Source organism: Falco biarmicus, chromosome Z (genome assembly GCF_023638135.1).
Source record: "Falco biarmicus isolate bFalBia1 chromosome Z, bFalBia1.pri, whole genome shotgun sequence".
NCBI lineage: Eukaryota > Metazoa > Chordata > Aves > Falconiformes > Falconidae > Falco > Falco biarmicus.
Genome location: NC_079311.1, coordinates 188,786 through 252,098, shown reverse-complemented (window position 1 = coordinate 252,098; position 63,313 = coordinate 188,786). Strand labels below are relative to the sequence as shown.

The 63,313-nt window shown below is 48.8% G+C and overlaps 2 protein-coding genes and 1 long non-coding RNA gene across 3 annotated transcripts; all 3 read right to left on the bottom strand.

Annotated features, from left to right (window-relative positions):
- Positions 1-25,814: 25,814 nt before the first annotated feature.
- LOC130142835 (uncharacterized) lies at positions 25,815-43,773 on the bottom strand. The gene is made up of 6 exons (XR_008819537.1): positions 43,610-43,773; positions 42,144-42,341; positions 39,372-39,546; positions 27,521-27,661; positions 26,608-26,723; positions 25,815-26,449 (listed from the first exon to the last, which is right to left on the bottom strand). It is a non-coding gene; the product is annotated as an uncharacterized LOC130142835 (long non-coding RNA).
- Positions 43,774-48,369: 4,596 nt separating this feature from the next.
- On the bottom strand, positions 48,370-53,622 carry LOC130142679 (acrosin-like). The gene is made up of 5 exons (XM_056324988.1): positions 53,517-53,622; positions 50,223-50,421; positions 49,600-49,883; positions 49,182-49,321; positions 48,370-48,723 (listed from the first exon to the last, which is right to left on the bottom strand). The coding sequence occupies exons 1-5, from the start codon at positions 53,620-53,622 to the stop codon at positions 48,370-48,372; spliced, it is 1,083 nt and encodes a 360-aa protein (XP_056180963.1).
- A 2,218-nt stretch (positions 53,623-55,840) lies between these two features.
- On the bottom strand, positions 55,841-62,921 carry LOC130142678 (acrosin-like). The gene is made up of 5 exons (XM_056324987.1): positions 62,897-62,921; positions 57,694-57,892; positions 57,071-57,354; positions 56,653-56,792; positions 55,841-56,194 (listed from the first exon to the last, which is right to left on the bottom strand). Exons 1-5 carry the CDS (start codon positions 62,919-62,921, stop codon positions 55,841-55,843), a joined length of 1,002 nt encoding a protein of 333 aa, XP_056180962.1.
- Positions 62,922-63,313: the final 392 nt, after the last annotated feature.

Here is a 63,313-nt window from a genome sequence, read left to right as displayed (position 1 = left end):
TTCCATATCTATACACAAGAAGTTGTCACAACTACAGGGAAACATGAAGCATATTCTTGCTGATGATAATCCCTTTGATGAATGGTTGAGAGGACTGGGGATAACAGGCTGGTTAAAGACGTTATTGACGGAAGGAATACGCTTTGATATAATCATTATTGTAATGCCTTTAGTTTTTAGCTGTGCTTTTTCTTGTTTAAAGAGAGTAGTTTTTAACATAACCAATCAGGCCTGGCTTGTGCAAAAGAAAAAAGGGGGAATTGTAGAAGAATGGCTGCAGAAGCGTGGCCTTAGAATCTCTGAAGATCTGCACAGTGCAGGCCTGGTATTAGAAGAGGCCTGTAATCAGAATTGTACTGAAGTTGCTGTGCTGAAGTTAACAAGAAAGGTAGCCTTGGGCTATTCTCAAATCCTGAGACCAAATAATTATGTTGTGCCAACAGGCCGTGGCTGTAACAAGCTACAGCTGCTGGGAAAGCAGGTGCAGGGCCAAGAAAGATAGGGAGCAGCATGGGAAAATAGGGAGTAACAAACTACAAGGCTGAAGCACAGCAGCACAATTAGCTACATGGATAGAATGCTTATTTTAGTCATGATAATTAGGGGTGTGAGAACCGCGCGCGTTTAGAGACTACTAACCAGTTATATTTCTGCTTTACGAATGTGCATGTGTATCGGTTCTATATAAGTAGTGTTAGAAACTAAAAAAGTTGAGCAAGATGCATAACTCATATTGAGCGTCTTCTTGACTCCGGCGAACCCTTCTTCCAACAAGAAACTATTTTTTCCCCTCTGTAGAAGCTTCATGTAAATCCAACCCCAACCACTTCACTTGTCTGCATCTTCATTTCTCAGCCCTCGTGTATTGGACGGTTCCTGCTTTTATACCACTCTCATTCATGTCATCAGTGCAATACTTATATAAAAAACATCAAATACAAAAACTATTCTATAGGGCATATGTCTTAGGGTTAAGACTTAAGGTTAAATCTTAAGGTTTAAGTCTTAGGGTTAAGTTTTAGGGTGAAGTCCTAGGGTTAAGTTTTAAGGTTAAGACAGGGTTAAGTCTTAGGGTTATGTCTTAAGGTTAAAGTCTTAAGATTAAATCTCAGGGTTAAGTCTTAGAGTGAAGTCTCAAGTATAAGGCTCAATGTTAAGCCTCAGGGATATGTCTTAAGGTTTAGTCTTAAGGTTCAGTCTTAGGGTTAAGACTCAGGGTTATGTCTTAGGGTTAAGTCTTAAGGTTAAGTTTTAAGCTTAAGTCTTGAGGTTAAGTCTTAGGGTTAAGTCTTAGGGTTCAGGCTTAGGTTTAAATTTTAAGGTGAAGTGCGGCAAATGAAGAGACAGGACGCAGCTTGATGCAAGCAAGTTGTCGGTTTATTAGCGATTTTCTTACACTTGCATACATGTCTACCTTCTACATATTACACACTGATTGGTTAAATCTTAAGCGTAAAAAACACGGATTGGTTGATATTTAAGGCACACCGTTAAAACAATAGGAACTTATTAGTTTACCTTGACATAGCAACAATTTCTATTCCAAAATTAGGGGGTTTCTGGCTTTCTTGATTAACAAAGTTACATATCGGCGCCATCCGTTCCCTTATCTGGCTACTTGTTTCTCTGCCCGTCTGGTTGCGTCCTCAGCTGTGACGGCTCAGGGGTCTGCAGTTAGCTTGTTCCTTTGCTCCCAGGGCTTGTGCCCTACAAGTTCTAACAAGTCTCTATTCATCAGGCTATCAGTACTTGGACTCCTGTCCTTGGGGCCTTGTCCTACATCTCCCCCTTCCTGTTGCACAAAAAGAACCCCTGAAATCGAACGAGTTATTAATTTTTGTAAGCATTGTAAAAGACAAGGTATAAGTAATAAAACAAACAAAAAAGCAACTAAAGCATATATAATCATCTTCACTAAACTTCTTAACCATCCTGAAATGCCCCAACCACTAAACAGCTTATCTAACCAATCCCAAGTATCACTTTGTTGAAGATGAGAAACTCCATCCTTCAATCTTTGGATGCTAGCATGAATTGATTCCGAATGATCTGAAAGGTTCATGCAACACATCCCTTCAAACTCTTCACAACCATGACCTTGTGCCAGAAGCAAAAAATCTATTGCAGCTCTATTTTGTAATGTCGCGTGGCGAACACTATCAACATCTAATAAAAGACCAGACAGGGCACTGCTTGTGGCATTAGTTTGTTTGGCAAGCCAACAGCCAAGCTTATCTAATGTCGCTAGAGCCTTTCCTGTAGCAGCTCCAGGCAACAGAAGAGATGCAATAAAGCGTTGGCCAAAGGACCAAAATTGCATGTTATCATCACAATCGGAGGCAAATGCATGAACGCCGCGCTTTGTCCTTCGAGAGTAGCCATGTTGTAAAATCATAGATGTGTTAGGAGTCAGGACGGAAAGTCGCCCTAAGCTACACGGACCTCCTTTTATATGAGAAGGAATGACAGGCCATGCTCGATCACCACAAATAAAAAATACTCCAGCAGGTAGTGAGAGCGGAGCATTGCTAGATTTAGACAAGTTGTTAGCAGTGTAATTACACCAGATACTTGCATTTCTAAAAACAGGATGAATAGGGGAAACGTCCCATGCCCTAGAATGATTCTTTCCCATGTAGTTAGATTTTATGCAAAAATCCATTTTTACTGAACCAAGGAGTTCAATTTCCTGTGGTTCCAGAGTAGCCAGTGGGAGATGGGGTATCCATACATCCCAATTGTCTGTCACATTTTTTGATACATTTTTGGGTGGAAAAAGACTTTGAAGGTCCCTAGGTATAGGCCATTCATCTAATGGTAAGCCCACAAGACAGGTGGAAAAAGGCTGATGCGGAGTGGCCATAGCAAGACACAGAGTATCCTGTCCAGTCAAGTTCGCCAACATGACCCAAACATTTACCTTTGGTAGAAAAGGGGGATAAGAGCTACCTTCAATAGGCCAAGGTCCAGGTATGAACATCATTATCCATATTACTGACAATGCTTGTTTCTCTTTTTCTTTTTCCATTGTTGTTTTACAACCAGCCATTCTTCTGGTCGTACTGTCCACGACCAAGGCACTGCAATTGATTGTCCACACTCTCATCCTACAGTAATGTTCTTGTTAATAATATAAATTCTGCTTGCTAATACAATATATTGAAAGAACAACTGTGCAATAGCCCATACTTCTAGGCTTTCAATCAATGATAAAAAATTTGCAAAAACTAAGTTTGGCAAAATCTCAGAACCTAACCCTATAACTCCCTCTAATTCCAAAAGAGGTTTTCCCATAAAACATTCAGCCCACTGTATATGACTAAACCTTAATATTTGATTATTACACTCAGAACACATCCAATGACCCCATCTGTCCCTTAGTCTTACAACTCGCCAGCGATCGTGATCACAGAGTTCACAATGAATCTTGATCCACGATCGACAGAATGGTCCGTGTTCATAGCAACATAACTGTAGAAATGGAGACGCTGTCCAATCTGGTTCATGACAGTGTCGTTGAAAGTCGATGTAATGGAAGATAATGTCTGCTAGCTGTTCCGTCAGTGCGTTGGGGATCTGGTCTGGTCCAAACGTATTACCTTTGTTAAGTGGTTTAATCCAGGGCGATATTGTCTGTTCCAAGCGCTGTAAAAAGCAAAATCTAGATGCTATATCCTGAATTTGGTTACCTGACATTAATGCAAAACAGAAATCATCACACAGTTTTTATTTCATTCTGTAGGGTCGGTGTCGGTATCAGTTGTCTGCGGTAAAGGTTCACGGAAAGGTCGTACATTCTTTGCTGGGATCCATCTGGGTCCTTTTTCTGTGGAGACACAAGCATAACATTTTCCCCATGTAACAAGAGGATATGGTCCCATAATTTTACCTGTTTCTGGATCTCAAACCAATACTGGGGCTTTAACCTGTGCCTCGAAGGAGGTATTTGCAGTAAAATGTTGAACTATTGGTGGGTTATTATCTATTAAAGAACAATTAAAAAAATTAAAAACATACAATGCTTTCTGTAACCGTTCCTACGGAATAGCCATTCCCATTCCCCCTTTTTGTTGTTGTAATAGATGTTTTAGAGACTGATGAGACCGTTCAATGAGAGATTGACCGGTGGGGGAATGAGGAATGCCAGTAATATGAGTTATACCCCATAGGGCAAAAAAGGTTTTTATAGTTGTTGAAACATAAGCTGGACCATTATCTGTTTTTACCTTTGAGGGAATACCCAAAGTAGCAAAAGCACGCATTAGATGTCTACGAACATCTCGTGCCTTTTCTCCTGTGTGACAAGAGGCAAACAAGGCACCTGAAAATGTATCAATGGAGGAGTGGATATATTTAAGGTTACCAAATTCAGAATAATGTGTGACATCTGTTTGCCATAACTGTAGGCTTTGTAATCCTCTAGGGTTAACTCCTGCAGCAATTGATGGGAAAGAATGTTTTTGACAATCAGGACAGACAGCAATAATATTTGACGCTTGTTGAGAAGTAAGGTCAAACTGTCGCTTAAGAGCTCCAGCATTTTGATGGAAAAAAGAGTGACTTCGTTTAGCTTGTGCAATATGGTCTGGCAGTACTTGAACTGGTAACGTCAATAGATCAGCTCGTCGATTGCCTTCTGCAAGAAAACCAGGTAGTGAGGTGTGAGACCTAATATGCATAACAAAATAAGGCGCAGATCGAGCGTCCAAAAGGAAAACAAGTTCCTGTAACAGGGTAAAAAGTTGTGAATGCGAAACATTCCGCAGCACAGAAGCTTCGGCTCGTGTAACAAGGTTGAGTGGTACGTTCCATTTTCGGAAAACGCCAACAACTGCATTCAGTTCTACTGTTTGAGGTGAACCGGAGACTGTCTCTATGTCCGAGTCCCATTGTCTCCGTTGATCATCCCACCATAGGAGAGCAGATTTATGTGATTTGCCTGATCCATCTGTAAACACAGTAAATGCCTGTAGGGGTTGCTCGCTTCTTTTGGGTTTTAACATCAGACGAAAGTCACTGTTAAACAGTTTGTGTGAAGGTGGATGAGAAGTTATTTGGCCTGTATAGTCGGCAAGTGCCATAACAAAGGTGTCTGATTGCTGATAAAGCCATTGTAAGTATACTGTTGTTATTGGTAGACAAATACAGACAAAATCCTTCCCTGATAAGGTTAACAGGCGTGATCTAGCTTTAACAATCAGAGAGGCAAACATTTCATGTTGTGTCAAAATACTTTTTGTAGACTGGTTAGGTAAAAAGATCCATTCAATAATTAACAGGGGGTCTGAGTTCTGAAGGTCCCATTGAAATATCAGGGCATGAGACTGTCGTGCAGGGTTTAAAATAATCAAGTAAAAAGGTAGTTCAGGGGCCCATCGGTGGGCCTGTCGAGAAGCGATAGCCGAGGCAACCTTTTGTAAAGATGTATCTGCTTCAGAGTTAAGATTACGTGGAGAGCAAAGATTAGTGTCCCCTTTTAGTAGGTCAAACAAAGGACCCAAGTCTGTATTAGAAATTCCCAGTAATGGTCGAACCCAATTTATTGTTCCCAGTAATTTTTGTGCATCATGCAGGTTTCTTACATTGGTATTGATCTGCAATGGTTGAGGAACAATAGTTTGTGCTCTTATTCGCCAGCCCAGATATTTCCAAGGGGGAAACTTCTGGACCTTTTCTGTTGCTATACAGAGACCTGCCGAATTCACGGCATCTGTGACAAGGGCTACAGCTTTCTCCATGACTTCGTGATGTTGTGCTGCCACTAAAAGGTCATCCATATAATGATACAATAACACAGTAGGCATAGCATTTCGGACAGGACTGAGTATTTTCGCAACATACCATTGACACATTGTAGGGCTATTTTTCATACCTTGTGGCAGTACAACCCACTGATATCTCTGCAACGGAGCTTGCATGTTGATGCTTGGAATGGAAAAGGCAAATTTCGGGGCATCATCTGGATGTAACGGGATGAAAAATGAAAAAACGGGATGACTGAAAAAACAGTCTTTAAGATCTATGACGGTTAGATGCCAATGTCGAGGGATCATAGTTGGGGACGGGAGCCCGGGTTGGAGGGCTCCCATATCTTCCATAGCATCATTAATTTTTCTGAGATCATGGAGCAAGCGCCACTTGCCAGTTTGTTTTTTAATAACAAAAACCGGTGAATTCCATGGGCTAGTAGAAGGTACAATGTGTCCCTTGGACAGTGTTTCTGAGACTAAGTTTTGAAGTGCGCAAAGTTTTTCCAAAGGAAGGGGCCATTGATCCACCCAAATAGGAACATCAGACTTCCAGGTTATTTTTAGGGTGTCGCGCACTTCAATGGCCCTATCTAAAAATGTGTACGGATAGACATTCCCCATTGTGACAATACATCACGTCCCCACAAAACCATAGGGACAGGCAGCACAAAAGGTTTAACAGAAGCCACATGTCCCTCTGGTCCTTGAATTCGAATTAGTTCCAAACTCTGACGACTGTTACTGGTCCCCCCTATCCCAGCCAGTGCCTGAGAGACATTAGTCAGTGGCCATAGCGGAGGCCATTTGGCTTGAGAAATTACTGTGACATCAGCTCCAGTGTCAATGATCCCATTTAGTGCTATTGGTTGGTCATTGTAAATAAGGGTACACTGATACATAGGCCGCTGTGGAGAAATGGATTGTACCCACAAAATGTGAGGTAACCCTGTGGATCCAAAACCTCCTCTCCTCTGCGGAGGATGATCAGTGATAAGAGAGCTTACCCTTGCCGGAATCAGAATCAATTGCGCTATTCTACTACCCTGAGCTATCGTACAGGGTGGAAATGGAGTCCATGCCATGATTTTGATTTCGTCCACACTGTCAGAGTCAATAACACCTGGTAAACCAAAGAGACCAGACAATGTTGTGGAAGATCTACCAATTAACGGAGCTTGTGTATTGGGGGGGTAATGGTCCTTTGACATTTGTTGATAATAAACGAACCGAGGAGTCGAGCAGTGTTACTGTGTGTGAGGTTGCCAGGTCCAATCCGGCGCTGCCTGAGGTTGCTGGACAGGGACTTGAGGTGTCGGTGCTTCTCTCCGAGGCTGTTGAAATGTCAGCTGTGGCACTTGTGTCTGCGCGCGTCGCTGCCCCGCGCTCCGCCGTCAGTTTCCCTGTATCAGTTGTCCCTGGAAGTCATACTTAGATCAACATTGATTAGCATAATGACGCCCTTTCCGACATTTCGGACAAACTCCAGGACCAGGAGGTTGTTGTCTATTCCCCGCAGCCCGCGCAAGACAATTTCTCTTTAAATGACCAGGCTTACCACAACCATAGCAATTCCCCACACCACGCATCGCTGCAAAAGCAGCAGCCATAGCTTCAAACTTGTGGTCAACCGTACCGATTCGGTTACATGCTTCCACCATTTCCACCAGAGCGGGGTTCGGGTTGGGAAGAGACTTCAGTAGCCTTTTACAATCACCATTAGCATTTTCAACAGCTAGTTTTGTTAGCAATATATCCCGAGCTTCCGCAGTATCTACTTGACGTTCCAAAGCCTGTTTTAGTCTATCAATAAACTGCATATAAGGTTCTCGAGACTCCTGAGTGATGTTAGTAAAAGCTTTTCGTGGCTTTTGTACGTCAGGAACCTGGAAAAAAGCCTTTTTCGCCTCTTCTCTAATTGCCTCGAGAGCCGCACGGGGGCAGTGTTGAGCCCGCGCTACAGGATCAGCACGTGCCCCGGTGCCCGTAAGATGCTCTATTGTCAGTGCAGCTAATGCAGCACCATTATGGTTAACTTACGTGAGCAGGAGTGCTGGCAGTCCCCCTCTCCAATGCGACTCCCATAACGTGTACTGAGTCGGGGTTAGTAGCAATCGTGCTAAAGATTTCAAATCACGAGGAGTCATGATGTAAGTATCAAACACAGAAGATAACAGGCTTATAGAATAGGGAGAAGAAATACCATGTTCCGTAACCGTGCGGCGCAGTTCTTTAACAACCGAGAAAGAAAGAGCCTCCCATCGTGCTCCCCTTGCTCGACCCTGAGAATACAAGACCAGAGCAACTATAGTTTTAGCCATTCTTAAATCCCCCTCCTTTAAGGCTTGTTTCTTTATTTTTGTCCACACATCACGTAGATCAGGAGGGTGTAAATCAGGTTCTTGTTCAGGGTCTACCGATCCCAGGTCAAAGGGGTCTTCTTCTGACGGATACCCCACTGCATTGACACCCAGGGGTTTAGAGCACTGTGATTTAGAGGCTGATAAGGAAAGGGCTAGAGGAGCTTGCGATTCCTCCTCCTCTCCTTCCTCTGCCTTTTCTTTTTGTGCTTTCAGAGTCTCAAAAATAGCTCTCCACGAAGAGAGCAGACGGTGGGACTCAGTATTGCCTTTTGTCGCAGAATCCCACAATTTCACCCCTGTGTCATCCCAAAGTTCCTGCGTGAAAATTGTAGTTGCAGTCACTGCAGGCATATTTACTTGCACCCACTTAAGCATTGCTTTAAGGTCGTGCCCAGAAATACTTTTCTCATGTTTGTTAGGGAGACGTTTCATAAGCTCATAAACGTCTCCTTCTGGGGACGAAGCCTGATTCCCCATTACGGATTTCCCACAGCTCACCTCTCACCTCCGGAGGGATTTCAGGCCGGCTCCTGCTTCCTTTCAGCGGATCATTCAAAGTTCTGTGGGATTTGCTGCATGTCGCTCAGTTAGGCGATTCGAGGGTCCCTCCACGTCAGATCCTTCACCGGATCACGTCGGGGTCACCAATTTGCGGCAAATGAAGAGACAGGACGCAGCTTGATGCAAGCAAGTTGTCGGTTTATTAGTGATTTTCTTACACTTGCATACATGTCTACCTTCTACATATTACACACTGATTGGTTAAATCTTAAGCGTAAAAAACATGGATTGGTTGATATTTAAGGCACACCGTTAAAACAATAGGAACTTATTAGTTTACCTTGACATAGCAACAATTTCTATTCCAGAATTATGGGTTTCTTTCTACGTGGCTTTCTTGATTAACAAAGTTACATATCGGCGCCATCCGTTCCCTTATCTGGCTACTTGTTTCTCTGTCCGTCTGGTTGCCTCCTCAGCTGTGACGGCTCAGGGGTCTGCAGTTAGCTTGTTCCTTTGCTCCCAGGGCTTGTGCCCTACAAGTTCTAACAAGTCTCTGCTCATCAGGCTATCAGTACTTGGACTCCTGTCCTTGAGGCCTTGTCCTACAGAGAAGTCTTAGGGTTAAGTCCTAGGGTTAAGTCTTAGGGTTAAAGTTTTAAGATTAAATCTCAGGGTTAAGTCTTAAGTTAAAGTCTTAAGTTTAAGACTTAGGGTTAAAGTCTTACGGTTTAATCTCAGGTTTAAGTCTCAAGGTTAATCTCAGGGTTAAGACAAGGTTGAATCTTAAGGTTGAGTCAGGGTTAGGTCTTAAAGGTTAAGTCTGTAGTTTAAGTCTGAAGGGTTAAGTCTTGGGGATAATTCTTAGGGTTAAGTCTCAGGGTTAAGTTTCAAGGCTAAGTTTCAATGTTAAGTCTCAGGGTTATGTCTTAGGGTTAAGTCTTAAGGTGAAGTCTTACGGTTAAATCTGAGGGTTAAGTCTTAGGGTTAAGTTTTAGGGTTAAGACTTAAGATTAAGTCTTAGAGTTATGTCTTAGGGTTAAGTCTTAAGGATAAGACTTATAGTTATGTCTTTAAGTTTACGTCTTAGGTTTATGTCTTTGGGTTAAGTCTTAGGGTTTTGTCTTAAGGTTAAGTATTAATATTAAGTCTTAGGGTTAAAGTCTTAAGATTTAATCTCAGGGTTAAGTCTTATGGTTAAGTCATAAGTTTAAGTCTTAATTTTAAGTCTTGGGGATAAGTCTTAGGGTTAAGTCTCAAGGTTAATCCCAGGGTTAAGACTTAGGGTTAAGTCTTAAGGTTAAGTCTTAGGGTTCAGTCTTAGGGTTAAGTCTCAGGGTTATGTCTTAGGGTTAAGTCTTATGTTTAAGTCTTAGGGTTAAGTCATAGGTTTAAATCACAGGGTTAAGTCTTAGGGTTAAGTTTTAAGTTTAAGTCTTAGGGTTAAGTCTTAAATTTAAGACTTAGGGTTAAAATCTTTAAGTCTCAGGGTTAAGTCTTAGGGTTAAGTTTTAAAGGTGAAGTCTTAACATTAAGTATCAGGGTTGTGTCTTTGGGTTAAGTCTTAAGGTTAACTTTTAGGGTTAAGTCTTAGGGTGAAGTCTTAAATTTAAGTCCTAGGGTTGAGTCTTACAAGGTTAAGTCTCAGGGTTAAGTCTTAAGGTTAAGTCTTAAATTTTAGTGTTAAAGTTTTAAGGTTAATTTTCAGGGTTAAGTCCTAGGGTTACTTCTTAAGGCTAAGTCTCAGGGTTAAGTCTTAGGGTTAAGTCTTAATGTTGAGTCTTAAGGTTGAGTCTTAGGGTTGATTTTTAAGGTTAAATCTTTCAGTTAAGTCTTAAGGTTAAGTCTTAATGTCAAGTCTTAGAGTTAGGTCTCAGGGTTAAGTTTTAAGTTTAAGTCTTAGGGTTAAGTCTTAATGTTATGTCTTAAATTTAAGACCTAGGGTCAATTCTTAGTGTTAAAATCTTTAAGTCTCAGGGTTAAGTCTTAAGTTTAAGTCTCAGGGGTAAGCCTTAAGGTTAAGTCTTAAGTTAAGATAGGATTAAGTCTTAGGGTTAAGCCTTAGGGTAAAGACTTAAGATAAAGTCTTAAGTTTAAGGCTTAAGTCTTAGAGTTCAGTCTTAGGGTTAAGTTTTAAGGTTAATAATTAAGGTTGATCTTAAGAGTTAAGTCTTACGGTTAAGTCTTAAGGTTATGTCTTAATGTTAAGTCCTAGGGTTAAGTCTCAGGTTCAGTTTTTAAGGTTGAGTCACAAGGTTAAGTCTTAAGCTCAAGTCTTAATTATAAGTGTTAGCGTTAAGTCTTAAGGTTAAGTCTAAGGGTAAAGTCTCTAAGATTAAGTATTAGGTTTAAGTCTCAGGGTTAAGTCTTGGGGATAAGTCTTAAGATTAAGCCTTAAATTTAAGTCCTAGGGTTTAGTTTTAAAGTTAAGTCTTAAGGTTAAGTGTCAGGGTTATGTCTTAGGGTTAAGTCGTAGGTTTAAGTCTCAGGGTTAATTCTTAGGGTTAACTGTTAAGGTTAAGACCTAAATTTAAGTCTTAGGGTTAAGTCGTACGGTTAAGTGTTAAGGTTAACTCCTAAATTTAAGTGTTATGGTTATGTCTTAAGGTTAAGTCTTAGTGTTAAGTCTTAAGGTTAACTCATAAATTTAAGTCTTAGGGTTAAGTCTTTGTGTTCAGTCTTAAGGTTAAATCTTAAGTCCTAGGCTTTGAGTCTTAGGTTTAAGTCTTAAGTTTAAGTCTTTGGGATACGTCTTAGGGTTAAGTGTCAGGGTTAAGATTTATGTTTAATTCTTAAGTTTAAGTCTTAGGGTTAAGTCTTAAAGTTCAGTCTTAAATTTAAGTCTTAGTGTTGTCTTCGGTTAAGTTATAGTGTTAAGTCTTAGGGTTACGTCCTAAGGTTCAGTCTTATATTAAATTCTCAGGGTTAAGTCTTAGGGATAAGTCTTAAGATTCAGTCTTAAATTTAAGTCTTAATAATAAGTCTTAAGGTTAAGTCTTGGGGATAAGTCTTAGGGTTAAGTCTTAAAGTTAAATCTTAGGGTTAAGTCTTAAGGTTAAGTCTCAGGGTTAAGTCTTAGGTTAAGTATTAGTATTAAGTCTTAGGGTTAAGTCTTATGGTTAAGTCCTAAATTTAAGTCTTAGGGTTATGTCTTAGGGATAAGTCTTAAGGTGAAGTCTTAGGATCAAGTCTTAAGGTGATGTCATTATGATGTCAATCCTTAGGGTTAAGTTTTAGGATTATTTCTTAGGGTTAAGTCTTAATGTTAAGTGTCAGGTTAAGTCTTAGAGTTAAGTCTTATGGTTACCTCTTAATGTTATGTCTTAGGGTTAAGTTATAAGGTTAAGTCTAAGGGTTAAGTCCTAAGGTTGAGTGTTAAGTTTGAATATTAAAGTTAAGTCTTAAGGTTAAGACTTAGGGTTAAGTCTTATAGTTAAGTCTTTAGGGTTAAGTCTTAGGGTTAAGCTTTCGGGTTAAGTCTTAGGGTAAAATATTAGGGTTAAGTCTTATATTTAAGTCTTAACGTCAAGTCTTAAGGTTTAGCCTTAAGGTTAAGTTTTAGGGTTAAGTCTTAGGCTTAATTTTTATGGATAAGTCTTAGGTTTAAGTCTCAGGGTTGAGTCTTAAGGTTAGAGTCATAGGGTTAAGTCTTAAAGTTAAGTCTTAAGGTTAATTCTTACGGATATATCTTAGGTTTAAGTCTTAAGGTAAATCTTAATCTTAAATATTAAGGTTACATCTTAGGGTTAGGTATTAAGGTTAAGTCTTAGGTTTAAGTCTCAGGGTTAAGTCTTAGGGATAAGTCTTAAGTTTAAGTCTTAGGGTTAAGTCTTAAGGTTGATCCTTAAGGTTAAGCCTTAGCGTTAAGTCTTAGGGTTAAGTCTTACGATTAAGTCTTAAGGATAAGTCTTATGATTAAGTCTTGGGGTTAAGTCAAAATGGTAAATCTGAAGGTTAAGTCTTATGCTTAAGTCTCAGGTTTATGTCTTAGGGTTATGTCTTAAGGTTAAGTCTGGGGTTTAAGTCTCAGGGTTAAGTCTTGGGGATAAATCTTAGTGTTAATTCTTAGTGTCAAATCTTAAGTTTAAATCTTATGGTTATGCTTAGGTTTAAATCTTAAGGTTGAGTCTTATGGTTATGTCTTAAGGTTAAGTTTTAGTGTTAAGTCTTAGGGTTAAGTCTTAAGGTTAAGTCTTAGATTTAAGTCTCATGGTTAAGTCTCAGGGTTAAGTCCCAGTGTTAAGTCGTAAGGTTCTGTCTTAAGGTTAAGTCTTAGGGTTAAGTCTTAAGTTTTAAGGTGTAGTCTTAGGGTTAAGACTTAGGGATCAGTCCTAAGGGTAGGTCTCAGGGTTATGTCTTAAGGTTAAGTCTTAGATTTAAGTCTCAGGGTTAAGTCTTAGAGACAAGTCTTAAATTTGAGTCTTAAGGATAAGTCTCAGCGTTAAGTTTAAGGTTAAGCCTCAGGGTTAAGTCTTAAGGTTCATTTTTAAGTTTAATCTTATGGATTGAGTCTTAGGTTTAAGTCTTAGAGTTAAATCTTGGGGATATGATTTAGGGTTAAGTCTCAGAGTTAAGTGTTATGGTTAAGTCTTGGGGGTATGTCTTAACGGTAAATCTTAAGGTTAAGTCTCAAGGTTATGTCTCACAGTAAAGTTTCAAGGTTATGTCCCAGGGTTAAGTCGTAAGGTTCTGTTTTAAGGTTGAGTCTTAGGGTTAAGTCTTAAAGTTAAGTCTTAGCGTTAAGTCTTACGGTTAACTCTTAAGGTGAAGTCTTAGGGTTAGAGTCTTAGGGATCAGTCTTAAGGTTACATCTCAGAGTTATGTCTTAATGTTAAGTCTTAGAATTAAGTCTCAGGGTTAAGTTTAAGTTTAAGCCTCAGGGTTAGGTCTTAAGGTTAAGTCTTACGGATTGAGTCTTAGGTTTAAGTCAAGTATAAGTCTTAAGTTTAAGTCTTAGGATTAAGTCTTAGGCTTAAGTCGTAGGGTTAAGATTCAAGGCTAAGTCTTACGTTTAGGTCTTAGGGTTAAGTCTTAGCGTTAAAACTTATGGTTAAGTCTCAATGTTAAGTCTTAGGGTTCAGTCTTCTGGTTAGGTCATTATTTTAGGTCTTAGGGTTAGGTCTTAGTGTTAAGTCTTAATGTTGAGTCTTAGGATCAAGTTTTAGGGTTAAGTCTTAAGGTTATATGTAGGGTTAAGTTTTAGGGCTAAGTCTTACAATTTAGTCTTAGGGTTAAGTCTTAAGGTTAAGTTTTATGGTTAAGTCTTTAGGTTAAGTCTTAGGGTTCAGTCTTACGGTTAGGTCATTAGGCTAGGTATTAGGGTTAGGTCTTAGGGATAGATTCAAAGGGTTAAGTCTTAAGGTTGAGTCTTAGGGTTAAGACTTAAGAGTTCACTCTCTAGGGTTAGGTCTTTAGGTTAGCTCTTAGGGTTAGGTATTAGGATTAAGTCTTAGGGTTAAGTCTTACCTTAAGTCTTAAGTTTAGGTGTTAGGGTTAAGTCTTATGATTTAGTCTTAGGGTTATATCTTTGGGATAAATTTATAGAGTTCAGTCTTAGAGTTAAGTCTTAGGCTTAAGTCTTAGAGTTAGGCCTTATGGTTAGGTTTTAGGATTATGTCTTCTGGCTGTTTTAAGATTAAATCTTAAGGTTAAGTCCTAGCATTAAGTCTTAAGGGTAAATCTTAGAGTTAATTCTTATGGTTAGGTCTTAGGGTTAGTTCTTAGGTTTAAGTCTTAGGGATAGGTCTAATGGTTAAGTTTTAGGTTAATTCTTAAGGTTAAGTCTTATGGTTAAGTCTTAGGACTGAGTCAGGATAAAGTCTTAGGGTTAAGTCTTAGATTTAAGGCTTAAGGTTAAGTCTGAGGGCTAAGTCTTAGGGTTAGTTCTTAGGATTAAGTCTTGGTGTTAAGTCTATAGGGTTAAGTCTTAGGGTTACATCTTAAGGTTGAGTCTTTAGGGTTCAGTCTTATGGTTAATTCTTAAGGTTATGTATTAAGGTTATGTCTTCGGGTTAAGTCTTTAGGTTCGGTCTTAGGGTTGAGTCTTAGGGTTAAGTCTTAGAGTTCAGTCTCTAGGGTTAGGTCTTTAGGTTAGGTGTTAGGGTTAGGTATTAGGATTATGTCTTAGGGTTAAGTCTTAGCTTAAGTCTTAAATTTAGGTCTCAGGTTAGGTCTCAGGGTTAGGTCTTAAGGTTGAGTTTTAATATTGAGTCTTAAGGTTGAGTCTTAGGGCTAAGTATTATTACCAGGAACAGAGGTATATTACTGTAGGGTCTTGCAACTTGGTCTTCTGCAAGATCGATTGATCGATATATAGTCAGACAGACATAAAAATTATGCAATAGCTGCCCTAAATGTTTCAGAGATTTATTTCCATCAGTTTAGGTCATAGAACTTCCTACAGTAGTTATCTATTTCCACATGCTGCCAAGAACTCCATCGTGTTTGCCATCACTAGTACCAGTTGCTCTTTTCCTTGTTTCTTTGGGTAACTTTGGAGTCTTTGCTGTGGAAACAGGCTAGTGTGATGAAATTTAGCACATAGGAATACTTCATGGTTTGCTGGCTCTTCAGCAGGGGTTTCCTTCCTCCACTCCCTGCCCAGCTCCACCCCTGTTCTCTTCATTCCTCTGTCCCTCTCCTGTCCCTCTCCTGTCACCACACCGCCCCATCTCACCCCCCTCTGCTGCTCGAAATATTAAGGGAACTAGATCTGTATTGAAAAAATTGGGGTTTCTCTTTCCTCTCCTGAGGATTTACCAGCCAGAGCAGGCTCAGGTTCTGATCCTGCAAACTGCTCCTCAGCGCTTGGATGCTTGCTCTGGGAAACAAGGACAGCTGCTCTAATTCTTTTGCAGGCAGAATCTTTGTTTAAATTCTAGTTGAAATGAGATGAAAAGCTGTCATCAGTCCCACCTGTGGCACAGAGAGACCTCTGTTTCACGCACATGTCTGCACAGAAACACACGCAGAGGGAAAAAAGCCCGGTACTGCTTTGTGCAAGGAAGTACGTAAACTCTCCCTATCAGCATTGCTGCTTTGAGCAATTGAATTGTTCTACAGTTATCTGACAAGCCGACATGCTGCCCATCAAATGAGAACCAGAATGTATGCCATTTGCAAGATGGGGCAGCAATAAGCTTTCAACCACTTTCCAGCAAGATCAATTCAAGCAAGGCTGTGTATTCATGGATCTTCTCCTCCGCAGAGCCATGAAGAAAACATGAACCGCAGTCCCCAAAGGCAAAGGAGCAAACTGAGGGAGAGCAGCTCATCGGTGCCTTTCAGAGCTTCAACAGTCGGGAGAAAAGGGAAAAAACCCATGCAAAGATAAAGAGCAGCCAAGATGCACTTTTATAAAATTTATATTGGGGCCTGTTCCAGATCTCAGAATGACTTTCAATATTGCTTTGCATGGCTTTTAGACCAAGGCCTAATGTGGAGTGATAGCTTCTGCTTGCCAGGGCATGAGAAGATCACTCAAATGAGCAACAAAGTAACAAGTAAACACCAAAGGCGATAGCGGAGCTTACCGTTTCCCTCCACTGGCCACCAGCTGTGCAGTAAACCAGCTTAACCAGCCTCCCTAAGGATGGCTCTAAAGTCGCTGAAAAGGAAAAAAAGAAGGTAAGTGCTTAGCCTGGAATGTAAAGGCACCCTCTTGGCTTCCAGGCAGGTGGCACAGATCGCCCAGCAGGGTCATGTCCCCACATTCCAGGAAAGATAAAAGAAACACAGGACGTGTTTGTGGGGTGGGTTTGATGCATCCTTTCCGTTTGGTGAAAGCCTGAGGAAGGATGTACCCCACAGTAGGACCGGTGGCACTTTAGACTTGAGATTAAAAAAGTGCTGCACTTCAGTGACGCTCCCCAAGCTGCTTTCACCACCAAACAATAAAAGATTTGCTTTCTCCAGTATGGTGGGAATGATACCATAAAGTCGGTCAGGGAGAAAAGCCCTCTAAGACTTGCTTGCAAGTTTCAGAAGGCCGGCATTCTTTAAGGCAGTGCTGGGAGCACGGGGGAATGTTTCCTCTGAGCGTGCTCACCCAGTTCCTCGAGGGCACGCACTATGGACAGCAGAGCACTTGCACACTCATAGCGCATTACACATGCATTTTCAGTCAGGCACGGGGTGGGTTACAAGTTGCTTGCTTTAATGCAAACGAGCACACACCCTCAGACAGCACTGCTGAGGTTTTTTACTAGCTCCCCGTGCTCCCCAAGCGGGGCCTTGCCCTCTCTCGGGGGGCTATCTGAGTCAGGGGTCGTGATCTCCCCCCACAACAATTACCTCTGCCCGACTTCCAACCAACATTCTGCGGATCGCAGCACTCTATCGGCTTGTCTCCTCCTGCGACCACAACGTCCTCACCCAGAGGCTCTTTCTGCATCACTGAAGAGAACGGAGTTCTTTTCCCCATCCATTCTTTGTTCCCCATCCTTCCCAAGGCTGACTCCCTGGATGGGAGGTCCCTTAATTCGTCACTTCTAACAGCTTTAGAGAGTCAGCTTGGCCTAACCTTTGTGCGCAGGTGTGTTTAACGTAGAGCTAAACACCAAATCAGTGTGGTAACTGGGGAGCTCAGACATCTTGTCCCTTTGCCGAGCCAGCAGCCTTCCCTTAACAGAATCCCTGGACATATCCACTGTATACACAGTGGAATCTATACAGTGGCATCAAACGTCCGCCCAGACACCACATCTGTCCCTAAAATCCGTCCCCCCAAACAACCCTGAAAGACTTCCCTTGACACCCTCCTCCACCCCAGGCTGTTCCTGAAATCATCCCCCACCTCCACCTCCCCGCCCTGGCCCTAAAACTTTTCCCCCAGACCCTGGTCCGGCCCTAAAGTCCCTCCTCCACCCTCAGTCCATCCCTAAAGTCCTTCCCCCAACCCCAACACCTCCCCTCCCCCCCCTCCCGTCCTTCCCTAAAGGCCTTCATCAACCCCCCCCCGTCCGTCCCTAAAACCCTTCCCCCAGACTCCCCACTCTGTTCTCTAAATAACACACACAGCCTCAACGCCTCCCCCCCACATGTGTATCAATACACACACCCCCACATACCCCTCCTCCCCCACTCCCCCACCCCACCTCCCCGCCCCCACCGCCCATACACCCACTCTCACAAACACACATCCTTGCCCCACCCCCCACCCCCCACCCCCACACACCCCGCTCCATCCCTAAACACCTTCATCCATTCCCACCCGTCCGTCCCTAAACCCCTTCCCCCCGCCCCCTCCCCTGCCCCCGTCCCTCTGTCCCTGGCACGGCCCAACTGCCCAGCACCACCAGACCACTCTGGCCCAAACACCGTAAGGCAATGGTTCCCACCTGACAATAGCAAGTCGAGGAACTTTTTTTTTTTCCTAAATAGAGAGCATTTTACTTTGTACGCTGCCGACTACGGCAAATTATGTTTTGCTGACTGACTGGATACCCAGCAAAGATGAACTCCACATCAAATATAATAAAATCTACCAATTATATAAAATAATGGAAGATATCAAATGCAGTTTCTTATATTACAATAAAAGAAAACAGCATGCAATATGATATAAGGCACCAGTAGCAGTTACTGTGAGCGATATGATAAAAGAGCAACAGGAGCGAAGCATCCAATTGTTATTCCGAAGTGTTAACGTGACTAAGGAAAGCAGACATCACCAATTCCCACCCCAACAACACCCAGGCCCACCCTTCGGCTGGGAGCCCCCTTGCAGCCCGTGCCAGGAGTCTCTCGGGAGCTGGGAAATTCCCCTGGAGAAGGTGCCAGGAAGGAATTCTCTTGCTGCTTCCCACCGTGCATGGCAGCCATGTGAGGCACAGTGCAAGGGTTCTGCTCCCTGCTTTCTGTGGTGAGAAAATTGACACAGCACTTTTGAACTCATATAGAACCAAAAAACATGGTTTGGGAAAGTGCAGGGCTGCTCCCCTGGAGAGGGTTCCAGGAAGGAATTCTCTTGCTGCTTCTCACCCTGCCCTGGCAGCCATGTGAGGCACAGCAGAAAAGTTCTGCTCCCTGCTTTCTGTGGTCAGAAAACTGACCTCTTTTCATTGGCAATAACGCACAGCCCAAAAAACTCACCTTGACAAACTGCAGCGCTGCTTCCCTGGAGAAGGTGCCAGGAGGGAATTCTCTTGTTGCTTTTCACCCTGCCCGGGCAGCCATGTGAGGCACAGCACAAATGTTCTGCTCCCTGCTTTCTGTGGTGAGCAAAATTAACCCTTAAGTGTTGCAGTCGTTAAGAGCCCAAAAAAGTCACTTTGGGAAAGTGCAGCACTCCTCCCATAAAGAAGGTTCCAGGAAGGAATTCTCTTGCTGTTCTCACCCTGCCCTGGCAGCCATGTGAGGCACAGCACTAAAGTTCTGCTCCCTGCTTTCTGTGGTGAGAAAATTGACCCATCATGGTTGCACTCATAGAACGACAAAAAAACACACCTTGGGAAAGTGCAGCACTGCTCCCCTGAAAAAAGTGCCAGGAAGGAATTCTCTTGCTGTTTCTCACTCTGTCCTTGCAGCCATGTGAGGCACAGCACAAATGTTCTGCTCCCTAATATCTGTGTTCTGAAAATGAACCCCTCACATTTGCAATCGTATAGAGCCAAAAACACCCTCACCTTGACAAGTGCAGCACTGCTCCCCTGGAGAAGGTGACAGGAAGGAATTCTCTTGCTGTTCCTCACCATGCCCTGGCAGCCATGTGAGGCACAGCAGAAAAATACTGCTCCCTGCTTTCTAAAGTTAGCAAAATTGACCGTTCACAGTTGTACTCATGTAGAGACAGGACTTTCTTACTCAAAAGCAAACCCCAAAAAGCCACGTAGCCTTGGGAAACCCCTTGTCCTTCCGTGTGGCTGGTGACTTCCCATGGCTCTTCCACAAGGCAGGACAAATAACCATGAATTTGGAAGCCCACGTTAGTTCAAGTACACTTAGTCCTCTGACAGTCACGATTTACGGGCCAGCAGTCCTCTCACCCCTGCACAGATCTGCCTCTTAGTCCTCTAGCAGTCATTCTCCATGGAGGGACCACAAGTCCTCCATACCTACCTACCAACTCACCAGAAATGAGTCAGACCACACCAGAAGTGACACTGCCTGACCTGCAGGAGATATATTAGACCAGTAACGATGGTTTCAAGACAGAAAAAACACCACCATCCACCAGCACAGCAGAAAAACCACCAGAAGAAACATCGTACACAAACCAAAGGCACCCATCCAAACCCCACAAAGGCAATAGAGCTGAGAAAAGGCACTCTCCACAAAAAAACCCACCACACAGACCACAAGATAAGATAAAAATGCCATAACCCCAGGAATGCAGGGCCAACAAACCCAGATTCTGTCCATAACAATAACACACTTTGACACTAACTTGCCTGACCTCTGGCATACCATAACCTTGTTGCCCCCAAACCCCAGCACATTGTAGCCCTAAGGCAACACAAGATGGAACACAAAGTCCCTTGAGATCTCTGCCAAGGCCTTCAGGTGGTCCCTGACCTCAGGCATCACAACCTTGAAGTGGGAGCCAGGTGGAGGCACCAGAACATCACCGGCACCCATCTTCACACCCTGAAACAGTGCCTGGGATAAATGCTCCTGGGACAGAGGCTGAGGCACCTGGAGGCTTTGAACTGGCCAGCCACCATCACAGGGCTTCAGCTCACCATTTCTGTGTCAGAGCCACCAGGCAGGTGGCCCCATCCTCCCTGAGAGACCGCTCAGGGCACCTGTACCCAGCTCCAGGGGGCTGGACACACAGCCTCGGATCCATGGGTGGGAGGGGTGCTTTAATCCTGGGAGCAGGATTTCTGACAGTGCCCCTGAGGAGGAAAGCCTCCTCAGGCCTGGAAGCCTGAGAGACATCCCTGCGCTGCTCCACGTGTCACCAAAAGCAGGGGCTGAGGAAGGCTGCTTTGGGGCCCGTCGAGGGAACCAGCTCCCCTGGGCTGCTCTGCGGCCACCGGCTGCCGTTGCTGTCACGCGGGTCTCAGTGCTGCTCTGCAGTCGGCCGTCACCTCCCCGCGGGACACTCCCCAGCGCAGCACACGTCTGCACTGGCTCTCCCTGGGGACAAAGATCACAAGCGAGGGATGGGCTTGGCTTTGCCCCCAGTCCCAGGCTGCCACCAGAGAGACCTGCCACCCCCCGCCCCAGCTGTGCGATGTGGGCACCACGTGCAGCTGCAGCTGTGGGTCAGGGCAGCTGTGGGCAGGGGGCAAGCCCCGTGGCGGTGCCCCCGGCGCTGGCAGCAGGCAGAGCTGGGGGAGCGAGGGGCAGCCCAGGGCAGCCGGCAGCCGGCGGCGGGGCCCGGCAGGGTGCAGCACCCTCAGCAATGCCCGGCTCCTTGCGCCTCGGCCCCAGGGCTGCAGCGCAGGGCTGGCCCCAGCCGGGGCTGGGCTGGGAACAGCCAGGCAGGGCCCCCTGGCAGCCCCGGCACGCACCTGCTCCCTGCATGGGGCCTGAGCCATCGCTGCAGGGATGAGGCCTTCCTCGGCGTCCGTCCCTCAAATCCCTCCCTCCGGCCCCCATGGTTTGTCCCTAAAACACTTCCCCTCGCCCCCAGTCCCTGCAAGCGGGGAATCCGCCTCCCCAGCTGCGGGCCCAGGCAGCGCAAGCCCCCCCAGGGCTCACCCTGCCATCCATGTGGTTCCTGGAATAATAATTCTAATGAGCAACACTCAGAGAGGCCAAAAACTGGAGTGCAGGGTTGATGCCGGCATTACAGCCGGCTGCAAGCGAAAGGCACTCAATGGGCATGGGCGCTGCTGGGAGGGAAAGCGCCACGTCAGGACGGTCGGGAATCTCGGCTGGCTGGGAGGGAGCTCCATCGAGCGCTCAGAGGCGAGGCTTGAGATCCTTGCAGCCACGGAGGTTTTTGCATGGAGAGCTGCGCTAAGCAAGGCTGGTTTATCACTTTGGCTGCAACACGAGGGTGCTGCACCCATGCATGTGTGGCCGACAGAGAACTTTCTCACCTGGGCTTTGTTCCCTCTGGGACAGCGGCTGTGAGTGAGGCAGGGCTGTCAGATATGCACAGCAGGGGTCGAGGGGCTCAGAACGGATAAACCCCCCGGCCTGCGCCCGGCCCTGCCCCTCTCTTACAGCCTCCATGGCAGTTCCCCTTCAGCTGAATAGAACCATCAACGCTCTTGTCTTCAGTAGAGTTTCTTGTACATAGAAAAAGGGGACAGCACATACCGTGAAGCACAGCCGAGAAGGTGACACCTGATTTTAAAAAAAGAATACATTTAGTCCATCACAAAAAATGTGGTGGAACTCACTCTTCCAATTGTATTAGGCAGGAGGAAAATGGATTTGGAAAGCAAGAAAAATCGCTCACTTCAAGCTATAAGGTGGCTACGGAACACAGACTCTCCCGTGCATGTCCTGCTCGTTAGTTCCATGCTTTGGACGTGCCTGCAGTTTCCCTGAAGCACCCTCTCTGGGTTACTCTTCCAAAGGGTTCTTGGGACATCTGCATAGGGAAGCTGTCTGAAGAAATCACCGTTTGTTATCCTCTCGGGTTTCGGTCAGGGCAGATAGCCTGTGCATGCAGGGACTACAAACTGCAGGCATCGCAACTTGTGGATCCTAAGAAAAAGGAGGTACACGATATGAATTTACAGTACAAGGCTGTCACTGAAACAAGCCACGTGAAGTGGAATATAGTACTTTTAGCACCAGTGAAATAGTGTACATTAAAAAAGTAATCATCTATATTCAAAAAAGTAATGAAAACTTATTTTCAGGACATCAGCGCTTTGCTACTGTTTGCCTGGAGTTTACATGGGAACTAAGAGATCCGTTTCTCTAGAGCAGCTCTGATGAGAGTCATGTATCAAATTCTGGAGAAGTGAATGATCTGATCTGGTAACCTAAAGCCTATTTCCGTTACATACCCTAATCAAAAGTGATTGCTAGTCTGTTAGAGTAGACCTTACGCCCTGCTGTTCCTTGCCTTTTTAATAATGTTAGTGCGTTCCATCCTAGGCATTTTAAAAGAATGGCTTTTAAAGCAGCTTTTCCCAGCAAGCCAGATGTTGCATGAGTCACACTGGAATAAGGGGAGGGGAGTCTGCGGTGTATCGCTGTGGCACATCACTTTAAAATAGTGCAGTGCACTCTAGGGCAAATAAAAAGAATAGTAAATCAGGAGAGTTCAGCTGTTGTGGCGATTTATTCCACAACGGGCAACCTGGCCATCTGCGTGGGGCCAAACCTCCTCAGCCCACCCAAGGGGCACACGCTCCCCCTGGACGTCCTGGGGCAGGTGATGGGGAAGCTACGCTCTGTTTACCAGCCAGCTACAGCCTTCCATCCCCACCGGAGCGTTGCTGCCCAGAGGTACCTGGCTGCCGCTTCTCCTGAGCAAATGTTCGTGGGGGAGCTGCTGGGCAGAGCAGCCCCACAGCTGCAGCTTTCTGCACAGAAGCGAGGGTCAGGAGTGCGAAAGACTGTGCTCGAGTCACTTTTCAGCCACCTAGGTGGAAACCAGCAGTGGTTGCTTGTGTGCAGGTGACACAGCTGGTGGAGTTCCTCATTGAGCACCATGAGGAACTCTTTGGAGAGGACGTGGCTGGTCTGGCCAGCACATCAGCTGAGGAGTTGCCAGCCCCGGGGCAGAAGCAGAAACCGCAGAGCTATGTGAGGTCCATAAACAGCGTGCTGACAAAGGCCTCCACCGCTGAAGGTGGCCCTGCTGCCGCAGGGACGGGCAAGGTCATCCACCTTGCCCAAGTGCAGAGTAACGCTGATGCGGGTTGGCCGTGGCACTTTGTGCGGTGATCCAGCCAGAACTGGCTCAGCTGACTGAGCAAACCCATCCAAGGGACCTGCCTTTCAGAGCTAAGGTAGCCATTGGGCAGGTCGGTCCTTGCCACCTGTTCGCTTCCACATTTCCACTGCAGGTGCCTCCAGTCACTCCAGAGTGCAAAAACCTGAAGAGCTCCTCTGAGGAGGGAAGGGAAGATGAGCTAGCTTTGATTAAGTGCAGAGCTGGTTCAAGTTCATTGTGGCTTTACCTGTCTAACAATACTCTTGAAAGGTAAGGTTGCCAGGCTCTTCACGAGAAAACAGAAAGCAAAAACGCGGCTGTGAAGAGGGGAGGGGCGGGCAGCCAGGCAGGAAGAGGATAAAGTTGGAGAGAGAGCTCTCAGGGGTGGGCAACTGTGGAAATCCAAGTAGGCAAGAAGAACGAGGAGCCCAGGTGTGTAGCGCAGCCTGCTGTCCATCTTTCAAATGTTCAAACGTTTCAAATCACCAAGATGCTGGGCAATGAACGGAGTAAACTGCCTCCTGTGGAGCAGCGGGTACCGTTAAACTCCCTTTTCCTTGTTGGACTGATTATGACTACTGTTAAGTGGGAATATTGTTTAGTGAGGAAGTTAACAGAGGCTTTTGATTAAAGTTGTGATTAGGAATATATCTCAAAGTAAGGGGCACAGGTCCTCCAGCGCTCAAATAATGCACCCTTGTGTAGGGCTGTAGCATCTCATCCAGGTGTGACCTGAGGAGAACTGTATCCTCTAGACAGTGCCAGAATCCAGGCAGAACAGGTGGGATTGCTCTGGTGAGACATCCCAGGGTTGACGTGGTTCATCGGGGTGTAACTCTGTTGTACCTAACTCTGACGCAGCTGAGACCCACCAGTTCCCAAGGCCAAAGTCACTGGAAGGATGGGGCAGGCACTTACCCACTGTGGCTGAGGAGAACTCACCAGGATGTCAGAGCTCCTGCAAGGATTTTGCACATCTGTTTATTTTACAAACTCATCCATGTATATAAACATCTGGTGTCTTACTCTTAAGACAAGCAGACCTGAAAGGACAGGTTACTGAAGGAGGAGATGGTTAACATGAACAAACTTTTAGACAGTGTTTTAAAGCATTGCCAGCCCTAGAAAGCAAGCTGAGATCCGTACGATGGGTGGGACAGGGAGAGTTACATGTTCTATTTTCTACACATGTTACATCAGGAAAAGGGTTTTTCCCACCTTTCAGTCATCATGTAACGCCTTCTAATTGGGACTGCTGTGGCCTTCTGCAGGGTCTGACAGGTGAATGAAGACCCAGGCAGTGTTGGGTCTCCTTCTTGAATGCCTTCCAGAGAGCACCTTGTAATTGCTAATGGACCATCTGTGCCTCACGGCCAGGGGGAGATTACAGCAAAGCAGGAGTTAAGTCACAGTGCAACTTGAGGGTATCACATGAATTTATGAGGACATTTAAGCTTTTGAAAATACTTCAAGGACAAAATGCTTAAGAGTTTTTATGATGGCTGGATGAAAAGTGGGGTGATGGAAAAAACAAGGGTTCCTTTTGTCACTTTTCACTAAGCTTGTAGAATGTAACTTATACAGAGGTATTATAAAATGGTGCATAGCCATAGCATGTTAACCGTAACTGAGGATGTGTGTCAGAGGCAAAGCCGTTGATTTGGTAACACATCTGCAGTGAGAATGCTGCTTCTGTCTGCTGGGAGTGTTATTGATTTGTTAATAAGTTAAGATTGATTGACTTTATTTGATTGATTAATTGATTTTATAAAATAATTTTATAAAATTGAAAAATAGAAAGATAAGAAATATTTTTAATGAAACTTATAGTTGCACAGTAAAAGCTGCTATGAGATCTTCTGTACATCCTGTACCAAGGCTAGAAGAAGGGGCTGGAACCATTGTTAAAACTTAGGTAATAACTTTAGGGTTGAAAGGTTTCTTTGTATTTGACCGGTCTATTGTATGTAGAAGTGTACTGAAATGTCAGAATATGAGACTAATGGAAACCGGGGAGAGTCGACTGGAACAGCTTGTAGGTGCCTGCCAAGAAACCGTGAACTTTAGTAAAAGGTAATTCCAGCAGGGGGAGATCGCGACCACCGACTCATATACCACCTACCCAAATCGCACCCCAGACCCATTTCTAGACCTTTCTAAGCTCTACTGCGCAGAATCGGATATAGCAGGAGAATAGGTTAATGCTTTACGGGAAATATCATGGTTATGCATGAATACTTAATGAATATGTATGAATAAGTTCTATATATGGTGTCTGATTTTGAGACCTGGCGTGTGTTGATCGTGAGAGGACTCGCTCACGCACCTGCCTGTCAATAAAGAAGTGTCTGCTTATCTACATCACATTGGTGTCGATAAGTTCTTCATTCCGAGATTTCGGTAACAGGAGAGGGGGGAGAGGGAGTAAGACATTCTGCCCCTCTACCCCTTGCCCTTAACATATTCTTATCATGCCTGAGACAGATTTATTTATTTATTTATTTTTAATCTAGGAAGAAGGAGATTGAGTTCAAATCTCTATTCTGTGTGCTGCTTTTTAAATCCCCAGGGCATCTGTCCTTTTTTGAGTAAAATGGTGAGTCTAGCCTATAGCAGGTCAGGGAAAGGCTGCTGAGTACTTCCTTCCCTTCAGTTTCTCCTGCCCTTTTTGACTGGCACTGAAGGGCACTGCTGCTTGGCAGCCCCCATCCCTAATACAACAGCCCAACATTCTTGTTGAAGCTGAGTAAGCTTGGTTTTGGTTAGCTAACGAATATGAAGTCGTTCTCCTGAAGCGAGTGGTGGAGTCATAGTATACTACCGTGTGTGGGTTAGTGTCCCACGGTCCAAGGGGAAAGTGTCTGAGCTGCAGCAACTAGCAAACTAGTTGTCCGATACAACAGCTGAAGGGAAAGTCTGGCGCTTCCCCTCTTCCAGCCTTGTAGTCCTGCTACTTCTTGTTGTGGGTGGTGAGCATAAGGACCACTGAGCTGACTGGAATTGACTGAAATAAGGACTGGTTGAGCTGACCAAATGGTGAGTCTCCCCTAGAAAAAGACCATTACTATAGTCATAGAGCAAAACCCCTAAAAATCATTCTTCTTGTTTAAGTTTTGTAAGAAATATATATATATATATATAAATATAAAGAAATATTTCTAGAACTGTATGGATCTGTGCTAGGAAACCTAGGACATCTACTTACAGGTAGTACAGTAGAACTCCTTCTTACTGATTCAAAACAATCCATCCAAGACACAAGCTGAGGAAAAGCTTCTGCTGTTTTTGAGTAGGTTACTGTACTCTTTCAGCAGCACATTGCTGGAGACAGAAGAGAAGAATTAATGTCTTCGGGAGGAATACAGTGTCCAAAAGAAACGCAAACCCAGCACCACTAAATCTGCACCCCAATCTAGAATGTTAACTGTGTCCTCAGCAGCATCAAAACAGGTTTGCAAATGCATGAAATGTATAACTATTGCATGTATTGTTGTGATGATGTAATGAAAATAAAAGGCATACCCAGTGACTAATGTTCACTCTGACTGAATACTTATTTCCATTGAATTTTAAACTCATTGGGTAAAAAACTTGCTCAACAACTTTTTTTTTTTTTTTTTTTTTTTTTCTGGAAATGATCCCTTTAGACAGGGTTGTGACCACTCCTTAAATGGTTTTCGGTTCATCGGTCCCCCTAAAGAATTCTCCACTTCAGCTCATTCTATTATGCACGTGTGAAATATATTTTTTCTTCCTAGCCTGAAGTTTTCTTTTAACCTAAACGTAGATAACTTAAATTGATATAACCTAGGCTCTTTTATCTTTATGCTACTCTTTTCCAATAGCCATGATGTTTTGTTCGCCTCTCAGATGGGAAAAGTGTGTGCTTGTAGAATGGTAGTGCATTTTTGTCTGTGGGGCAAAAAAACAAGGGCGTATTGGAACCCTGCAGTTACAGGTCTGAACGTTAAAGCTTGATCTAAAAAAAAACGGTTAACAGAACAGTGATTTGAATTTAAAAAAAACCCGTGGTGGTGGTGGTGGGGAGACATGGACACAACACACGCCAGAATACAGTAATATTAGGCAGAAATCCTGTGTCTTTGCATCTCACGTACATTCTCATTGTTTCTTCACTCCTTTCCTGTTTGCATAGGTGAAATGGATCAGCACTTCGTCGGGCAAGTTGTTTCTCTTCCCTTCCTCCTGAAGGGGAGGCAACTCCCTGGTACTCTTGGACTTCTTTGTTTCAGCAATACCTTGATGGAGCAGATAGAGATAAGGAGCATTAGATGCAGGAGCTGGAGCAGTATCAGAAGACTGAAGCCTATAAAGTCTTTAGCAGGAAAGCACAGGACAGACAAAAGGCAAATCACACAGACAAGGTATTGAATGGGACAAAAAGATGGGCCTGGAACAACACAAGATTCCCAGCTGGTTGTGCAGACTGACACTCCTTTACAGCCTTTGATGTAAAGGCTTGTTAAAACGTGGATGCCTATCTCAGGGAGCTCATCTGTGGGTGTGAAATAGAACATTTTTCTTCCGGCAAATCCTAGTTTCATAAATATGACATACAGCAACCTACACCAGAAATAATAATTGTCATTATTTTGTCACAGCAGTGACCAAACCATTGTTAATTGTTCTCCATTGTTCTGTGTTGGGGCTCTTGCTGTATTGAATGATTATACTGAACTCTGAAGCAAGTGGAAAAATACTGAAGAAATAAGACGAGGTTACGGCCAGAACAGTGGGATGAAGAAAAAGGAGCAAATTGCAGATGTTTGCTCAAAAGCAAGGCCAACGGGACGTGATAAGAGGAGCTGGGAAACCGCAGAAAGGAGCCTACGTGCCAGAGAAAGCAGAAACAGAAATCTTCCCAGTAAACAATTGTTAACCAATCATATTATTATACGCTTGTAAAATAGCCAACCACATTATTGCACGCTTATAGAATGCCTTATAAAAGTCTACCTGGTTTGTACAATAAACGGATCAGATCTTGAACTCTGTGAGTATTTGAATCTGACTCCCGCTCGCCCGAAATGCCCGCAGCATCTGGTGACCCCGACGATCCGATGAGGGTCGACAGGATCGGTTAAAAGTCAGGAAGATTCATTAAGGATCGTGTTACAAGCTGCGGAGCCGGCGAGGATCCTGCTGCCAGCGGAGAGAGAGCTGGGCGCCCGAAGAAAGGCGGAACGTGCACGGCTGACCGGTGAGTCAGGGAATTTAAGCAGGATGGGAATCACTGCATCAGTGGTGGAAAAAGCAATCGTAGACAATTTGATGAAACTGGCAGAAAAAACTGAAACGCCAGTCTCACGGCAGGCAGTAGTTGATCTGCTATGTTGGAGTCGCCGCCGTGGTTACCTTGCTTCTACGCAAGATATATATAATAATGAAACATGGAAGAAAGTAGGAGAGGACTTATGGGAATCTGTGCAAGTTGGGACTAAGGGGGTAAAGACTTTGGCTCGCACGTATCGAGCTGTACGGGGTATGGTCGCGCAATTACCACCCTGGTGTCCTGAAAAGGAACAAGCGGCGAGCGGCGGCGTGCGGCCCGGCAGGCCCCGTCCCGGCCGCGGTTTCTCTCCAAGGCGGCACCCCCCCTCCACACCCCCCCCCCCTCCACACCCCCCCCCCCTCCGATTGGCGCCATGGCAATGCAAGCGGCCAAGCGAGCTAACATCTGGCTGCCCCCAGAGGTCAATCGGATCCTTTATATTCGGAACCTGCCGTATAAAATCACAGCGGAGGAAACGTATGATATTTTTGGGAAATACGGACCTATTCGACAAATCAGAGTTGGAAACTCTCCTGAAACAAGAGGAACAGCTTAAGCTTCTCAAGGAAAAATACGGACTTGATTACAAACCCCGCCCCCCCCCCCCCCCAAAAAAAAAAAAAAAAAAAAAAAAAAAAAAAAAGGAAAAAAAAAAAAAAAAGAAAGAAAAAAGAAAGAAAAAAAAAAAAAAAGAAAGAAAAAAAAAGAGGAAAAAAAAAAGAAAAAGAAAGAAAAAAAAAAGAAAAGAAAAAAGAGAAAGAAAAAAGAAAAAAAAAGAAAGAAAAAAGAAAAAAAAAAGAAAAAAAAGGAAAAAAAAAAAAAGAAAAAAAAAAGAGAAAGAAAAAAAAGAGGAAAAAAAAAAAAAAAAAAAGGAAAAAAAGTGTTTCAGATGTCACCTACAAGAAATGCATTTCTGCTTTGAACTAGCTTTTGAGCCTTTGGGAGTAAACTATACGGCTATAAATCAATCATATTGGGGTTGGTTAGATAAGAAGTATAATGACATGAATCATGGCCTTGGAGATAACTGTACCTGGTGGAATACTACACTTGTTAAAAATATGTACAGTTGATTTACCGTTTAAATGTATCAATTTATTTACCTCAACAAGAATTGAGGGTGGTTGAGGGATTTATTGAAACAAGGTCTGTCTATATTGTTGTTTGTTATTCTTTTGTTACTTTTAGTGCCTTGCCTTTTACAATGTTTTCAGAGCTGTGTGGAACGCAGTATTAATGCTGTATTTAAAAAGAAAGGGGGAGGTGTTGGGGCTCTTGCTGTATTGAATGATTATACTGAACTCTGAAGCAAGTGGAAAAATACTGAAGAAATAAGACGAGGTTACGGCCAGAACAGTGGGATGAAGAAAAAGGAGCAAATTGCAGATGTTTGCTCAAAAGCAAGGCCAACGGGACGTGATAAGAGGAGCTGGGAAACCGCAGAAAGGAGCCTACGTGCCAGAGAAAGCAGAAACAGAAATCTTCCCAGTAAACAATTGTTAACCAATCATATTATTATACGCTTGTAAAATAGCCAACCACATTATTGCACGCTTATAGAATGCCTTATAAAAGTCTACCTGGTTTGTACAATAAACGGATCAGATCTTGAACTCTGTGAGTATTTGAATCTGACTCCCGCTCGCCCGAAATGCCCGCAGCAGTTCTGGTATTGCCTGTTAAAGAAAATGTGTGATGAATTCAGAAATTTAAAGTGCTAAAGCAGCTAAAGTGGCAGAACCAGGCCCTGTCCCTAGTGTAGCCCTAATCCAAGGCTGGTTTAACACCCAGTCCAGTTGATCAGTGGGAGAGCAGAGAAACAACAGATGATCAGCTTGTGCACACAGGTGCTCACAGACATGCAGATGTTTCGAGAAAAAAAAATCAGTAATGTAAATAGGAATTGCTTGTTCAAAGACTAAGTGTGCTTGAAGGAGCGTGTGAGTTAAAGCAGGCAGAAAGATCACGATCCGAGGAGGAGCTTGGAACCGAGGCAGAGACTGGAAGCAAATAGATGAATCAACAGGGACAGGGTCAGGTGATGGATTTGCAGAACGGACAAGGCCAAAGGAAACTTCTAAAACCTCGGGCATTGACTAATGATTTGATAAGTGTGTATAAGCTGTGCTGTATCCCTTTGCTCTCTGCCACTCTCTGGGGTGGTGGCCCAGCTCTGAGTGGTGATTAAAGCAAACCTAGTGGTACCCACGTCTGTGTAAATTTCTCCTGTAACACTTTATGTGAAGCATATGACGGAAGTGCTGGTAATCCACTGGCGTTGTGACTGTTGACTGATGTCCCATGTTAGAATAAATACACGTACAATGGCTAACAGGCCTCAAAGGCATGAAGAACATGAGAACGGTGGTGCTGGGTCAATGGGTCTGTGCTTTTCTCTAGTGCTCTCCTTGCTACCAACTAGCACTCAGCTGGCAAGTTCATGGGCACAGCCAGGACCAGCCCAGCCTCATTGTTTTCCAGGGAGCCGATCACCACACATATGGGAAACAGACAGAAGACAAGACGTAGTTCTTCATATCCTTTCCGTTGTTTTGCTAGAGAATCTAAAGTTTGATAGACCTTATTTTGTTTATATTTATATTGGCGCTTCAGTGCGTCCAGACTAAATGGCAACTCTCTACCTGACTGCTCCAAAAATTGGTTTGAGCTCTCAGTTAGTAACCAGCCGTTGGTTAACTTTGTCTTTGAAATACAGCAACCTATGATGGAATAGGAAACTGAGACAGTTAGGGACATCGGTTGTATATACTCGAAGGAGGTGGAAAATTTTCTAGGGAAATTTTTTAATAGTGTTAGCATAAATATCCTATATGTGGCACATGAGCGACTGCTCTAGGCAAATGGCTTTTTAGAGTAAGAAGCCATCCCTGCCTTAAGTGACACATTTAGAAAAATGTGTCACTATGTGAATAATAAGCTCACACAGCAAAGCTGCAGCTACCTGATAACACAGTATTTTTCCTGGTTTGGAGGATTTTTTTATTCACCTAAAATTTTCCAGCGGTCGTCACCGCTAGTTTATTCCCTGTATGACGAGTAAGTAGTAAATGAAGGTGTTTTCACACAATGGAACAATCTGCATGTTTACATTTTTTAACAGCTGTTGCAAAGATGTACTTGAAACCCTGAAGAGCTTTTGCTTTTTATACTACTGAAAACCACGCTACACAGCTTTTTGCAAATTTCCAGTTTGGAGAATCGCACAGGAATTGTTGGTTTGTTTCCGTGAAAGAAAAAACCCCACCACATCTTCCTTTAGAGGCAATTTTTTGCTGCAGAATTTAGTTCTATCATTTCTATTTCATCTACCTCTTCTCCAGCTCAGAGAGGTCTACTTCTTTAGAAATTCTTCTTGTTTGATACGTTAGAATATCTCTTTGTAGTAGTCAAAAAGGAACTGGACCTGCGCTTTGTCTCACTAAATTCTCATTTCCATAATACATGCAGTTTTCCTTTACTTATTAAAGAAAATTACCAAATCCCATACAGCTGCCTGGGATCATGGATCAATCTGAGTATGTGTGGCCCAGCATTACTTTTTGCAACTGATCTAAAATTCTGTGCCAAATTCTATCATAACCCAGGAATGGAAATAATAGGGATGACGCACTTTGCATATCTTCTCTGCAGGTTCTTATGACCCACTGCAAGTAAATAAGAAAAAATACAGGTAGTGGACATTTCTCAATAAACCTCTGACACCTCAAGAAGTCATTTTGATATGAGATTTATTCTCACCATACTTTCTGCATGGAAGACCAGAAGAATCTATGCTTTTAATACAATTTGTGCAGGAAAGCATTGGCAAAAATACTAGAGTACTTGTTATGTTTGTTCCTACACCAAACATGCTGAGGTGAGGCTTAAAAGCCCACCAGTGAATTCACATTTGCCGCAGTGCTGTTAGTAAAAGCTGTAATTATCTGTATTTTTTGAGAATGCTTGAAATGAAACACAACCTAACTCTCAGTTATACAACAGTGTAGCACAGCAAAGACATTATCATCTAATTTTTTCATTATAAGATGCGGGTGCATAACCAGGAAGAACACTAACAATTATTTCTTAGTAAAGTTTTACAGCATAAAACCATTTAGTGGGGCAGTGCAAATCAGAACATGCTCTGACTTTAACATGAAAGAACACTTTGGTTGTATAGGTGGACAAAAAAATTGACTTAGTGGGGTATTTTCATTCTTACAGTGCTGTTTCCTCTCCTTTCATTGTCAGTAACCTAGCTACCCAGTGATTTTTGTGGGACACTAGGGTTAGCATAGATGTTAGGTTACCTTTCGGTGCTTTAGATGTTAGAGATGTATTCCCCGTCATTCTGCTCCACGCACAAGAAAAAGCCCAGTTTGCCTTTGCCTGGAGCGGGACTCAGTATGTTTTCAAACAGTTTTCTGCAAGGACACAAACACTGCCCCACTATCGCTCACAATGCTCTGGCCACAGCCTTAGCACAGATCACCATTCCACCTGGCCTCACAGTGTATCAATACATCGATGGCATCCTCAGCGGGGCAGAAGGGCCAGAAAGCATTACAGATGCAATGAAAAACATTTGGGCAACACTAATCAAGTTGGGACTGGAAGTCCCAGAGTCAAAGTGCCAAGGGCCAGCACGAGAAGTTAAATTCCAAGGAGTCTGGTGGGTTGCAGGAGCTGCCTCTCTTCCACCAGACTCACTGGAAAAGAAAGAATCTGGGCACAACCCATCCAGTACGCTGGAACTACAACAAGTTCAAGGGACTGTGAAGTACTGGCGTAACCATAGTCCTGCCTTTTCCGTCATTGCTTGTCCCTGGTCGAATTTGTTATAAAAGGGAAAATCATGGCAGCGGACATCTCATCAGCTCTGTGGTACCGTCAAGTTCCCCTTCCTGCAGGAGCATAACAGAGCCTGGCCGCGGGGTCTCCACTCCGCTCCAGCCCCCGTTACTCCTGTCAGCACGTGCTGAGGTTGCAGGCTGCGTTGCTTAGGGAGCCGTGGCAGCACACATTTAGGATGGTGAATGCCAGCCATCCTGAAAGCGACAGCTGTCTTTTACCCTAAAAAGCTTCCTGTAATACTATGCTTCTCTGAGGTCCCAGTTTTCTCAAATTGCCCCCACCCCAAAGCAATTTCCCCACAGGGTCCCTAAGCAAGGCAGTGGAGGAGTGGCTCTCTCAAACTCCCTCCCAGCCCTGCCCTGGCTGAAAGAAGGCAGAAAGAAGCCTTCAAATGAGGGAAGTTCTGGCTGCAAGAGAATACAAGCTGACCAGGTCTTGGGATCCCCTGACATCAACAGAAATTTAGGTGAAAACTCCCCTTTCACATGAAACTCAACTCCCCAAACAAAAAACAGTTGTGATGGGAAACTATGGTGGGGGTGGGAAATCAGCGCTGAGGGCAGGAAAGCATCAGCAGGATGGGAAACCCATTGAGATGGGAAGTTGTTCTGTCATTAAAAGTCAAACTGTCACAACGCTGGCTGACCCAGGTGCTGGCATAACGATCGCCATGGAGATGGAACCCCAGAACACTGTTTGCCCCAACAAACGCCACGCTGGCCGAATGCCGCGGCACAGAGCAGCACGCTCCTCGTGGTGCCTCTGCCCTCCGGGTAACCCCCAACCAGCTGTGCCGGCCAGCACCTCACCACATCACCCCCCTTCGCTTCTGCCAACAGAGAGGTTCCCCCTCCAGCTGCCGACGGCATCAGAGGAGCCTGGCATGAGCTTCACCACCCTGACCATGCCGCCACCGGTCACTGCTGGTGTGCTGCCCTCTGTCCCGGGGCTGCTGATCACCGTTCGGCCTTCCCAGCTCCACATTGTCACCCACCAGCCCGCCCAGGCAACCTGGCAGGGGGTGCAGGGGCCCCTGGGGGACTCGGGGCAGGTTGTGCAGCTGCCACATGTGCTGCAGCTCCCCAGCGGTGTGCAGCTGCCCCCTCTGCCTGCTCCTTGTCCCCCTGCCTATGGCCAGGGACAGCAAGTGGTGATGGGGACACTTGTGCCCTACCAGCCAGTGGGGCTGGGACCATGGGACGTGGGCCAGGGGCAGCCCCTCTACCCTACGGGCTGCACTGTGCTGAACGTCCCTGCCCATGCTGGGCCCCTGCCACCCCAACACCCTGCGGCTCAGCACTGCGTGCAGGTCCCCCCTGTGCTCTGCACCCATCCTGGCAGCACCCAGAAGCTGTTGGAGGCCTTTAACAACGACGTGGTGGCCAGTGAGGATGGCATCCCTGCTGCCACTCCCTGCCAGCCCGCCCTGGATATGCTCTCTGGCAGAAGCAGGACCAAGCACCAAGGTCTGCAGGGTGGCAGAGCCCATAGGGGGTGACCTGCACCAAGGAAGGCTTGCATCACCCTGGGGGTGGCTTGGCTTCGTTTGCTTTTTCAGAAGTGGTGACCACCCCGCCAAGCCCAGAGAATCTCCTGGACCTGCCCGAGCTGGGGCCAGATGCCTTCAACGAGGCCTTTCCTGAGCTGGCAGAGGACAACTGCAGTTTCAGGATGAGCATTCGGCCACCATGGACAGCAGTGACCCACTCGCCTGGCTCGACAGCAACCTGGAGCTCCATGAAGTTCTCAGCGGCTCCTGCTTGACCACCCTCCTCAACAAGCTCCCAGAGCTCTCACAGTATGTGGCAAAGGGTGGCTGCTCTAAGGAGCAATCGCTGGCGGCAGGGCTGGGGGACAGCGAGGACACCAACCATGGCGTCCCTGATGTCCCTGTCTTGACCACCACCTACAACAGGATCCCTGACCTCTTAGAGTGCATGATGGAGGGCAACTGTCCCAAGGACCAAGTGGTGGCCGCAATGCAGGAGGACACCAACCCCTCCTGGCAGAGGGTGGCAACATCCCCCTTGCTGGACACCACAGGCAGGCAGGGTGGGCTGGCAGCGGTCTTCCCCAGCTGGCTGCCAGAGAGTCCCATGGAGCCCTCTCAGGAGGGTCCTATGGACACTTCAGAGGAGAGCCCCTTGAAGGGATGCCCAGAGGGTCCCCACAAGGGTCTCCCAGAGAGTCCTCAGCAGATCCTGCTGAAGAGGCCCCTGGCCAGCCCCCGGACTGCACCCCAGCATCATCCGCCCCGCATGGCCCAGCTGGTGGAGGAGGTGCTGCGGAGGCAGCCCCAGGTCATTTTGACCCGCTTGCCACCACCACCGGGCATCTCCTCCTGCCGGGTGGTGCCCAGATCAGGCAAGGCTGCTGGCAAACAGGCCAAGTGCCCCACATTGGCTGACACCCTCAGGATGCCAGAGACGTCCCCACAGGGCAGCATGCCACCCAAGAAGAGGAAGAAGATGGTGGTGTGCCCGGTGGCAAAAAGCTCCAAAACCCTCTGGGAGGGGAAGCCGGACAGGGATGCCACGGCGGTGGGCTGTAGTGGGGAGCAGGGGGGCAGCAGCAAGCAGAGGGCATCCAATAGCGACTATGTGCCCACCAAGTGAGCCAGAACCCTGAGGAACACCAGGAGACAAAGTGCTACACACTGCCCCAGTCGCCGTTGATATATTGATAGAGAAGGTGTAGAGCACAGATCCCTCTGACGTGTGACCTGCACCCACCCACTGCAGCCCCAGCCCTCTCCCAGATCTGTCTTTCTTAATTCATTAAAGGCTTGATGTTCCTTGCACAGTGCCTCTGCCTGCGGTCATTCACGCAGCGGGAGATGAGGGTTAATGCAGCCCCTGCCACATGCAGAGATTGGACCCTCCACCTTCCCGTCTGTCGAGGTGACACCTCCACCGAGCTGACCCACTCTCCAAAGTATTCACAAATGAAGGGACTTCTCATCAAGGGAGGCAGCCTTGGCAGGGGTGAGAAACAAAGAGCAGGTAGCGAAAAGAGCACCGTTATCTAAGTTGTGCAGGAAGAAGACTTCCAATGAGGAAAGTTCTGGCTGCAAGAGAACACAAGCTGATCAGGTCTTGGGATCCACTGACATCAACAGAAGATGAGTTTAAAATAGGACAAAGATAATTGGGGTAGTGGGAGATGGTGACCTCTAACTGAAATAGTTCTGCCCCAAAGAGGCCAAAATCCCGCTTGGGGAGCATGCGTGTTTCATAAAACACTTCAGCGGTGCTACTGAGGATGCGTACGCGTTTGCATTAGAAGCCAGAAACCAGTCACCAAATCTGTGTATGACACAAGACTATGCAACGTGTGGCGCTCTGAGAAAGGCCCTGAACCCCTTCTCAGTGTTCCAATTGGACCGAAAAACTTTGCACGCACTTTTTAATCGCTGCCCCCAAAGTGATTTCCCCACAGGGTCAGTAAGCAAGGCGGTGGTGGAGTGGCTCTCTCAGACCCCCTGCCAGCCCTGCCCTGGGTGCCGGTGCCTCTGGCCCTGCCCCAGCAGACGTTGCTGTGCTGATGGAGGGGCTCCCTCCCTCTCCACTGCATTTGCAAAGGGAATGGCTGGCTCACCCTTTGCTGCCCACGCAGCCAGCCCTCACCTTTAGCTGCTGTCATTCCCAGGGGCGACGGCTCTCTCCCAGCACCCTCACACCTTCTCCCTGCAACACTGCGAGAGAAGCATTCGCCAGGCAGACGGGTGCCGTCACTGCCCTGCGCAGCTGGGCACCCCAGACTGGCACTGCCTGACTGCCTCCCTCACCGAGCACCTCCACAGTCTCAAGCTCCATCCCTTTAGATGGAAAGGGGGTCACTTTATTGAGAAGTAACCGTTCCTCATGAGGAACACAGTCTCTTCAGGAGGCAAAATACTTTAATAGCGTTTAGAAACAAAGCTGGGACATTTGGGGGCCACCTCATCACTACTCCAAACAATGTGACCTCCGTGGAGAAAAACTGAAGAGCTAGACAGTTTCCAGAGGACAGCAAAACCTGACCTGCTGAGAGCTTAGGACAGTGCACGTCATGTTCTTCTTCACACTTAGTGCACGTTTGACAAGCTGCGAGATGATGGTAAATTACTTCCTTCAGAGAGGACAGCAAGACACTGTTGCCAACTCAGCTTAGGTTTTTTTGTTTTTTTCTGGTTGGCCAAGCAAAGAAACGGAGGCGGTTTCGAAGTGTGCAGAAGCACAGCCGCAGACATAATTCCTGCTGTCACGCAGGCAGCAGGAGTGAACTTCATCCCTTTGGGTCCTTTTGAGAACACCAAGCACCCAGATGGTGCTGAAGGATGTTTTTTTAAATAGGGGACCCTCGGAGAGAATCAGACACGTCCAGTTTTATTCCCTGGGAAAACGCCCTGACGCTGTCCTGCCCCTCAGGTGGCGTAGGACAATTAAACGTATTAGTAAGCATGGGCTGATTCCTGGCCCACCATGATTCGAACAGCAGCCCACAAATACCTCAACTAGTTTTGTTGTGCCTGTACTTATGACAGTTACATTGTTCTATGTTGTGGGGGAAAGCAGATCACACAGCTTGCCCCTTTGGTGTGCAGGGCTGTGTTTCAAAGGACTACGACAAGCCCAGAAGAGCACAGCACAGTACGGCTTATGAATCAAGTCAGTATTGCATCACAAACCATAATGCATGTGCCTGTCTGAGAAAACGGGGTTTATGTAGGCACGTGGGAAGTGGGTCTCTTGCTCAAAACCCAGCAAATCCTGTTTAGAAAAGTTCATATACTGAAACGATAAGGCAACATACTTCTGGATTTGTCTCTAAATCCCCACGGAGATGTAATTCCCTCCCTGCCATCTGAAATCGTACAGCTTGAGGCACTTTTCGTGTAAAGCCAAGAAAGCTCAGCTCAGAAGGCAAAGATCCTTCTTAAGGGAACGGACCACCTGTAACTACAAGACACCTTCCCGCCCACTGAAACATAGCAGCAGAGTTAAAAGCAGTTTTTAAATTCCAAGTGGAGACATTCAAAGTTTGAAAACTACAGGACATTCTCTTCCTAGCACAAAATAATCAACTTTTTCCCACATCTCTGCAAACCTTAACCCCAGTGCTTTGTATTTTTCATGCTACAGCACAGAAAGCCAGTACCCACAGTTGCACAAGGACTTCCACTGCCAGTGTGCAAAGCATTGAGGAGTCTGGGCTCAGTCTTGGCACTACAGGAGTGATCCACCACAAATGCACTGCACAGCCTGCATCTGGGGGTATCACAGGTCAAATAGTTAATCACTGCTTTTCCTCCCAGTAACAATAAAAAGAGAAAAAAAATAAAATCTCCTTACTTCCACGGCTCTTCTTTACAGGCTAGAGGTTTATGGAAGCGATGACCCATTTCACCCAACATACAAGACACCTTTTGAACAATTTTCAGAGCTGTCCAAAAACCCCCAGATCTTATACAACAATCAGTCCAAAGAAAGTACAGAGGTCTCTGCGCTACTGGACACATGCAGGAACACTTGTGTTTACTGGACACCTTTGTAAAGGGAAAAGGCATTACACCAGCGTACCAGACCCTTGCCCAAAAGACTTTTCAAACCACCTGTTTGTTGATGCAGTCACCGCACTTCAACCCTTCCACCCATGACAACATCCTCTCAGGGGGCAGACTTGCCCCCTTGATCACAGATCAGTCTTGTCTTGATGTTGTGACTTGATCACAGAATCCGTCAGCAGAGTTCATATTGAACCAAGCTAAAAACCGGGCCCAATCTCTATGTTCACGGTTGGGATACACGGCTCCTATCACAGGGCACACACGGCGGTCCCACCTGAGTTACGTATCTGAAGTTGCATTTCCCACGGGTCAAATATTCCTTTTCAGATCTGCCTTGAAACTGAGGGCTCATGGTCAGTGAGAAGAAGAGAGTTCCTTGCCTCCTGTGCAGTCAGGTCACGTTCCCGTGCTAAAAGCAGCCTACTCAGGCTACTGCATTTGTGTACAATCTGTTAAAAGAACAAAACCAAGTCTGAAGGTTATTCATTTGCTTCCTTAAACATCCTACCATTTGCAGCATCCAGCCCGCAGAAGACGACTTCTGACACAGCAACTTCTCCAAGCAACCTGCTATAAAAGGCAGGTCAACAGAATCACCAACAGCCAGGTCTGTACCCTCGGGGAGAGACTTTCAAAGCTCTTTGGAGGATTGCACTGGATCTGCGTGCTTTAGACCCCACTGCATGGATTTACTATTTTACTGGCAAAGGTTTTATGTACCACATGTGAACATCTTCAAAACACCTACTGTAATGATCTCATGCATAAACAGACACAATGATTCTCTAATATCACACATGAAGAACTCAATGGATGCTCCTACCAAGGCAGTGGCTCCCTTCTGTAGCCACTGAACAAGCAAAAGGATGGATCAGAACGACATTATCAAGCTCTGAAGCAAAACTTCTGTCTTCCTTTAGCTGTAATTTAGAGCTTCATTGAGTGCTGAAGAGTGTCAGCCTGACAGCTCTGAAGCATGAAGCGCCTGATCCTCTGTGCCAGAACCACACCGGCACTGGCCACACAAGCTGCCTAAGTACTCACAGGGTCAGGGTCAGGGTCCGCGTCTGGGTCTGGGTCTTTACTGCCCTGCCACCGCAACATAGAAGTGAGGACAGTAAAATGGAGATAGAAGTGTTCTTTCTCCACATAGTTGATGCTGGCAGCTTCTTGCCTCCAGCATTCCTGCACCTCAGGAGCTTGGGAAATGACAACAAATGTGAAACTTCCTGAAAATAATTTGCCTGACACACCACAGCGTAGCACTTCCGTATGCCCACACCACACTTCTGGCTCCCAGCTGCTCTCCTGCGCTTCCCTGTAGCTACCTGGGAGGCACCTTTTCCATCTCCTCAGATCTGGCCAGCTGAAGAACACCCAACTCATGGCTCTAACATTCTTCCCCTTCCTCTCAACATCTTCCTGGTGGTCTCAGCTTTCTGCCCTCCAGATGAGGGGTCTATCATAACAGGTCAAGGATAGCACTGGGTTGTTTTTTTTTCTGTAAGGAAGCCAAATACTTAAAACTCCTTATTAAAATATAAAAATTAAGAGGAAGGGAAAAGCCAAAATGAGAGCCAAGTGGAAGTTTCATTTGGTGCTCAAACTACCTGAATACTTATGCTGCAGCTGCAGCCGAGAGCTGGCCCTTAGATGGCTGACCAGGATAAAGCCCCAAATCCTGCCACTAAGGTTTCAAATTACAAAATAACATCGTCTAAGGGAAGGCAAAATGGATAAACACAAACATCGCCTTCACAGCACAATGGTTCTCTTATGGCACCGAGAACTTAGCAGTAGGAAGAATTACAAAGGTCAAGTGCTATTTATAAGCAATGTACCCTTAAATCAACACTAGTGACAAAAGAGCCAAGCACTTGACTTGCAGAACGGCAGATGATTCGTGACTTTCTCCACAGCTTCTACTACTGATGAAGCTTACAACCACCTCACCATTTGGGAAGGACATCTGTTGCTAGTGTTGCTCTGGGTGGAAACTCAGCAGGTTGGCATGTTCATTCCTTCAGAGCCAGAAGGAATTTGTCATTACAGGAATTCTCATGCCACTGAACTGGCAGCAAGGTACACAAGCCTCTTAATCCCTTTTTATACTTTTACACTTGTGCCATAAAACCATTCTCCACTCTCCATCTCACCACCTCTCCAAGCAGAAAAGTCCCATCTGCCACACACGTGTCACAAACCACACAGGATATGACACAGGTTTCAAATACATCAGAAAGTATCAAATCAGAAACTTTAAAACATAAAAGAAAATTAAAAAAAGGTGGCAGTGGGAAATCATTTTCTACCTTGACTGTTAGGTTCACAAGCTGCTAGTAGTTAACATTAATGGCTCGCTATTTCACGGTCATGATGGCAACAGTTCTGCAACGTGTGGATACCAGCGAGAGAATTGCAGCCTTGCACCAGTTCAGGTGCTCCACCTATACCTCTTCACAGATTTGAATTTTTTTATTATTATTTTTTTAAAAATGCTTATCAGGGTAGGATCTGCCTACCAAGACCAGATTTTAAGTGAAATTACATTATGCTCCTCTTGATTTAAATACAGCAAGATAGCTCCACTGCTACATTCAGCCACCAGAACGTAAACACCTCCAGCTTCATAGACACCCATACATTATTTTTGTAAGGAACAAATGACTAAGCATGGAACACTATGAAAAAGCAAAAGAATGCACACAATCAGCATTTCCCTATTTGGACCAAAAAAAGAAAATCTCTCAACAGCAGATAAGTCTAAATTAAAAATCAGCTGCATCCAGATCCCAAATAGGGGAGGGGTTATTGTATGCCATAGACCTGGACTTGACTGTTGAAGGAAATCACGCGCTACGGAAAATTTGAGGTGGTTCTGCAGAAGTTTAACTAGAGCCTTGGCAACTTCACTTGGGACATGAAAGGTACGTGCGCTATAGTATCACCCACAATAAAGGAAACTAGTCTCGTAGTTTGAGTTCAGCACCACATCTGCAAACAAAATGAGGCTGCTACATTTGAGGAACACTGATGGAAACCTCACCTGCCATCCCAAAGTTATGCTATGGCATTTCTTCCCTTTTTGCCATTTTCCTCAGCCTTGGTACATCTTTTGCACAATCTGAAGCAAGGGCCCATGGCTTCTTCCTGTTTCTAACAGTGAATGTCTGGGTATCACACGTTGGTTTCTTGTGTGGCGCCAGTAAGACCCAACACTTGCCTTCATAAATGCATCCGTACACTAGGGAAGAAAAGGAAAATTACCAGTCTCGACATTGTACTGCCCACAGGGCAACAGAGTGCCCCACTCGTAAGCGGATTTAAGACAGTAAATAACCCTCAAATATCTTGATAAACAAGCACAGTTTAATCATGTCCTTTTAAACTGACCACCGACACAATCTAACAAGAAGACACATTAAGGGAAGCAGAGCTGTAGTTAAAAAAGTGGGGCTTCTCTTTCCTCTCCTGAGCGTTTACCACCCAGAGCAGGCTCAAGTTCTGAACCTGCAAACTGCTCCCCCACGCTTCTATGCTCGCTCTGGGAAAGACAGATGGCTGTTTGAATTCTTTTGCAGGTACAGTCTTTCTTTACTTTTGAGTTGGAATGAAATGAAAAGCTGCCATCAGTCCCACTTATGGCACAGGGACACACCCATGTTCCATGCACATACCTGCACAGAAACACATGCAGAGGGAAACCATCCCTTGGGTCTCAAATACAGAAACAGCACTGAAAACCTTGACTTCTGAGAGTCCCTGCAGCGTTCTCCCGTGTCAATACACAGCATGTTTGTGGCAGGATCACCACTGCAAGTGCGTCACTTGCTTTCATTTCCATCTTCGTCTCTCACCTGGCACTTGCCACCTCCAGACTGCAGCATGCATAAAAGCAATTCTGTTTACTAGAAGCACAGCACCGTGCGAACCTTCTGCATGAAGTCCGGTATTTAAAGAAATCGCTATAAAGAATAAAAATCTGCCAGCACCACTGACCCACATACACGCTGTGTTTTCTGAACAGGGACGGTATATGAAACCTGCAAACTAAGGACTGCAACACCTCGCTCCTTGCCCCTCTCCCTTTGCCCTCAGGCTGGTGGAGGAGCTCCTTTCACCAGAGCAGGCACACCACAGACACAGCCTCACCAAGGGGAAGGGTGGAGAGGGGATAAGGGCAGAAGGAGAAAGGAAAGACCCACAGAAGCAGCTTTGCTGCCCACTGCCAAAGTCACAGCCTGCTCATCCTGGTCCCTCACCCTGTCTGTACTGGTCTGTGCCTCTGTCCCCCTTCCCGCCCCTCCGCTCCTCTCCCTGTCCCTCTCTCCTGCTGCTGACACTGCATTCCCTCCGGCACCCCTCTGCCCCTCTGTCTCTGTCCCGCTCCAACCCCCTGCCTGCTCCTCACCAGTCTCCGTCCTTTCTCCATCCCTGCCCAGCCCCTCCCGCTCCCCCTGCCCCTCTGGATGCCTCCTGTCCCTCTCTGGCCACCCCTCTGCCTTGACCCACCTCTCCCTGTCGCTCGGTGCCTCTCTCCCCCTCGTCCCTGCCCCACAGGGGCTCCAGGGCCTGGGCCTGTGCTCAAGCAGCCCCGGGCTGTGGCTGTGGGGCCTGCAGGGCCAGGGCTGGGGGCTGGTGTCCCCACAGGGCCCGACTGCAGGGCAGGGGCACCCCAGGGCCTGCTGGGAGAAGCCGTGCCCCGGGGCATGCTGGGAGCTGTAGGCCCGGGGCTGCCCCATGGCCCAGTTGTTCCCAGGGTATGCTGGGAGCTGTAGGCCTGGGGCTGCTGGCAGCCATGTTGTTCCCGGGGCATGCTGGGAGCTGCTGTTGCGCACCCTCAGACTCCTGCAGCCATGTTGGTCTGGGCAGGCACAGCCTGTGCTGGGGCAGTGTCCCAGCTGAGGGGGCCTGTTGCCGGCCGTGGGGCAAGGGAGGCCCTTAGGCCAGCGCAGGGATGTCTGCTGCCTGCTGGCTGCCTGGGGGTGCGGTGGGGAGGCTCCAACCCCCCGGTGTGCCGGGCCCCCGGGGCAGCTGGAGGGTGAGCCGAGAGCTAAGGAGGGAAAGAGGCGCCGGCAGGTGCCCTGGGCACAGGCACCAGGCACTCCGACTCGCAGAGCCCCCCGCAGCCGCCCCGGCGTTTGTAGTTCCTGCAGGAATAGGGCTAGCGTGTTTTGCTGCTGACTCCGGCAGGGCTCTGGCTACACATGTCCTGCTGAGGGACTGGCAATATGCAGCTGCCTGGGAGAGTCACCAGGCGGAGTATGAGCGCTCGAGCCTTGTTTCCCTTGCTGGAAAACACTTCATTTTTAAATACAGCCTCTCAGCGGCGAGATCCAGGCAGTCGGGATTGCTTCCTGTAGGGAGCAGCCTGGTGACTCGAGGCTGCTGCCTTCAGTGGCAGAGCTGGACGCTTCTCCTCGCTGATGGGATGAAGTTATAAAGAATCACTAGGAGAGGCTGCAACTAAAGCAATGATTAACTCAACCTATTGAATAAGCTCAGTAAGGGGTGGCAAGCTTACAGAGGCACCTGGGCTATACCAATAGACGAGGGAAGTGGGGTAACGGTGTGTTGCCATCAAAACCATATAGCACAGAGAAGAAATGAAGTTCTATAACAACAAGTAGAGTGCAGGTGCCCCAGGAAAGTTCAGCTGAAGTTCACCAAGTTGTGACCACCAACGATCTCTAAAGACCCCAAGAAAGGCCCCCAGGATCAAAGTGACATACCCAAGTGCCTTATGCATATGTAAATAATTTTGTAGTACAAAGTACATCTTCCCATCTGAACATGCTCAGAAAGGACCCTGAGGGGCTGGATATCAAACAGGGGAGCGTGTTGATGGGTCGTAGTTTGTTTTTTTTTCCTTCCCACACAAAATTCCATTTTGTTTTGTGGGTAAGCAAAACTGCATATTGCAATGTGTTTCCTGGACTGGTAGTTTTTTCATAACAGGTGGGATCTGCAGGTTTAAACCCTGGTACCTGAAAACCCCAACAAGGACACATGCTTGGAATAAGGGTTCACAAGTCTGGGGTATGCCATGCTCCATTGTTCTATTCCACGATTCACAACAAATGGTTCACAAACAATTCCTGAGGGGAGTGTTTTGATGGGGTGGGGGATTTATTCCCATGTTTCAACTCTATTATCTAGATTGGACAAAAATGTTTAAGGCACCAAGGCCATACCCCATTTGTTAGCCATTTGAATATGCCAACCTGGGGATAACATGCCTTTCTATTTGTGGTGTATGGATTCACCGTGGGGTCTCAATACATACTGGATCCCCCCTTTGCAAGGGGCACAGATCCCCTGCCCAGCAGGCAGCTTGTTGAGGAGCCCAGTAGGACCTTCCTTGCCAAGCTGCTTTCCAGCAAGGTGGCCCCCGCCTGTGCAAGGGCTGGGGCTTGTTCATCCCCAGGGGCCAGAGTCGGCACTTGTTGGACCTGTTGAGGTTCATGCTGGCCCCTTTCTCTAGCCCAGCCTGGTCCCCCCATTCTAGCACACCCACTGTGGTACCAGACACCCCCACCCCCTGTTTTGTGGGTGCCAGCAGTGCCCACATCCCCACTGGGTTCAGGCACTGAGGGTGACACAGCCCCAGCTGTGAGATGGATGGATGAGCCCCAGCACCAGGATAGAGGAAAGATTTAACGTTTCAGATGGGGGTGCACCCCAGAGGGTTCCCAGCCCTGCACCCTGCCAGCTGCTCACTGGCAGGGGAACCCACTGCTCTTCTGGGAGCAGCGCTGCCACCATGGGGGCTTGCAGAAACGGACACAGTGGTGCCGGCAGTCGCATCTCCACCAAGCCTTTGGGTACCCCCACAGCTGGGAGCAGCCCTCCTGCAGGCACAATCCTGCCCAGCACGGTCCTGAGGCTGCCTGCCCACGTGCCCTGCCCATGGGGACATGCTACTGGGGCCTGGGGTCTGCTGGGGTGCTGCTGCCTGGCCCCACGTGAATGGTGCTGCCCAGGCCCATGGAGCTGATTCTGTCTGGTGTCATGGGGTTCCTCTTCCTCATCCCCATTGGGCTCCTTCTGCCCACCTGCACAGGGCTGCTTCTGCTTGGCCCCATGTCCTCGATTGGCCTTTGTCCCCATCTGCCATCTTCTCCATGTGCGCATCTGCCCCAGCAGCTCCACTCGAAGGCCCTGGAAAAACCCTCTGGGCTCAAGCAGCCCTGGATAGAGCTGATCCTCTTTCCTGCTGCTCCTCTTCCCTGGTGGCGGGGGAGGGAGAGAACTGTGGGGGGGTGGTGAGCGTGGTGTGCATCCCATTACAGACCGCCTCTTGCCACTTGGCCATCATTACTTGCAGAAACTTTTGGTACTGCCTGGTCACTATGAGGGTGTCCTGGACGATATGGATGAGCTCCTCGGTGAGGTTCTGTGTGACCGTGGCCATGGCTGAGGGGCTGCTGGGGGTGGCTTCAAATCGATGGGGCTCTGCGCACTGTCCCTGCCATCCAATGGGGAATTCCTCATGCTTTGGCATCCCTGCCACCCACAAGGAATTCCTCCTCTGGCAGCTCCAGGGAGAGGTGTTGGCCAAGGGCAATTCCCAGCTTCCCCACTGGCACCCAGGTTGCCCTGATGGACCAAAAAGGTGCAGAGCCAGGTAGTGCCACTGGCTCTGCCATCACACCAGGCCAGTGGTGTGGGACACAGTAGAGGGAGCCCGGGGTAGAAGAGGCGCTGCATGACAGCGACAGCAGCGGGGCCTGTGCAGGCTGGTGCTCCCTTGGCAGAACATCTGCGCTCGCCCTGCGGTAGAGGACGGGGAAGAGAGAGAAGGCTGTTGCCCTGCAGTGCTCATGCACATGTGCAAGCCCACGTGTGCAGGTCCAACTTCTGTTAGTGAGGACTGGCAGGTTTCTTGGACAGGCACTGGGAAGGCAGTCAGGTGTCGGGTGGCCTGAGGGTCCTGACCTCTTCTTCCTCAGCCAAAGTGCCGCGAGTCCCAGAATCACACAATGGTCGTTGTTGGAGGGAACCTCTGGAGATTATCCAGTCCAACGCCCTGCAAAAGCAGGCTGTGCTAGAGCAGGTTGCACAAAATCCTGTGCAGGTGGTGCTGGAATGTCTCCAGAGGCCTCTCTGGGCAGCCGGTGCCAGTGATCTTAAGCTGGAGTGCTGTGCAAGGGTCCCTGTGCTGGTGGGGGGCAGTGCCTGGGCTAGCTGCAAGATCAAGGCACTGCAAAGGGGCAAGGAGATGATGAGCACAACAAGCCCATGCCACGCTCCCTGCCTCCCCACGTGACGGTGCCTGTGCCCAGGTCCCTGGTGGCTGTGGAGGCCACCTGGCACTGGGCACCCTTTCCCCTGGCTACCCGGAGGCTGCCTTAGGCTCTCTCTAGTCCACTCAGGCCCCCTTCTGAGGCCTTCGTTGCACCCCAGACCCCTCTGCAGAGCCTCAAGCCCTCAAAAAAAGCCCACCGGACGGGGGGCCTGGTCCCCTAGTCTCGACCATTCCACTCGAGTCCCCGCGGCACCTCTCCATAGGGGTCTGGTATGCCCCAGGCCTCCGGTTGCTCCTCTAGCGTGGCCGCTACTACAGCCAGGAGGCAGCCAGGGAGGGGGGCAACTGCCGAGCAGCAGCAGCAGCAGCCTCTTTGCTCCCACTCAAAGCTCAAGGCGCTCCCTGCAGCCACTGCAGCCGTAGGCTTGGGCTTGGAAACATGGTGCAGCTGTGAAAGCAGAGCAGCCTGGGGAAGCCCAGGAACTCCGTGGCGTGAGCAAAGGCCCCAGCTCGTGGATTTCCCCTGAAGCCCAGCTGGCCCTGAGAGGCCACTTTCAAGCTGGCTTGCGCCTCGTACAGAAGCCCACAGGGATGCCAGCAGGAGCCAGCCCAAGGCATTCTCTGCTTCCAACTGCCACCCCCAAGGCCCTGAGCCCTCCTATGACCTGCCTGCCTTCCTTCCACTGTTCCCTCATGCTTCTCTCGGAGCAGGCAGAGCTTCAGCCCTTTGCGGTGACCCTTTGTGCCCGACTTGGCAGCCTGCCTCCTTCGGCAGGTGCCGGCTCTGGAAGTCCTTGCCTCGCACAGGAGACTGCAGTGCACTGGCGCATGGTTAGCCATGCCAACGGAAACACTTTATTGCAAGAAGGCAGCCTGCTGAGTTCTGCCGTTGTGAGCAGCGCGGGCAGGACAGAGCAGGCCTTTGTCACTGAGGCTGCCTTTCATCAGCAGGGATTGCCCCAGCAGGAAACGGTCGTCGTGCGCTGCAGCCTGCCCTGCATGCTCCTCACGGTGCTGCTCCAAGCTATTTCGCCCTTAGGTACTGCAGGAGCTCCTGCAGCCGAGTAAAGAAGTCCAGCAGCTTCTGGACTGGAAACGGGCAGGGTGGAAACCGGCTCGATTCTGTTGGCCTTGGCCTTGGCCTTGGCCTTGGCCTCTGAACGGGGGTGTAGGTGAAGACTGGCTGTGGCCTTGCAGTAGTGGTTACTGCTGGGCGCAGGCCCATCTGCGCCAGGATCCAGTCGTAGAAGTGCTGGGTGGAGGTGTAGACTCCGGGCTTCCTTGCTCTCGCACAGCCCGTCCCCCAGCTGGTCACGCCAACAAGCCAGAAGTAGTCGGCGCTCTTGTCTTGGCACACGAGAGGCCCACCGCTGTCCCCCTGCAGCACAGGAGAGAGGACGAAGGGGTTGTTGGGTGGCCACCGTCAGCCCGGTGGCTGGCTCCTTCTCTCTCACGGCACCTGCCAGAGCTGCATTCAGTGGCCAGCCAAGCTCTGTAGAAGCTTGCCTGGCAGGGGGCGGTGGGCCTGTAAGGCAGGGCTCGCTCTCACCGCTCTTCACGGTGGTGGTGAAGGTGTGTCAGACGGCTGGGATGGTGGAGCTGTGGGCTGCCAAGGGCACCGCGTGGGCCTTCTGGGCAGCGTGCCAGGCCTCTGGGACAAGGCGGGCAGGCCCTGGGCAAGGGCCTGCCCATGGGGAAGGGCGGGTAAGGCCCTCAGCGGTGGGGACCCAGCCACGGGAGTGTGAGTGGCCAGCAAAAGGCCGTGATGGCGCACGTTTGGGCGGTTGTGGCGGGGCTGCCTGTGCTGCCGGGGCTTGGCTTGTAGCACGCTCCTACCTGGCAGGTGTCGATGCCGCCCTGCGGATAGCCAGCACACATGTTGTGGGTGTGGATGGCCCCCCTGTACCAGCCGCTGCTGTTACAGACCCTGGCATCAATGAGGTGGACCTGGGCCTCCTGCAGCACGTATGCCGATCCTCCAGCTGTGAAGAGCACAGAAAGGAATGAACACCCAGCCGCTGATTGCCAGTTCTCCTCCCGCGTCTGGCTGAAGCGCTCCCCCGGGGCTCGGCTTTGCATGCCGACAGGCGCTGGACCGCTCTTGCCTTTCTGCCTTGCTCTGGGTCAATGGCTCCGGCCCCTCTCTGGAAGAGAGAGGCATATGCCCCCACAGCCTGACACTGGCTTTCGCCTCTGCCGTCAGGAAGCGCATCCTCCTTCCCCAAGCTGGCCAAGCTTGCACTGGCACCGCCACTGCGTTTGGGCCACTCACCTCTTGCTTTCCTGGCACCCCAGCCACTGACGTAGCAGGCTGTCAGCTCTGAGACTCTCAGCGAGGCGTCGGGCACACAGGCAAGCTGTACGTAGCTGTTGCACTGGACAGGCTGGTCCAGCTCCAGCAAGGCAATGTCGTTCCTCTGCGTGACGTTCCAGTAGTGCTGGTGAACCAGCAGCCGCCTGACGGCGCGCACCTGAGCCTCAGGGCCCAGCTGAGTCAGCTGGGTGGCACCGAGCACCACGCGCAAGACGGTGATGTCCCTGGAAGGCAGATGGAGAGAGGGCTCAGAGGGAGCGCAGCCACGTGCTGCAGCAGCCCGGCACTTGCCCTGCCTTCTGCTCGACGAGGGAGAGAGGCAAGCAGCGCTAGGGAGGCTGCGACTGCCCTCGCGTGCCTTGGGCTCAAGCAGCGTTGAGCGGGAGGCTGCTGGGAAGCAGTGGCACGAGCCCAGCCTTCTCCTGAGCAGCCTCTCGGCGGGGCTCCGGAGTGCCCAGGCACTGGGCGTCCTGCAGGGCAAGGGGACGGCAGTAGCACGTGCCGCTGCGCTCAGGGCACCTGCTAGTGTTGTGGGGCTAGCCCCGAGCCCTGGTCCTCCTTACCTGACCTCGATGAAGCAGTGGGCTGCTGTGAGGACCCACTGTGGGCTGATGAGGGAGCCCCCGCAGATGTGCGCCGTGCCTCCTTCCACGAGAGCCTGGATGCTGACGATCCAGGGCCAGGCCCCCGGCAGGGCATCTGTGCCACCCACGACGCGCGACATGCCGTAGTGCAAAGCCATGGGACGAAGCCCGCAGCTCCCTCTGTAACCAGAAACTCCTTACTGTGCTGCTGGATGGCTTGCGCCGTTGCGGCTGAAGGCCAGCCGTCTTCCCTCCCCACAAGGCATGGCCAGACGGGCCGAGGAAACCCGTGGGGCCAAAACCCGCTCCCCTCGCCCCGCTTTCTGCTTCAGCCCGCAGACCAGTTGTGCCGGCGGCCTGGCTGCTGTCAAGGCACTGAGCCTCCCACATGGCTTTCAGGAACCTGGGGGGTGGCCACGGGGGACAAGCAGGCCCCCTCCAGTGAAGCCCACAAGGCTTGCCCAACTCCCTCCCAGAGCCTCGGGCCACTTACCCACAGCTGTCCCATGTGCCGTGCACAGGACAGCACACGGCCAGCAGGACAACGAGGAGACGCAGAAAATCCATCGCTGCCAGCGACATGTGGCAGCTGCAAGGACGAGGGCTTGTCGCCACCAGTACGGCTGCCGACGGACTGCCCGCAGGATTCCCGTTGCCCGGGGTTCCCTTGGACGTGGGACTGATGTCACAGAGTGCCTGGTTCCGGGTGCTGGGCGTGGTGGTGTCGGGGGGGGGGGGGAGGGGGTGGGGCAGGGGGGGTGGGGCGGGGGGGTGAGGGTAGGGAGGGGAGGCAATAGGAGGGGTTCCAAGCAGGAGTGGAGGCAGAAGCTGGGATCACTTTGCCTTTGCAGTCTATGAAATCTGCTGGTTTGATGGTACGAACTTGTTACTGAATTGATCGTAAAAATCCCCAAAAGATATTTAGAGTGGACTGGAGGTGTTCCACATGTTGTGATAGCCCCTGTACAACAATTTTGCGCTGAATGGGCGCTGTCAGACTCTACTGCCCTTCAAGTGGCTCTTGGCAATTTTCAAGGGCAAGTTCAGTACCATCATCCACCTCATCCACTTTGGGCAATGACTGTAGATCTAACTTTGCAGCCACGGCAACTGAGTTGGAGACGACCAATCAAAGGTGATACGGTATTTACAGATGGGTCTGGAAAAGTGGGAAAAGCCGCAGTGGCTTGGAAAAAAATGGGCAATGGCCTTCCCAAATTGTGCATCAGGAAGGATCATCGCAAGTCATGGCGTTGCGGGCTGCGGCCTTGGCATTTCTTTATTTCCCAGGCCCTGTTAATCTCATTACTGATTCAGCCTGTGTGGCAGCCCTCCTTTCCCAGTTGGAGCTGGCTGTCCATGGCCGTATCACCCATCCTAAGCTTTTTGGCAATTTTGACTGTAGTTCGGGAAGGGATTTGGAAACGCCGTTCTCCATTCTATGTTATGCATGTTACGGCCACACTTCCCTACGCGGTTCTGCAATCGATGGCAGTGCTGGAGTTGATGCTCCAGGTTCTGTGGCTCTGTCGGTGCCTGTTCCTGAGGCCCACCTGCAGGTCGTGTTAGCCCACCAATTTTATCATCAGAATTGGCGATTCTTGTACCAACAGTTTGGCCAAAAGAGTCTCTCTCAGGCTGCTGCACGCAGCATTGTTGCAGCCTGTCCAGCCTGTCCAAACGGTATCCCCGTGCCCCGTTTTGGAGTTAATGGCAGAGGCCTTCAAGCTTTCCAACGCTGGTGTTACAACAGATGTAACTCATTACAATGCCGGTGGGGGATCCCCAGCAATTTGGTATTCCCCATTCCCCTGCGGGCCAAGCCATCGTTGAATGCATGAATGATACTCTTAAACGCCTGCTTGAAAAACAGAAAAGGGGAATGAGGGGAATGACCCAGAGGCACGTTCCGAGAAAGCATGCTATATTTTGAACTTTTTGAAAATCTCTGTCGACCGTGCGGTGCCTCCCATTGTACGATATTTTGTGTCAACTGGTGACAAGCAGCAAAAGCACCAAGGTGTCTTAGTACGCGGGAAAGACCCTCATACCAGGCATTGGTCAGGACCGCATGGATTGTTAACTTGGGGGAGAGGTGATGCTTGTGTTTCTACAGATGAAGGTCCGCGATGGGATACCTGCTCGCTGTGTGCGGCCTGAGCTTAGCGTGCCGGACCGTGGGAGCGCTGCTGCCGCCAGTCAACCCAACAACTGATGTGTGGGTCTCCTTAGCACAGCAACTGAACACATCCTGGCTTGGTGTGCCCTTCCTGACTTGCAAACAAGTGAATGTATGTGGGGAATGAAGAATCTTACTGAAAGCCTTGATATCGGGGACAAGGGATTACCTCTGTATGATGTTAATGCAAAAGAAGCTGATATTGTTTGCGCTTTGAATGTCGATAGTTGTCTTTATGTAGATGCTAACGTAGTAGGAGGCTACGATGGGACCATGACACCCACATAAATCAACACGTGAACATGTTGATAAGCATAATGCGCTTAAACGCAATATAGCTTTGGATGAAGCAGGTAATGATGTAGTTGATTTATGGAACTGACGGGAACGTATTGCAGTGGTTCTTCTCTTCTCCGGAGTAACAGCAGGGAAAGCATTCAAGAGTTAAATCACCTTGTTTGTTAGGCAGTTAAGAACGTGAGTCAAATTGGCCGCTATTACATACAAAACAGAGCAAGTATTGGCTTTTTGTTGTTGGCTCAAGGACATGGCTGTGAGGATTTTGATGGTACATGCTGCGCGGATTTTAGGCGCCCCATTGCAGCAACATGTTATCAAAACCTGAGAAAATGTCAGCCTTTTTGGCATCCATTCACTCAATTGGCAGTATCGTTTGTTTGCTATTGCCTTGGTTGCCGTCATGTTTGCAAGGGCCCTGCAGAACATGGAAAACCCGGTACTAGCTGTTCATAAAAAAAAAAAAAAGGGGGGGGGGGGAGGGGGAGGGGGCCCCCAGTAATTGTAGAATCGTACGGAACAGAGACAGTGGGATAATGTGAGGTTGTGGCCTTGCTTTGGCGATGTGCAGCTGAGATCCTGCAGCAAAGAGTTCATAACTTTGAGGGAGTATGAGAAGAAACTAGGATGCAACAGAAACAAAGGAGGAATGTGATCTCACCTCTAGAAGATAAGGAAACAGCATGAACAGTAGAGAGTAGCCTAGAGTGAAGAGCGCTAAGGAACGTGTTGTATGAATTTGACTGATCGCTCAAACTCTATTCATAAGCAGCTTGCAGAGTTGAGAAAAAACGTACAGGCCATCAAGGCTGAGAACGGGTTAACGGACTGGCTACAGGGTTTAGGAATTACTGGAGGGTTAAAAGACTTGTTTCTGCGCGGGTTAACGATGTTATTTGCCATTGTAATCTCTTTGGTGATAATGGGCTGCGTGTGGAATTGCTTTATGAGAATGATGAACAGATTGATAAAAGGGGTCTGGATCGCTCAAAAACAAAAAGGGGGATTTGTGGAGTGGCTGGAAGACAACGGACATATTATGAGCAGTGCAGACCACGTAACTTTGTTGGAATAGCAGGCCGAGCAGGCCGCAGCTGTAACAAGCTGCAGGTGTTGTGAAGGACATATGCAAGGCCAAGAGAGACAAAGAGACTGTGTACTCGCCAGAGAGATAAGAGAGCTGGACAGAAAGGTGAGGAAAAACCGGATGCCTGCACAAGGGGGGAGCAGCGTGTGGGCACCACACTGGGACCAATCCTAGGGGAGGTGGAAGCGTGTGAACGAGTCGTTTTAACCGATCACCTTTTCCATACCAAAGCCTGCGTAGAGTGTGTATTTTTAGCTGGGGGTATAAATGGCTGTGAGTCTGTTAAGAGCATCTGTAGAGTATGAATTGCTGTGTATCCCTTAATAAAGTGGCACCAACTTGATCACATTGGTCGTATCAGTTGTGTCCGAGCCTTCTGCGTCAACAGGGTAGTGCCACTGGCTCTGCCATCACACCAGGCCAGTGGTGTGGGACACAGTAGAGGGAGCCCGGGGTAGAAGAGGCGCTGCATGACAGCGACAGCAGCGGGGCCTGTGCAGGCTGGTGCTCCCTTGGCAGAACATCTGCGCTCGCCCTGCGGTAGAGGACGGGGAAGAGAGAGAAGGCTGTTGCCCTGCAGTGCTCATGCACATGTGCAAGCCCACGTGTGCAGGTCCAACTTCTGTTAGTGAGGACTGGCAGGTTTCTTGGACAGGCACTGGGAAGGCAGTCAGGTGTCGGGTGGCCTGAGGGTCCTGACCTCTTCTTCCTCAGCCAAAGTGCCGCGAGTCCCAGAATCACACAATGGTCGTTGTTGGAGGGAACCTCTGGAGATTATCCAGTCCAACGCCCTGCAAAAGCAGGCTGTGCTAGAGCAGGTTGCACAAAATCCTGTGCAGGTGGTGCTGGAATGTCTCCAGAGGCCTCTCTGGGCAGCCGGTGCCAGTGATCTTAAGCTGGAGTGCTGTGCAAGGGTCCCTGTGCTGGTGGGGGGCAGTGCCTGGGCTAGCTGCAAGATCAAGGCACTGCAAAGGGGCAAGGAGATGATGAGCACAACAAGCCCATGCCACGCTCCCTGCCTCCCCACGTGACGGTGCCTGTGCCCAGGTCCCTGGTGGCTGTGGAGGCCACCTGGCACTGGGCACCCTTTCCCCTGGCTACCCGGAGGCTGCCTTAGGCTCTCTCTAGTCCACTCAGGCCCCCTTCTGAGGCCTTCGTTGCACCCCAGACCCCTCTGCAGAGCCTCAAGCCCTCAAAAAAAGCCCACCGGACGGGGGGCCTGGTCCCCTAGTCTCGACCATTCCACTCGAGTCCCCGCGGCACCCCTCCATAGGGGTCTGGTATGGCCCAGGCCTCCGGTTGCTCCTCTAGCGTGGCCGCTACTACAGCCAGGAGGCAGCCAGGGAGGGGGGCAACTGCCGAGCAGCAGCAGCAGCAGCCTCTTTGCTCCCACTCAAAGCTCAAGGCGCTCCCTGCAGCCACTGCAGCCGTAGGCTTGGGCTTGGAAACATGGTGCAGCTGTGAAAGCAGAGCAGCCTGGGGAAGCCCAGGAACTCCGTGGCGTGAGCAAAGGCCCCAGCTCGTGGATTTCCCCTGAAGCCCAGCTGGCCCTGAGAGGCCACTTTCAAGCTGGCTTGCGCCTCGTACAGAAGCCCACAGGGATGCCAGCAGGAGCCAGCCCAAGGCATTCTCTGCTTCCAACTGCCACCCCCAAGGCCCTGAGCCCTCCTATGACCTGCCTGCCTTCCTTCCACTGTTCCCTCATGCTTCTCTCGGAGCAGGCAGAGCTTCAGCCCTTTGCGGTGACCCTTTGTGCCCGACTTGGCAGCCTGCCTCCTTCGGCAGGTGCCGGCTCTGGAAGTCCTTGCCTCGCACAGGAGACTGCAGTGCACTGGCGCATGGTTAGCCATGCCAACGGAAACACTTTATTGCAAGAAGGCAGCCTGCTGAGTTCTGCCGTTGTGAGCAGCGCGGGCAGGACAGAGCAGGCCTTTGTCACTGAGGCTGCCTTTCATCAGCAGGGATTGCCCCAGCAGGAAACGGTCGTCGTGCGCTGCAGCCTGCCCTGCATGCTCCTCACGGTGCTGCTCCAAGCTATTTCGCCCTTAGGTACTGCAGGAGCTCCTGCAGCCGAGTAAAGAAGTCCAGCAGCTTCTGGACTGGAAACGGGCAGGGTGGAAACCGGCTCGATTCTGTTGGCCTTGGCCTTGGCCTTGGCCTTGGCCTCTGAACGGGGGTGTAGGTGAAGACTGGCTGTGGCCTTGCAGTAGTGGTTACTGCTGGGCGCAGGCCCATCTGCGCCAGGATCCAGTCGTAGAAGTGCTGGGTGGAGGTGTAGACTCCGGGCTTCCTTGCTCTCGCACAGCCCGTCCCCCAGCTGGTCACGCCAACAAGCCAGAAGTAGTCGGCGCTCTTGTCTTGGCACACGAGAGGCCCACCGCTGTCCCCCTGCAGCACAGGAGAGAGGACGAAGGGGTTGTTGGGTGGCCACCGTCAGCCCGGTGGCTGGCTCCTTCTCTCTCACGGCACCTGCCAGAGCTGCATTCAGTGGCCAGCCAAGCTCTGTAGAAGCTTGCCTGGCAGGGGGCGGTGGGCCTGTAAGGCAGGGCTCGCTCTCACCGCTCTTCACGGTGGTGGTGAAGGTGTGTCAGACGGCTGGGATGGTGGAGCTGTGGGCTGCCAAGGGCACCGCGTGGGCCTTCTGGGCAGCGTGCCAAGCCTCCGGGACAAGGCGGGCAGGCCCTGGGCAAGGGCCTGCCCATGGGGAAGGGCGGGTAAGGCCCTCAGCGGTGGGGACCCAGCCATGGGAGTGTGAGTGGCCAGCAAAAGGCCGTGATGGCGCACGTTTGGGCGGTTGTGGCGGGGCTGCCTGTGCTGCCGGGGCTTGGCTTGTAGCACGCTCCTACCTGGCAGGTGTCGATGCCGCCCTGCGGATAGCCAGCACACATGTTGTGGGTGTGGATGGCCCCCCTGTACCAGCCGCTGCTGTTACAGACCCTGGCATCAATGAGGTGGACCTGGGCCTCCTGCAGCACGTATGCCGATCCTCCAGCTGTGAAGAGCACAGAAAGGAATGAACACCCAGCCGCTGATTGCCAGTTCTCCTCCCGCGTCTGGCTGAAGCGCTCCCCCGGGGTTCGGCTTTGCATGCCGACAGGCGCTGGACCGCTCTTGCCTTTCTGCCTTGCTCTGGGTCAATGGCTCCGGCCCCTCTCTGGAAGAGAGAGGCATATGCCCCCACAGCCTGACACTGGCTTTCGCCTCTGCCGTCAGGAAGCGCATCCTCCTTCCCCAAGCTGGCCAAGCTTGCACTGGCACCGCCACTGCGTTTGGGCCACTCACCTCTTGCTTTCCTGGCACCCCAGCCACTGACGTAGCAGGCTGTCAGCTCTGAGACTCTCAGCGAGGCGTCGGGCACACAGGCAAGCTGTACGTAGCTGTTGCACTGGACAGGCTGGTCCAGCTCCAGCAAGGCAATGTCGTTCCTCTGCGTGACGTTCCAGTAGTGCTGGTGAACCAGCAGCCGCCTGACGGCGCGCACCTGAGCCTCAGGGCCCAGCTGAGTCAGCTGGGTGGCACCGAGCACCACGCGCAAGACGGTGATGTCCCTGGAAGGCAGATGGAGAGAGGGCTCAGAGGGAGCGCAGCCACGTGCTGCAGCAGCCCGGCACTTGCCCTGCCTTCTGCTCGACGAGGGAGAGAGGCAAGCAGCGCTAGGGAGGCTGCGACTGCCCTCGCGTGCCTTGGGCTCAAGCAGCGTTGAGCGGGAGGCTGCTGGGAAGCAGTGGCACGAGCCCAGCCTTCTCCTGAGCAGCCTCTCGGCGGGGCTCCGGAGTGCCCAGGCACTGGGCGTCCTGCAGGGCAAGGGGACGGCAGTAGCACGTGCCGCTGCGCTCAGGGCACCTGCTAGTGTTGTGGGGCTAGCCCCGAGCCCTGGTCCTCCTTACCTGACCTCGATGAAGCAGTGGGCTGCTGTGAGGACCCACTGTGGGCTGATGAGGGAGCCCCCGCAGATGTGCGCCGTGCCTCCTTCCACGAGAGCCTGGATGCTGACGATCCAGGGCCAGGCCCCCGGCAGGGCATCTGTGCCACCCACGACGCGCGACATGCCGTAGTGCAAAGCCATGGGACGAAGCCCGCAGCTCCCTCTGTAACCAGAAACTCCTTACTGTGCTGCTGGGTGGCTTGCGCCGTTGCGGCTGAAGGCCAGCCGTCTTCCCTCCCCACAAGGCATGGCCAGACGGGCCGAGGAAACCCGTGGGGCCAAAACCCGCTCCCCTCGCCCCGCTTTCTGCTTCAGCCCGCAGACCAGTTGTGCCGGCGGCCTGGCTGCTGTCAAGGCACTGAGCCTCCCACATGGCTTTCAGGAACCTGGGGGGTGGCCACGGGGGACAAGCAGGCCCCCTCCAGTGAAGCCCACAAGGCTTGCCCAACTCCCTCCCAGAGCCTCGGGCCACTTACCCACAGCTGTCCCATGTGCCGTGCACAGGACAGCACACGGCCAGCAGGACAACGAGGAGACGCAGAAAATCCATCGCTGCCAGCGACATGTGGCAGCTGCAAGGACGAGGGCTTGTCGCCACCAGTACGGCTGCCGACGGACTGCCCGCAGGATTCCCGTTGCCCAGGGTTCCCTTGGACGTGGGACTGATGTCACAGAGTGCCTGGTTCCGGGTGCTGGGCGTGGTGGTGTCGGGGGGGGGGGGGGGGGTGGGGCAGGGGGGGTGGGGCGGGGGGGTGAGGGTAGGGAGGGGAGGCAATAGGAGGGGCTCCAAGCAGGAGTGGAGGCAGAAGCTGGGATCACTTTGCCTTTGCAGTCTATGAAATCTGCTGGTTTGATGGTACGAACTTGTTACTGAATTGATCGTAAAAATCCCCAAAAGATATTTAGAGTGGACTGGAGGTGTTCCACATGTTGTGATAGCCCCTGTACAACAATTTTGCGCTGAATGGGCGCTGTCAGGCTCTACTGCCCTTCAAGTGGCTCTTGGCAATTTTCAAGGGCAAGTTCAGTACCATCATCCACCTCATCCACTTTGGGCAATGACTGTAGATCTAACTTTGCAGCCACGGCAACTGAGTTGGAGACCACCAATCAAAGGTGATACGGTATTTACAGATGGGTCTGGAAAAGTGGGAAAAGCCGCAGTGGCTTGGAAAAAAATGGGCAATGGCCTTCCCAAATTGTGCATCAGGAAGGATCATCGCAAGTCATGGCGTTGCGGGCTGCGGCCTTGGCATTTCTTTATTTCCCAGGCCCTGTTAATCTCATTACTGATTCAGCCTGTGTGGCAGCCCTCCTTTCCCAGTTGGAGCTGGCTGTCCATGGCCGTATCACCCATCCTAAGCTTTTTGGCAATTTTGACTGTAGTTCGGGAAGGGATTTGGAAACGCCGTTCTCCATTCTATGTTATGCATGTTACGGCCACACTTCCCTACGCGGTTCTGCAATCGATGGCAATGCTGGAGTTGATGCTCCAGGTTCTGTGGCTCTGTCGGTGCCTGTTCCTGAGGCCCACCTGCAGGTCGTGTTAGCCCACCAATTTTATCATCAGAATTGGCGATTCTTGTACCAACAGTTTGGCCAAAAGAGTCTCTCTCAGGCTGCTGCACGCAGCATTGTTGCAGCCTGTCCAGCCTGTCCAAACGGTATCCCCGTGCCCCGTTTTGGAGTTAATGGCAGAGGCCTTCAAGCTTTCCAACGCTGGTGTTACAACAGATGTAACTCATTACAATGCCGGTGGGGGATCCCCAGCAATTTGGTATTCCCCATTCCCCTGCGGGCCAAGCCATCGTTGAATGCATGAATGATACTCTTAAACGCCTGCTTGAAAAACAGAAAAGGGGAATGAGGGGAATGACCCAGAGGCACGTTCCGAGAAAGCATGCTATATTTTGAACTTTTTGAAAATCTCTGTCGACCGTGCGGTGCCTCCCATTGTACGATATTTTGTGTCAACTGGTGACAAGCAGCAAAAGCACCAAGGTGTCTTAGTACGCGGGAAAGACCCTCATACCAGGCATTGGTCAGGACCGCATGGATTGTTAACTTGGGGGAGAGGTGATGCTTGTGTTTCTACAGATGAAGGTCCGCGATGGGATACCTGCTCGCTGTGTGCGGCCTGAGCTTAGCGTGCCGGACCGTGGGAGCGCTGCTGCCGCCAGTCAACCCAACAACTGATGTGTGGGTCTCCTTAGCACAGCAACTGAACACATCCTGGCTTGGTGTGCCCTTCCTGACTTGCAAACAAGTGAATGTATGTGGGGAATGAAGAATCTTACTGAAAGCCTTGATATCGGGGACAAGGGATTACCTCTGTATGATGTTAATGCAAAAGAAGCTGATATTGTTTGCGCTTTGAATGTCGATAGTTGTCTTTATGTAGATGCTAACGTAGTAGGAGGCTACGATGGGACCATGACACCCACATAAATCAACACGTGAACATGTTGATAAGCATAATGCGCTTAAACGCAATATAGCTTTGGATGAAGCAGGTAATGATGTAGTTGATTTATGGAACTGACGGGAACGTATTGCAGTGGTTCTTCTCCGGAGTAACAGCAGGGAAAGCATTCAAGAGTTAAATCACCTTGTTTGTTAGGCAGTTAAGAACGTGAGTCAAATTGGCCGCTATTACATACAAAACAGAGCAAGTATTGGCTTTTTGTTGTTGGCTCAAGGACATGGCTGTGAGGATTTTGATGGTACATGCTGCGCGGATTTTAGGCGCCCCATTGCAGCAACATGTTATCAAAACCTGAGAAAATGTCAGCCTTTTTGGCATCCATTCACTCAATTGGCAGTATCGTTTGTTTGCTATTGCCTTGGTTGCCGTCATGTTTGCAAGGGCCCTGCAGAACATGGAAAACCCGGTACTAGCTGTTCAAAAAAAAAAAAAAAGGGGGGGGGGGGGGGAGGGGGAGGGGGAGGGGGGCCCCGGTAATTGTAGAATCGTACGGAACAGAGACAGTGGGATAATGTGAGGTTGTGGCCTTGCTTTGGCGATGTGCAGCTGAGATCCTGCAGCAAAGAGTTCATAACTTTGAGGGAGTATGAGAAGAAACTAGGATGCAACAGAAACAAAGGAGGAATGTGATCTCACCTCTAGAAGATAAGGAAACAGCATGAACAGTAGAGAGTAGCCTAGAGTGAAGAGCGCTAAGGAACGTGTTGTATGAATTTGACTGATCGCTCAAACTCTATTCATAAGCAGCTTGCAGAGTTGAGAAAAAACGTACAGGCCATCAAGGCTGAGAACGGGTTAACGGACTGGCTACAGGGTTTAGGAATTACTGGAGGGTTAAAAGACTTGTTTCTGCGCGGGTTAACGATGTTATTTGCCATTGTAATCTCTTTGGTGATAATGGGCTGCGTGTGGAATTGCTTTATGAGAATGATGAACAGATTGATAAAAGGGGTCTGGATCGCTCAAAAACAAAAAGGGGGATTTGTGGAGTGGCTGGAAGACAACGGACATATTATGAGCAGTGCAGACCACGTAACTTTGTTGGAATAGCAGGCCGAGCAGGCCGCAGCTGTAACAAGCTGCAGGTGTTGTGAAGGACATATGCAAGGCCAAGAGAGACAAAGAGACTGTGTACTCGCCAGAGAGATAAGAGAGCTGGACAGAAAGGTGAGGAAAAACCGGATGCCTGCACAAGGGGGGAGCAGCGTGTGGGCACCACACTGGGACCAATCCTAGGGGAGTGTGATGGTGCATGAACAACAGCTAAGTGGCACAGAAGACGTGCTGTTGACAGCAGCGAGAGGGCAATCATTCAGGTCACAAGCTTGTAATACTGTGTTGAAAAGACTTTGTAATACCAAGAATACTGTTTGTGGAAATTGTAGGGAACCAGCAGCAATAGTTTTAAGTTGTGTTAACTGTAGACAGAATTTTGTTACATATTGTAGCCACTTGTGAAATGATTATGCTTTGTGCTTAGACTGTCAAAACAGCTTTGTTAATATCACTTTTGAAAATACTTGTAGGGGAGTTTTGAACCTTAAGGCAAACCAACATTTTCCAGAAATATGGATGCCAGTAATTATTGACTGCAGAAGTGAAGCTATCACTTGGTGGGCCTTGACCAAAGCCTTAACTGTTGTTGTAACTACAAAGAAAACATAAGCTCTTGGTTTGTGGTGCTTGTTTTGTCAGTTGGGAACAAGAATTGCGAGATAACAACATTGCGTGCTTTGATTATAGGGCTGGTAGGAATAATCAACATACCCTCACAATGAACAGCGTGGATTCCTGTCCAACCACAAACGACCATGTGGGTTACCTGGGCCAACAAGACAGGGCAAGATTCATTTTGCTTATCGTTATCTACCCCATCTGACCCATTTTATACCTGTTTGATTTGGGTCCCTTTAAACCATATGAAGGCGTTTGGGCACTGGAAAACAGGTAAAATATACTCCGACTACCTTGACCAAGCAACCAATGACTTTTAGACCATCAACAGTGGATCTGTGCAAGCCGATTGGTGCCAATCACTTGGTATTCCAAGAAAGCCCTTGGGGGCTCAAGCCTTCAAAATTGCTCAGGGCTGGAATGTTACTGGCATGGAACCCCAGGAGCTTGACATCTTAGGATCTATGCCGGGAAGCTACTGTTTGATTTTTGGGTTTTACAAGAAAGACATTGACTCAGGTAATTTTAGGATCCACAAACCAAGAAATGATAATCCTTGGATTGCCCCTGGGTCCCCCTGGCGTTATAACATCACCGGTTACTGTAACGATTGGACTTGGCCTGTTTCATGGTCCGGTAAGACAAACGAGAAAGCAAAGATGTTGCCTCTTGGAATATTCCTTATTTGTGGAGATGGTGCCTGGCCCGCCGTACCTGCAAGCGCACAGGGAGGACCATGCTACTTTGGCAAACTAACATTATTTGCCCCTAGTATCCATCAAATGCTTAACACAAGTAACAATTTTAAACGCATCAGACGTAGTGTATACCAATTGGGACATGAATGTAAAGATGATGTTGAGTTGTGGGAACGTCCATCTGTCATATCAGCATCACTCTTTACACCACAAGTTGCTTCTGCCAAGGCTCTCACTCAATTGAGACGGTTAGCTTGTCAGATAGGAAAACAAATTAACATTACCTCCAAAGTATTAGATGAGCTCACCATTGATGTCGACAGCATACGACATGCTTTAATACAAAATCGAGCTGCTATTGATTTTCTTTTATTAGCACAAGGACACAGCCGTGAGGATTTTGAGGGAATGTGCTCTATGAATCTTTCTGATCATTCTGAGTCCATTCACAAAAAGCTTTTCCAACTGCAAGATAATACGAAGAAATTCACTGTTGTTGAAAATCCTTTCGACGGTTGGCTTAAGAGATGGGGAAACTTAGAGTCAAAAACTCTATTGATGGATGGGTTTTGATTTTTTGTTATTATCTTTGCTGTGCTTGATATCTTTTGTTGTATTTTCTCCTGTATGAAGAAAGGTTTGGAATCAATTGTTGATCGAGCCTGGCTTGTCCAAAAAGAAAAAGGGGGATGTCTAAGGGATTTCCTGGCAGAACAAGGGCATAC

Excerpts from the sequence above, each read along its gene's own strand:
- LOC130142678 (XM_056324987.1), bottom strand. The coding sequence starts at position 62,921 with ATGTCGTATGCTGTCGACATCAATG. Across the intron at positions 57,893-62,896 it reads GTATGCTGTCGACATCAATG|GGAGCTGCGGGCTTCGTCCC; the intron begins GTGAGCTCATCT and ends CTGGTTACAGAG. Across the intron at positions 56,195-56,652 it reads GCGGCATCGACACCTGCCAG|GGGGACAGCGGTGGGCCTCT; the intron begins GTAGGAGCGTGC and ends CCTGTGCTGCAG.
- LOC130142679 (XM_056324988.1), bottom strand. The coding sequence starts at position 53,622 with ATGGCAAATAACATCGTTAACCCGCGCAGAAACAAGTCTTTTAACCCT. Across the intron at positions 50,422-53,516 it reads GTTCTCAGCCTTGATGGCCT|GGAGCTGCGGGCTTCGTCCC; the intron begins GTACGTTTTTTC and ends CTGGTTACAGAG. Across the intron at positions 48,724-49,181 it reads GCGGCATCGACACCTGCCAG|GGGGACAGCGGTGGGCCTCT; the intron begins GTAGGAGCGTGC and ends CCTGTGCTGCAG.